General features: G+C 44.4%; 3 protein-coding genes across 4 annotated transcripts in view; all 3 read left to right on the top strand.

The window, feature by feature from the left end:
- LOC310826719 (uncharacterized protein) overlaps nt 1-1,552 on the top strand; it is a 45,551-nt gene extending 43,999 nt beyond the window's left edge. Inside the window, exon 15 of the mRNA XM_083701914.1 lies at nt 1,177-1,552. Coding sequence (XP_083558040.1) covers nt 1,177-1,297 — 121 coding nt within the window. The 3' untranslated portion in view covers nt 1,298-1,552. The remainder of the gene's footprint in view (nt 1-1,176) is intronic.
- Nucleotides 1,553-7,821: 6,269 nt separating this feature from the next.
- RASEF (RAS and EF-hand domain containing) lies at nt 7,822-45,318 on the top strand. 2 transcript variants are annotated; one of them, XM_083702016.1, is made up of 18 exons: nt 7,826-8,413; nt 19,948-19,968; nt 21,514-21,660; nt 23,159-23,249; nt 25,401-25,496; nt 26,467-26,544; nt 27,362-27,477; nt 27,582-27,650; nt 28,403-28,487; nt 29,827-29,918; nt 31,097-31,331; nt 32,745-32,882; nt 34,189-34,336; nt 36,449-36,530; nt 37,833-37,947; nt 39,222-39,341; nt 39,748-39,824; nt 41,969-45,318. In XM_083702016.1, the coding sequence occupies exons 1-18, from the start codon at nt 7,968-7,970 to the stop codon at nt 42,072-42,074; spliced, it is 2,262 nt and encodes a 753-aa protein (XP_083558142.1). In that variant the 5' UTR covers nt 7,826-7,967; the 3' UTR covers nt 42,075-45,318. The 2 variants fall into 2 exon arrangements, with proteins under 2 accessions (XP_083558143.1, XP_083558142.1); XM_083702017.1 differs by lacking the exon at nt 19,948-19,968 and having other exon boundaries at nt 7,822-8,413.
- Nucleotides 45,319-60,430: 15,112 nt separating this feature from the next.
- Nucleotides 60,431-68,533, top strand: part of LOC310826819 (splicing factor C9orf78-like) — a 36,682-nt gene continuing 28,579 nt past the window's right edge. Inside the window, 1 exon segment of the mRNA XM_083702166.1 lies at nt 60,431-60,448. The gene's annotated coding sequence lies outside the window, so the exon portion shown is untranslated.

Below are 68,533 nucleotides of genomic sequence, written 5' to 3'. Positions count from 1 at the left end.
TCTCTTTTCCCCCTCAGGGACGCGTCATGAGGAGACAAGTGGTGGCGGGTGGGCAGGCAGCCCCTCTCTTGCGAGACTTCCGCTGCACTGCCAGGGGAAGCCGGAGGCGGCAGCGGCGGCTGAGGAGGTGGCCTGAAGGAGGAGGAAGAGGAGGGAATGGGGAGGGACTCAGAAGGGCAGCACTTCAGTGGCCGCCATGGCACCGCAACTGCCTTATGCCGGGCTCGCGGGCGAGAGTCTCTCTCCCTCGCCCCCCCCTTGGGCGGGGAGGGGCCGATGGAACTCCTCACACCAGGACGACGGCAGCCCCAACGTGCTGCTTAGCATACCCTCCAACCAGTGCACCTCTCTGCATCCCTTTCATAACTCTATTTTTATAAATCATTTGTCCATCCATAGTTCAAATTTTTACTACAAGTTTTCTGTCAAGCCTACTAATGTATGTAACTCTTTACAATAGCTTTTCAACTAAATTATAAACTTTCCCCATTCTTTATTAAAGAGGTCCTCTTCCTGTTTTCTAATTCTGCCTGTAAGCTTTGCCATCTCGACGTCGTCCATCAGTTTTGTCTGCCACTCTTCTTTGGTTGGAGTTGTAGACCCTTAGGATCATCTAGTCCAACTCCCTGCAAAACACAGTCAGTCGCAGCAAAAGCAGCATGGCTCCATCAGTGCCGTATTTCTGTATAAGCTAAGCAAAATCCCTTATTTGGGCTGCTGGTCCCTTATTTTCAAATCTGTAAGTTGACGAGCTATGGATCAGGGATGATGGGAGTTATAGTACAAAGCATCTAGAGGGCATCAGGTTGGAGAAAGGATATGTACACTGACCGGCCGCAGTTTTTCATGGGTCTTTTCAGCTATACCTAGAGATGCTGAGGATTGAACCTGGACCTTTGGCATGAAAAGCCTGTGGTCTACTCGTTCTGTCACCACCCCAACTAAAATAACCCCATTAACAGATGATAAAACTCTATAAACTCCCAGAAAGTCAACAGCTACTTGGTAGAGGCTTCATGCACATTCATCCTGCTATCTGCAGAGCATCTTACAGGAACAGCCCTCTGGCGTTTTTTAAAAGGAAGCAACCTATTTTCAGGGACTTATTCTGTGGCTGCCAGATGACTAGTAAAATAAATTAATGAACTATCTACAAATGTTGTTTTTTTCCCCCAGACTGAAGATACTTCATTTATATGGTTGCCACTTTGTGCCTGATCTGGACTCCATTAAAAGAATCAATAAAAACGTTGAAGTGCTGCATGACCTGACAGCTACTAAATTGTCATCTGAATGAGGAACTTCACAAAAAACAATTTTGATTCAGCAAAGATATATTATATTAGTTTTTCCTGCTCAGAGTTTTATTAAGAAGACGTACAAAGGTATAGAATCTACCTCTACTTAGCTTTAATCCAGATACTATCTCTGCTGCTACCGTATCTTCCATATCTGTGAAATAAGAGAGGAGAAAAGTGTCTACTTTGCACAAGGCTGTTGCAAGAGATACAGTTTAACATAATTTGAAAAAGTACAATAAACATAAATTGTGCTTAAAGTGTTTGACTTAATTCATATTTTATTCTTTATTTAAAAGTATGTGTAGAAGAAATATGAGGAATGGAAAAGCTATCTAGACACATATGAGCCTGCCACATACTACAGAGGTCCTACTTTTTCCCAAACCAACATTTGGCTTCAACAAAGGAAAAGGCTTTCTCTGTTGATGCACTCAGATTTATATTTATTATATTATATTATATTATATTATATTATATTATATTATATTATATTATATTATATTATATTATATTATATTATATTATATTATATTATATTATATTATTATATTATATTATATTATATTATATTATTATATTATAATATTTACACACACACACACCCTCTGACTTACCCTGATTAATTTTTCAAAAAAATAATAATGATTTTCACGTTAGCTGCATTTCTTTCTGTGCAAAGAAAAGTGTGATAGAACTATTTTAAATTGTTGTTGTTGTTGTTGTTTAGTTGTTTAGTCGTGTCCGACTCTTCGTGACCCCCTGGACCAGAGCACGTCAGGAACTCCTGTCTTCCACTGCCTCCCGCAGTTTGGTCAGACTCATGTTGGTAGCTTCAAGAACACTGTCCAACCATCTCGTCCTCTGTCGACCCCTTCTCCTTGTGCCCTCCATCTTTCCCAACATCAGGGTCTTTTCCAGGGAGTCTTCTCTTCTCATGAGGTGGCCAAAGTCTTGGATCCTCAGCTTCAGGATCTGTCCTTCCAGTGAGCACTCAGGGCTGATTTCCTTCAGAATGGATAGGTTTGATCTTCTTGCAGTCCATGGGACTCTCAAGAGTCTCCTCCAGCACCATAATTCAAAAGCATCAATTCTTCGGCGATCAGCCTTCTTGATGATCCAGCTCTCACTTCCATACTTCACTACTGGGAAAACCATGGCTTTAACTATGGCTTTAACTATACGGACCTTTGTTGGCAATTTTAAATACATAAATAAATAAATAAATACATAATCCAGTTACATAGGTAAAACTCAGCTAAGGAGCTGAAGTGGATCTACTTTTTTGTATGTGCTTAAGATGTGTGCAGGAAAACATGGTGAATATAGCCAAAACACATATTTTTGAATTGTGAATCACAAGTAGTGGACCACATTTAAGTCCTGATGATTGCAATGAGTGAGGCAAGAGAGGATAAAATAAGAACTTTAATATATATGTTAAGAGTTATTTATTTATTTATTTATTTATTTACCGACTTTTCCTGGATTGGACTTACTGATCATAATTTCCAGCCTCACAAAACTGGTGCTAGAATCATCCTGCACTTGGAAATTCTAATGTTGAGCATTGGGGTGCCTAAATATAGTAAATATGGAGTAAAAATGGCAATGAGTCCACAGGAAGTGCGCTAATGGTTACCTGTCTTATTTGCCATCACAAAATTGGTGCCAAGATTGCCTACATGAAACACTCTGAGAGATTTCTGAAAGCTTCATTATACTTTTAGGCAGTGCTTTTTTTCTTTAAAAAAATGTTTAGGGGTAATCTCATTTTGATTCAAGGAAATCACCATTTTATAGTTCAAATTGGGAAAAATAAATACAGCAAATGGACAAAAGTACAAAGATTCACAAAATGTTTAGGGGTATGCATCCCTCCAGAAAAAAGCACTGCGTTTAGGTTCTAAAGCTAGTTGAGTTTTGAAACTGGAATTTTATTTTACAGTGGAATAGGGTTGAAAAACGTCTTACCTCAATGAATGGTTGGTTTGATATCTTTATGTTATAAGTAATTAAACTGCTCCTTTTCCCTTATGGGGGTGCCCAAGAGCCCATATAGAGTCCTTTTGTAGGTTCTCTATTGGTAGGAGAAAATAATAGAGACCAACCAGAGAATATTGAGAAGCAAAGCAGCTAGTAAGCCTGATCTTTATTAACTGTTGCAGCAGGATGGTACCCCACACGCAGGAGAGAAGAGGACCCTGCCCTTATATAGACATTTTAAATTGCCCACCCTGCAGTCCAAGACCACCACCCCAAAACATCATACATACATCACAGAAGGGGTGTAGCCCAAGACCACCCCCCAGATACAACATACCTACATCACAGAAAAGGCGGTCTACAACAGAAATTTGAGCGCATTGTTTTTACCCTGTCTGCCAGATTACCTGTTAATGGTCACTTGACTGGATTACCTGGAGGGTCTGGCCATTCTTTTGTAATGATAATACTTAATTCCTGAGCCAGGTCACAGGCTCACCCTATTCACACCTTAAATGTGCCCTTAAGGCAGGATTTGTGAGGCAGAGACAATGGGGAGGTTTCTGCATTTCCTTTGACCTTGTAGAGAAATATTTGAGGTGACTGAAAGAGTCAAAATGGCTTTAGGATTTTTCCTATGGGTTTCAGAAGGGACGCGGGTGGCGCGGTCCCTGCTCCTGCCAACCTAGCAGTTCGAAAGCTCGTCAAAGTTCAAGTAGATAAATAGGTACCACTCCAGCGGGAAGGTAAACGGCGTTTCCGTGTGCTGCTCTGGTTTGCCAGAAGTGGCTTAGTCATGCTGGCCACATGACCCGGAAGCTGTATGCCGGCTCCCTCGGCCAATAAAGCGAGATGAGCGCCGCAACCCCAGAGTCGGCCACAACTGGACCTAATGGTCAGGGGTCCTTTTATCTTATGGGTTTCAGACATGTGGTTTATATATGTGTTTGCTTGGTACATTTATGAACATTTATTATATATTTATAAGACCTAAAAATTATTATAATATCTACCTACCAGAATTACTCAGTCATTGAATTCAAAGAGGGCACTATGTAGACTAGAGACCAAATCTGACACATTTTTAACATTTAATTTAAATTGGGGTTGCGTTCAAACTGCTATCTCTTGTCCTCCCCCCCAATGTATAAGACATATCGGGACAAAGCTTTGTTTTCTCTTTTCGTGCTGAGAGCTGCGTCTCCCAACGCCCACTCTTACTGCTCATAAAAATAAATCATCTTTTGTTGGGTGGCTTTTCTGCCAGTTGCTTGAATAGGCTGGGTGGTGCCAAGCCTTCATAGGTGGAAATTGGCAGCCTGAATAAATACAACCAGTGCCATCCATTTTATAGGTTACATCCCTGTGACAGTGTTCAGTGACGTCATATTTGATCTTAAGAAGAGAGCCAAGGGCTTGAATGGTTGGGATAGGATGTATTCAACCCCTGTTTGTAACCCTTTTTCAGCCCATTCCTGAAACTTGGTTGGAGTGTGCCAAAAGATGTGTCACCAGGGGCGTCTTACCCATAGAGGGTAGTGGTGTGGGGCACCAGGGCGCCAAGTTCTGGAGGGTGCCAGGGAAGAGGCAGAGGCTGGACGTGGCACCTCCCGGTATCAGCTCACCGCCCTTGCCCACCTCCGCCATGAAGCAGTGCTATGCCCAGATCCTCTCTGCCATGGCCACCGCGGCACAAAGTGGCCAGCGGAGCCGGGAGGCACCACGTCCAGCCTCCGCCTCTTCCCTGCCGGAGGAGCCACACTCCAGCGGCTGCCTGCCTCCCCCAGCCCCGCCGGCGGTGCTGTCCTCCCTAAAAAACTGGGAGACGGCGCTGGATATGCTTAAGACTGCCCTGTGGGTCAGCACACCACCTCACAATCCTGCATTTTGCCAGTGCTGGACATGCAGTATGTTGGCCTGAGTGGTTGGGGGGCTTTTCATCTAGCTATTGAACGCATCTCCCCATATCTCTCAAGTTCCATTTTTGAATCCAAGACTCTTTCGTAGAGGGCATGCACAGCTGCCCTCACCAGCCCATCTAGTGTTAATGTAAGCCTGCATGTTTAAAACCATTATTTTGCCTGTTCCTTGAAGCAAAAAAAATCACAACTGTTCTATAGGTGAATAGAAACCAAAGTCACAGGGAGCAGCAGCAGTATGTGAAGATAATAGTCAATTATGAATCTATTTTGATTAAGGACTCATATTCCAGAAAATACATTGGCACACTTTCTGTTTCAACAGACAGCTAGTCTGTTTCTGTCCTTGTGATATATGTAGGCAATGCAATCTAAGTGATATCTGTTAACTGTAGTTTGAGCAAAGAAACCTGTTCAGCAAGTGAGCCCTTTCTTAGCGAATCCCAGCCTTGCAAAACCAGTGTTGCAACTCTATGCCACTTCCCTTCTCTGGTTCTCAGGTAATCTATTTTGAGAACACTGTTCTGCAAGCAGAAAGGTCAGTGTGTTTAATGTTTAGAAGCCACACACTTGTAAAGTCTAGACTTGTTACTCTTCAAAAGGACCCCTTATATTAAGGAAAAGAGATTGGTTTCCTTTCAGTTTTTCCCTTATATTCAGCAGTAATCCATACAAGATCAAAGTTTAGTGGCACAACACATGGAAAAGGTCTACTAGGTCCTTTGACCAAGTTTTTGACCAAAGCAACTAAAAGATTTCAAGACTACAGGAGCACAAGGAAATATATATGAGAACTTACAAAATGTGGTTAGTTAGACCAATGGTCAGCCACAGAATTAAAAGGCAGCTCCTTGAGCATTTTGCTTGTAGCCTTCCATGCATTTTTGGCCCACAGGATGCATGAACTCCATTTTAAAACACATGACTTCCCCCAAAGAATCCTGGGAACTGTAGTTTGTTAAGGGTGCTGGGAACTGTATCTCTGGAGGGGGTAAACTACAGTGCCCTGGATTCTTGGGGGGAGTCATGTGCTTTAAATGTATGGTGTACACAGAAACTCCCAGCAGCAGCACCCAGTCAGGAATTATGGGAGTTGTAGTCCAGTAGCAGCAGCAGGACCACAGGTCCTTTTTTTTTTATAAGAAGATAATTCTATTTCACACAAACCTATTTACATAGACTCTCCACATACATATCTATAAGGAAACTGTCTCTTAACAAATACAAAATGCTGAAATGCAAGTGAGATAAGGGAGGGAAAAGAATGTCTCCATGGAAAAGTTGCCTCATGGTGAAAATTCCATGCAATTTTAACACACTCCCAGTATGTTTAATGGGACTTAGTTCTGAGTAAGTGATTTTAAGTAGAAGAAGCCTGAGTAGGCTGCAGTCCTATGTATGCTTATTTGGGTATGAGCAAGCCTCACTTGCAATATAATCATAAATGTCTTTACTCAGAAGTAAGTTCAACTTGCTTAGGATTGCTGCAAACAAAAACATGTCTGCTGCCTTAGATGAGCAACTGAAACAACTTACAGTACATCCCTATGAGAGTTTATTTGGAAGCGAGTCTCATATGCAGTTGGACTTACTCCTGGGTAAGTGAGCGCAGAACGGCAGCCTCAGGGATGCAAGAGAAATAACGCCCATTGTGTATTTGCGCCATTGAAGGGGTTTTCCACGGGTGGCTTTATAGGAAGCAGTGAACAGGTAAGTGATTTTTGGCCAAGATAAAGAGATTCTCAAAGCAACCATCTCTACTTAGGCAGAAAAACCTCCCTGGGCAAGAAACGTTTCGGATAGAATCCTTATAAATTAAGATGGAGTGTTAGAAGACCATTGCTCAGCGATAAAGCTCAAGTTTAACTCCTGGTTAAGCATGGGTAGGCAACCTAAGGCCTGGGGGCTGGATCCGGCCCAATCGCCTTCTCAATCCGGCCCGCAGATGGTCCGGGAATCAGTGTGTTTTTATTTCAAATGCACCTCTGGGTTATTTGTGGGGCCTGCCTGGTGTTTTTACATGAGTAGAATGTGTGCTTTTATTTCAAATGCATCTCTGGGTTATTTGTGGGGCATAGGAACTCGTTCATTTTTTCCTCCAAAATATAGTCTGGCCCACCACAAGGTCTTAGGGACAGTGGGCTGCCCCCCGCTGAAAAAGTTTGCTGACCCCTGGCTAAGGGGAAGGAGGTAGCCGGTGCTTTAAGAGGCCAATCGTGGATGTGCTCTTAGGCGGGCTCCTTCTTATATTCCCTACGGACTACAACTCCCGTCATCTATAGCCACTGACTGGGGGCCGCAGGCTGCCTAGTCCGGATTAAGCGGTTTCAGAAAACCCTGAAATCCACGCCTTGGCGTCTAGTCCCCGCAGTGCGCTCAGCGCCCTTGGCTAGTCCTAAAATCGAGACGAAAAGGAAAAGAGAGAGCCGGAGGCGTGCGCTCCGACGGAATAGCCCCGGGCGCGCCGCTCCCTCTTCCTGGCCCTGCGCTGCTCTTGGGAGGCGTCGACGGCGCGGCCGCCTCTCCACGGCCAAACGCGGAGCTCCAGGTGGCCGCGGGTGGGACGGGGCGGGCGCGCCGAATGGCGCTGGGCTCTCGGAAGAAACTTTCTTGGCCGAGGGGGTGGAGCGCCGAAGGGGCGGCGCCGAAGGGAACCGGCCCCCGCGGCTCCTGGGCGCGGGCAGGGTGGCTGGGCTCGGTGGCGGGTGCTGCTCGTCCCGCTTGCGATCGCCCTTCCGAGCCGGATCCAGCCTCCGGGTGCCCGATGGGCTCCCCCGGGGGAGAGCAGGGACCCCTGGACGACGCGTCCTGGCTCCGCTCGCTCTTCGTGGCCTGCGACGTGAACGGCTCGGGCCGGATCGAGCGCGACGACTTCGGCGCGCTGTGCGCCGAGCTGCGGGTCCGGCCGGCCGAGGCCGAGGCCATCTTCCAGCGCCTCGACAGCGACCGCGACGGCGCCATCACCTTCGCCGAGTTCGCCCGCGGCTTCCGCGGCTTCCGCGGCGCCACGCAGCGCCGGAGGCGGCAGCAGCAGCGACGGCGGGACAGCGCGCAGGAGGCGTCCGAGGACGGGGCGGACGAGCCGGGACTGCCAGATGCCCGCGACGTCTTGAGCCAGGCGGCGGCGGCGGCGGCGGCGGCGATGGAGCCGAGCCAGGCTTGGCGGGAGTTCGAGCAGCGGCTCGGGGACGAGGCCGGCTTCATCCCCAGGTAACCCCCGTCGTCGTCCCCTGCCGGACTGCGGGGCGAGCGAGGAGAAAACCGCGGGGAGGAAGGCAGGCAGGCAGGCGCAACCCGCCTCGGCGCCCGACATGCCAGAACATCTGGGGTGTGCAGGGGGGTTACAGTGGCGTAGCGTGGGTTGTCAGCACCCGGGGCAAGTCAAGTAATTTGCACCCCCTAACCCTAACCCCCAGATGTTGCGCCCGGTGCGGCCGGCCTCCCTTGCACCCCCCACGCTACGCCACTGGGGTGTTATGAATGGTAAAAGGGCCTCTGAGCATGTGCCGAGTAGCGTTGCCGGCCTTTTCCTCTCTGGCAGCGACTCATTACAAAGCAGACAACGGTAGGAATTCCTATGCACCTTTCCGCCTGGAAAACTTGTCCGCCTTTCAAGAATGATGGAGTGATTGATGGGGAGCCTGTGGTCCTCCAGAAGCTGTTGGACTCCCAAAGCCTCTCAACCCCCGTCAGCAGGGCTAGTGCTCAGGGATACAGAGAGCTGTAGCCCAACAACATCTGAAGGGCTGTAGAATCCCCCATCCTAAAGTGTGCACAGGGACATCCTGCTTGGAACAAAGGAGCATCCCTAAAGGCAGTTTACCTTTTGTCACGGATCAGCTTGTGAGGTACCATATTTTCCCATGTATAACATGCCCCCGTGTATAAGACGCATCCTGTTTTTGGGGACTCAAACTTAAGAAAATGGGGGGAGATTGCCCCTGTGTATAAGACTACCCCCCCTTTTTAACATTATTTTTTAGTAAAACAACCCCTAGTCTTATACACAGAAAAGTACGGTATTTCTTAGTTCTTTATTTCTGTGTCCTCCCCCACCTCACTTCCTCTGAGGAGCTCAAGGTAACAGTCTGGGTCTCCCTCTCTCTCTCTCTCCCCCCATTTTATCCTTACAGCAACTCAGAGGGGAGAAAGAGTGTGACTGACCCAAGTTAGTTATTCTAGTGGACCTTTCACCCTGGGATTCCTTATTTGGCACTAGCCACTGAACAACACTGTCTGTAAGATAAAGGAATAAGGAGACAAAGCTTGTAAGTCAAAGCATTTAGTTTCTAGGCATCCTCTTGCAATTTCAGAAATTAACTGGTGGCAACGGCACACTCCAGATGCATTTTCTGTCCACATAAACATTTTTATTAAGCGAGAAGAAAACACACAGAGCCTTTTCTCTAATTGTTTGAGATAAAACATTAGGCAGTGGCAATCCAGTCAGGCTGCAATGGGACTTTGGGATGGGAGGGGGGGGGCAATAATGATAGAGGCCCTTAAGAGAATATTTTATGATGCAATCCATATCTTTGAAATATCCTGCGCTACAAGTCTGCAAGGTGCCACGTCGCTTCTGGGCTCCTTTTTGTCCATTACCGCAGGCAGACGGTGCTACTCTCTTTGTGGGTTCCAGGTCTTTTCTCTTACTGCTTTAGAAACCCCAAAGCAAGCAGCAATGGTTATCTGAAGGCATTCCAGTTCTGTAAAAGTTTGCAGAACACATTGCGAAGAAGAAGAAAGTGTACCTTGCCACTCCCTCCCTATTTTTGGAGTGGGCAGTTGCTGCGCAGCTTACAAGGAAAATATTGAACACAAACAAATGACCAAATAAATCGTTATCTTTTATTGCATCTGTTCCTGTTTAGTGTTGGGGTTCTATTTACAGCTGGAATAGCAAGGGGAGTTGTGTGGCTATTTAAGGCAGGGTAGGAAGTTTGCCCTTGCCCTGTCCAAATGGCAGCCCTCTGCACTGGGGTAGGAGCAGTTTTGGAACAGGCTCTTCTCACGCCACACTCCGCGTCCTTTTTTGAGACTGGATATGCCACTTCCTACGACTTCAAAGCAGAGGCTGAAAAGCAGTCAGAAAGAAAGGGTCGAATTTGGTATAAAGAAGTGTTCAAAACTCCTATTGTTCTAGGCACATTTTGTGACAGAGAGTTTCATTAGCGTGAGAAGTTTATGAACTCTGTGCGCAGAACTGCACTGTCCCTCAGACCTTGTGGGGGGGCAGATTATATATATATATATTTTTGGGGGGGAATGAACAAATTCCTATGCCCCACAAATAACCCAGAGATGAATTTTAAATAAAAGGACACATTTTACTCATGTAAAAACACCAGGCAGACCCCACAAATCACCCAGAGATGCATTTTAAATAAAAACACACATTCTACTCATGTAAAAACACGCAGATTCCTGGACCATCTGCGGGCCAAATTTAGAAGGTGATTGGGCCGGATCCGGCCCCCAGGCCTTAGTTTGCCTACCCGTGGCCTAAGATTTCAGATCAAAACTGCAGAGTGGAAGGAAAGGAGGACCTTTTTCTGCGTCTCCACTTCCAGCTACTCTCTGAAGTCTGAAGAAGAGACCCTCTTAAGAATATTACGGGGGTGGGCAGGGGAAGGACTGGGCCATGTGAAAAATGAACACAATATTTTAGCTGTAGTTCATTCATTTTCAGCTTTGTTTTCTTGCTGTATAAAAAAGTGTGCCTAGACATTCCATTGTTGCGCACATAAGCTCGGTTTAAGGTGCCATTTAGCTCCTAGCTTTCATATCTATCTCAAGTTTCTAACACTGGTATAAAGGCAAATTCATTCACTCTGCAGAGCAGTGAAATCAGATTTTTGTAACTGTTTTAATGTACAGGTTATCGGCCAGAAATAACTTCCGTATGTGAAATGATCAAAGCACCCAAAGGTTCCTCCCTATCTCATGGATGGTTTAAATTGGAGGCAGTCAGGCTTCTGAATACCAGTTTCTAGAAGCCACAGGAGGGAAGTGTGCTTTTGTTCTTGGGTCCTACATCCAGTTTCCCGCAGACTTTTGGTTGGCTACTGTGAGAACAGGATGCAACCCAAGCAGGCTCTTCTTAGGTTTGTGTTCTCTCCCTCTCCCCGTATGTATGACAATAACACAGGTTTCCATTCAGCTTGAATTGCAATTCAGTTTGGGGAAAGGGCATAGCTCCGTGGTAGAGCACCTGCTTTTCATGTAGAAGGTTGCAAGTTCAATCCCTGGCAGGGGCAGGTAAGGCTGGGAGAGACGCTGCCACTCTGTGTAAACAGTATTGAGATAAAAGGACCAGTGGTCTGACTCACTATGAGGCAGCTTTTTATGCTCCTGTGGAATCCTGTGTATCTTATGTAAAGGTAAAGGTAAAGGTACCCCTGCCCGTACGGGCCAGTCGTGTGCGACTCTAGGGTTGTGCGCCCATCTCACTTAAGAGGCCGGGGGCCAGCGCTGTCCGAAGACACTTCCGGGTCACCTGGCCAGCGTGACGAAGCTGCTCTGGCGAGCCAGCACAGCACACGGAAACGCCGTTTACCTTCCCGCTATAAAGCGGTACCTATTTATCTACTTGCACTTAAGGGTGCTTTCAAACTGCTAGGTGGGCAGGAGCTGGGACCGAACGACGGGAGCTCACCCCACCGCGGGGATTCGAACTGCTGACCATACGATCGGCAAGTCCTAGGCACTGAGGTTTTACCCACAGCGCCACCCGCGTCCCGTGTGTATCCTATGTACCTGGGACTATTAATGCAATCCTGTTCATGTCAACTGAGTCCTGCAGAGTTCAGCAGCGCTTACTTCCAGGTAACTATGTACAGGATTGCATCCTCAGGCCCATTAAGAGGTGGGCTCTCCTTTGAGTAACAAACACGCATAGGAAGTGGACTATCTGGGCCTGCAACAGATATTGTCAAGAACGAGGGTTTCGGCTTAGCATTCATAATCCTGTGAGGTGATAAATTATCTTGTGACAAGCATATCACATTCCGTGTTTGCCTTTATGGATGGGCCCTGTGTTTGCGCAGTAAGAAGGCTCTGTTTGTGATAGCTGATCTATGATAGCCATTTCGCCCAACCATGCTGTGACGTGAAAGGCGCAGTGACCAAATAGTAACGGTGACACCCTGGGATGCCAGAGGAGGGAGGGGTCACGCTTAAGAAATGCCACCCTGTGCATTTCTGCATTGCAAGCTTCTTTCATCCGCCATAATTGGTTACCATCATTTTGTTTATGATGTTAACAGTTGGGCTTGCTGTTCTGAGTAGATTATCTTCTGTGAGTGGAGTAAGGTCTCTTCTGTCAGATTTCAAAGGCCATTTTTGCTTCTGCTGTACTATTGAGCTTTGTATGACAGAGAACAGCAAAGATGGGCTTTCTTTCCAACTGTATATAATAATTTATACTGCACTTCCTTCCGTATCTCCCAAAAGCTTTCCCCCTTTTTGGCAGCAGGTAAAGCTGTTTGCCTGGACTTCTGTAGGATACTATAGCTAGTATGGAGCTTCTGTTAAGGAGTCAGTGAGTGGCTCTAAGTGGTTTTATGGACTGTGGTTTTAAGGATTTGTTTTACCTGCTCTTTTAATAATATTGGAATTATTTATGTATTGATCATTGTACTGTACCCTGGAATCTTAGGCTAAAGGAGAGACTTAGGAGTGTTCTTAACAGATAAATAAAACACAATCAATTAAAGAATTTTAATTAGCCACATAGGAAGGGATGTTTAGGTTTTGATTAAGGCTCCATCTAGGCCAGCGGTTCTCAACCTGTGGGTCCCCAGATGTTGTTGGACTACAACTCCCATCATCCCTGAGCTCTGGCCTTGCTAGCTAGAGGTGATGGGAGTTGTAGTTCAACAACATCTGGGGACCCACAAGTTGAGAAAGGCTGATCTAGGCCATGGGCAGGTAACCTGTCATATTGGGTTCCACTTCCCATCATGGCCGCTGGTTGGGGAGTCCAGCAGGATCAACAGGGCCAAAGGGTTAGTCAGTCCTGATGTGGCCCAACATCCTGCTTTGGGTAGTTGTTAGTCAGATGCCTCCTTTATTTAAGAGCCATAGCTCAGTGACAGAGCATATTATCTGCATGCAGAGGGTCCTGAGTTCAATCCCTGGCATCTCCAGGCATCAAAGGTCACATTTATGTGCTTTTCCAGACAGCAGCAAGAAAAAGCAGGCAGTACTTAGCTTAAATCTTAGCTTAAAAAATGGTAAGAGTTTCTAAATTATTTGTATAGAAACACAAAGATGGTTTGCTAAAGCCATGTTGTCTAAGCTTGGAAAATCCATCTTAGACAGCCTTACTAGTCGGATTCACACGGTGGAAGAGGTGAGAGGGTGTGACCTAGCTAAACCTGGCAGGACAGCTGACTCTATGGTTTTAACCCCTTCATGCATTAATTACATTTAAGCATGTTGGTTATATGAGGCTGCTGAGGGGGCAGTTGATTATGAAAAGGAACCGAGATGTCAGATTTTCAAGCAAAGGTAAAAATTATCATTTATTTTCTGGAGCATACGAAAAGGGGATCATTGCACTGCTGTTGTTCACTTTGACACTTGAGTCTGTAACTTGATCCATGTATTGATTTCCATGGTGTTCTGAGTGGGCTTAAGAAGGCCCTGGCTCTTTCATACAGAATCACATTAGAACACCGTTTCCCCTAGTTCAAGATGCTCCTTTGGCATGAAGTGTGAGAGTGCAAATTATCTACCAGGAGGCTGTTGAAAGGGATGCAAAGAAAGTTCTGCTTCCATCTAAAGAACAGTAACCTTTAGCGGTGAATGTGCAACAAGCAATGCTCAGTGCTAGAAATGCAGTGAAGGGGACTCAAGAGTACACTGTGAATGAATCTACATGATACAACAAGAATCTAATTAAGCTCAGTATGCATTTACCATATAAATATTTAAAATAAGCTGCTTACACTTGTCTGTCATTTCTTTTACATATATATATAATTTTTATTAATTTCAACATACCAATTATTATACGTTCCACAGAGCTTCACATCTTATACAATCTTTTTGGACTTCCATCAGCACCTATGATGATCCACCATTTTTATCATTTCTTCTGCATTTCTTAAATTCCTATTGCCTTTAATTATCTTAACTCACAATCCACCACTTTAACCATTTTTGCAATAATTCAAATAATTTACCTCACAAAACTTCTTGCAAACCTACAAACATAATCTGGTCATCAAAATTACTTTTCAAATAGTCTGTAAATTTACACCAGTCTTCGGTGAATCTCTGGTCCCTCAGGTTTCGAATTCTTCCGGTTAGTTTATCCAGTTCTGCATAGTCCATCAATTTCATCCTCCATTCTTCTTTTGTCGGTAATTCTTCTTACTTACATTTTTGTGCCAATAATATTCTTGCTGCTGTCATTGCCGGCACACTTGTCTGTCATTTCAGTAGCTTTGCGACCATTGGTTAGGAGACTGGAAGATTGGTTCAGATTTCATTCTTACTGACCAATCAGCTAGAACACTGTAGCTTGTCTTTTCCTTTATATTTCTGAATAAAAAGGCTAGAGGGTTCTAGGCACTCCTTCTAGTTAGATAAGCACTGAAGTATTGCCATAGCTCTTTGTAGCCTGTAATGATTCTAATATGAACTTGCAAGAGCTGCATAATTTATATTTCCGTTTTATTGCATCAGGAACTCCTGTATTGAAAATATTAACTGAATATAGATTGCAGTTGCCCATTTGAGATATTGGGCTTATGTAGAATAATTCAGATGATCAAGAACTTTATAGGCTGTTCATTTATCTATTCAGTATCTTACAAAATTGTTATAACATTATTTTTTAAAAAAGATTGGAAATCCCTAAAGTCTTCACTTAAATATATATATATGTATGTTTTTTTTAAAATATATAGCTTGTGTGGGTGTGTTATCTTTAAAACAACATAACCAGAAAGGTTTGCAGAATAGGTGCTTTTTAAACTTGGAAGGGAGTCCTTGATTTGTCCTGCTTTCTGAAAGGAAAAGTTATTCTTATTTTTGTAAGATGGTGGTTGCCAAACAAAGGCTGCTCAGGTATAGCAGACTGCTGAGTTGGTGGTGGAATGAGGCATGTGCAAAGAGAGTTTGTGTAAGCATCTGCCTCCCTTTCAGCAGCTAGTCCTTATCGCAATGCCATGGATACAATGTTTGTCATAGCACTTTGAATGCAGTCCAGCTGCTTAATAGGGTGTTAGAGTGAATTGCCATAGCTTTGTTCGGCGTGACAGTGCAGAGTGTGGTTTGATTCTAAAGGTAAAGGTAAAGGGACCCCTGACCATTAGGTCCAGTCGTGACCGGCTCTGGGGTTGCGGCGCTCATCTCGCTTTACTGGCCGAGGGAGCCGGTGTACAGCTTCTGGGTCATGTGATGTGGCCAGTATGACCAAGCCGCTTCTGGCGAACCAGAGCAGCGCACAGAAGTGCCGCTTACCTTCCCGCCAGAGTGGTACCTATTTATCTACTTGCACTTTGACGTGCTTTCGAACTGCTAGGTGGGCAGGACCGAGCAACGGGAGCTCACCCTGTGGCGGGGATTCGAACCTCCGACCTTCTGATTGGCAAGCCCTAGGCTCTGCGGTTTGCACCACAGCGCCACCCGTTTGTGATGGTCAAAATGGGATAGCTGAGGTGAATCGAGACACATGACAAAGTTAGGTAGTTGGTGGTGCAAAGCAGTCTAATCTGGATTCAGGTTCACTATCCCACGTGAGGGGAGAGGATTGCTTGTTGTCTCCAGCCAAACATCATGCTCACCTCCTACTTCCTTGGGTGTGGGTTGTGCACAGAGTAGTAATAATGGGGGCAGATGCACGGATGCTTAGTCATAGTTTTGAGTCCTTTTTCTGTATTAAAGTGCAGCAGGACTAGTCCAAGACGCTTGTAGCCTGAGGTGAAGAACAAGATGATAAGCTCCCATTCCATGTCCAGAAGCTGACTGAGCTCAGAAGTGGTCACATGGCACACAGCTCTGTCATTCACCATCTCAGTGCCACTCCTCACTCCACCATGATGGCTGGGGACTTTGCTTGGGGCAGCTTTTAAAATGACTTTGTCCTCCAACCACAAGTGGAACTCCAAATCTTAATGCGCTTCTTCAAGCTTGGGTGACTCAAGCTTCAGGTTTGACTGCTGAATGTAGATTTCTCATTATCATTTCATTACCTGGAAATGTATTTGAGTGTATGTGGATCAGAAATTCCTTAAAGTGATTCTGGTATTTGGATTTTGTTTCTGACTTGTCTCTGATGCAGAAGCAAAGGACAAAGTTAATGGGAATTTTGAACACAATATTTTGCTCCTTAACAATTCATTTTCAACAAATGGTCACCATATTTGGTGGCAGCATTGATGAACCAACTTGCACATATTTCTCCTGGAATATTGCAGTCTTTAGGTTACCATGTGCCATTTCAATTAGTTGAGCTACAGTAAGAGGTAATGATAATCAGGGGTAGAGGTTGCTCTGAAACAATAATCTCAAGCGATCTGAAACATGGGGTTATATCCTGTCTTGGTCATACTAGCAGTAGACCCATTGAAGTTAATGGACATGATTAACTTAAGTCCATTAATTTCCGTGGTTCTACTCTGGATACAAACTGCAGTAGGGAAGAATGTTTTCCACATGCCCCTTCCTCTAAATGCCTCATGCAATTTCATGGACTAGCTAGCAGAGCGGTAGTCTTCAGTATTTTTGAGCACCTGCCTTTAATCCAGGCATAGGCAAACTCAGCCCTCCAGATGTTTTGGGACTACAACTCCCATCATCCCTAGCTAACAGGACCAGTGGTCAGAGATGATGGGAGTTGTAGTTCCAAAAATCTGGAGGGCCAAGTTTGCCTATGCCTGCTTTAATCCAAACATGCATTTGGGAACCCAACTCTTTTCCTTTCTTTCATATATTTGTCTGGTGCTACTGTTGTGACTGACCTTAGATCAGGCCACAATCTGAAAGTGGGACCCAACCCAGTTGAAGACTGGGCTGCTTGTTAATCTATATTTCTCTATTGCTTTGTAAATCTCTATTTCTGGTACCCTGTGCCTCTGTGAAGGTGCTGCGGAGCTCCTGTTGAATGGCCCATACAATGCCGCCACCTCGCAGAAGCCTTTAACTGGTGGCGTTGCCATTCACTGAAGATTAACGATGTCTTTGCCTTCCCAGCTGACTGTAGTTAAAAAACTTCTCTGTTTCCAAAATGGCTCTGGGGCTGGTGGTAGCAGTTGCCAACGCGTGCTTTTAATTTCAAATCTCATTCAGCCTTTTTGTATATAAGCATTCAGACGAGTGCCCTCTGTCGCCTCTAATTTAAAAAGACCCCATCGCCTCCTTGTGACTCCAGGTGCTTTCGGAGAGAGTTGCGCTGTTGCGCTGGCCTGTGGTGTGTTTTCTCGCTCCTTGCACCTGACTGGCACAGCATAAATGTAGGCCGCCGGAGTCTGCTGAATCAAGCTCTTTTGACAGTTGTAATTGGGCCAGCGAGGAACAATGAAACCATATTGTGGTTTTTGAGATCAAATAAGCTGAGCAAACTCCCGCAATTGCCGCCATATGTTTGTGACAGCAGCGGCTCTTCCTAGCCGAGCTCAGCAGGCGCAGACTGAACAGTATGGCTGGAGGGGGGGGGGGTTGAGCCTTAAGCTTTCAACCTCCCTTCTTTCAGGCTCCTTGTTTGTTTAATCTTTGAAGCTGAAAAATCTCCAAGAACAGCAGCTGTGACGTGCTTGAGAACCAGAACAAAAGGTAGCACTGTCAGAATAGGGCCACGAAGCCGGCTTCTCAGCTCCCGAAGATAGGTTTACAAGGGCTCGATGGAAAGGGAGGGGGCAGGGCTGTGGGGAGATGTGTATTGTGAAGTTGAGGTGGTGGGGTATAGAATAAATAAATAAAGTAACAAGCTCTGATGCATGCATGCCATGGGCCATTATGCAGAAACAAAACCTGTTGCTCCCCCCTGAGAAAAATCTTTTAAAAGCATTTGACCCACAAAGCGGCTTAAACCTGCCTGGCAGCAGGTGGTAAACAAACAAACAAACAAAACTTTTATATGCCATCATCATTAAATTGGCCTGATGCTTTCCAGGTATTCTGGGCTACAGCGCAAAATTGCAATTCAGAACATCTTCCGGGACCTAGGTTGCCAAAGGCTGAACATTTCAGAGCTATGAAGTGGAAGCCTCTTTTTTGAATCTCAGCTTGGCACTCAATCCCCTAAATGACCCTTATCCCTCCTGAGATTCAGTCTTATGTACCTAATAACTTTGACAGAATCAAGGCTGTGGTGATTTTTATGCAAGTAGGTTGTTAAAAACAAAAGGAAAGTGTGGAATTTTTTAAAAGTGAACCTACCTTCCTGCTCTGCTTGTTGAAAATGATATGTCAGGATATTTGATGCCCCTTACAAGGCCAGTCTGGAAGACAATATCCCCAGAAAGATGCTGTGCCCAGGAGATTGCCTGTCCACCAGTGTGTGAGGGAAGCTGCACAGACACTTTCTCTGATTATTCAGAGCATTCAGAAAGGTATCAACAGGCCCAATAGCCGAGCCAAACGCCTTGGCCAGACTCTGCTGCATCCAGCCCAGGTGCCAGTTCTTTTCGCATATCTCCTCAGGCCACACTGCTATTCTCCTTCATAATATCAGCCATGCCATCCAGGGTCATTCCCCAACGCAGTGTGTCCTTGTCAGCATTGCTCTTCTGTGGTCAATGCAGGACAAGCAAGTCAGTCTCTGCACAAAGGAGCAAATGGGAAACGGATCTGACATAAAGAAAATGGCAACATTCAATCAACAAGTGGGCGAACATTTCAGCCTCCCAGGACACTTTGCTCACTGAGCTGGCAGTTGTCAGTCTAAAACAAAGGAACTTCAAAAGGAGACCACAGTGTGAAGTTGTTGGTCTAGAATTTATCGGGGAATTTGATTCTATTTATTTAGCCTTGAATAGAGACAATGGCATCCCCTCTCACTACAGGGGTGAGTTAACGTACTGCCATGGTGAATTGCCACTTTGCTTATCTTATATACATTTGAACGTTGCATACAATTGTCTCAGACTGGGCTTCTCGCTGTTGTTTTGCGCCACTGTTTATACCCCCCCCCCCCGTTCCCATTGTGCATACTTGCCAACTGAGGAGAACAGTTCATGCACCTGACAAGGTTGGCCCTAGTCCACAGAATTTTATGCCATGATAAATCTGTTAGTTTTTAAGATGACGTAAGACGGTTTTTGTTTTGTTTTTGCGGCAGCCAACTAAGACAGCTACATGTCTGGACAATTTTACGGAAGGTGCACTGAAAATTTGCTTACCTTTCTGTAAAAATAAAATTGGGCACCCGCCCTGTGGAACGCCCTCCCAGCAGATGTCAAAGAGAAAAACAGCTAACAGACTTTTAGAAGACATCTGAAGGCAGCCCTGTTTAGGGAAGCTTTTAATGTTTGATGGACTATTTTGTATTTTAATATTTTGTTGGAAGCTGCCAAGAGTGGCTGAGGAAACCCAGCCAGATGGGCGGGGTATAAGTATATTATTATTATTATTATTATTATTATTATTATTATTATTATTATTATGTTTTGCCATGAAAGTTGGCCTCCAAAACCACCTCAGTTTGGCCTGATTCAGCCACCACCAATTCCAATGAGTATTTTGGTTGCAGTTCCTAGATCATATATATTGACTATCTTTAATTATCCCAACAGGAACGCCAGTGGCATCCAATGGTAGGTTATCGGTTGAGTTAAGTTAATTTTTGTTACAGCATCCTAGAAAAGCTTTTATCGTGCTGCCTTTCTTACTAACAGTGCATGGGCGTGTGCTTGCTGGTTTCTGTCCACTTCTCTAAAGTTTATCCTGCATCTAAAACCTTGCACTATATATATTCTAAACACAAGTATTGGGGAGCAGAGCTGGCCCCTTTGGCCCTGGCAATCCCTAGGCGCCTATGCATTGGGGCACACATCTGAACTGGCAAAGCCCGTGCTGAAGCAGCTGCTGGGTGTGTGGTCTTCTACACAAGGAGGCCAACCATGTGATGAGGAGAGCCACTTGCATGGAAGCCTATGAGCAAGCAGCTGCTCACTCAAAGGCTTCATAAAAGCAGGTATCTGCTCCCACACATGGATGCCTAGGAGGTGGGGCCATCAACAGAGAATCGGAGAATTCTAGAGTTGGAAGGGCCCACGAGGATCATCTAGTCCAGCCCCCTGCAGTGCAGGAATTTTGTCCAATGTGGGGCTCAAACCCACGACAGAGATTAAGAGTCTCATGCTCTACCAACTAAGCCAGGGGTTGGCAACCTAAGGCCCATGGTCCACAAGCGGCCCATGGGGGTCGTTTAACTGGCCCACAAGCTGCCCCCGAACTGAGCCGCCCGCTTGGTGAGTCCCTGTGCACTGTGCTAAACCGGCACAGCGTGGCGCAGGGACTTGCTTCCACTGCGCCGGAAATCGCGCCTGTGCATGCGCAGACGCCGGCAATTGCGCGCGCACAATCCAGACCACGGATGGATCTCTGCTGGAATGAACCAGCCCAGGCGAGGTAAACCTTGCCGACCCCTGAACTAAGCTATCCCAGCACATGCCTGGGCACAAAACCAGTATCATAGTTGGCATTTACATGGAGCAAACCGTTTTCTACCAAGTTTACATAAGCCAGTGGTGAGGAACCTCAGGCCTCGGGAGCCAGATGTGGCCCTCCAGGCCTTTCTGTTCGGCCCTCCAAACTCTCCCCAGGCCACACCACTCACAGGCCCTGCTTTGCACCCCAAAGAGTGTTTGTCTGGCTGCAATTTGCCTTTGAACCCATTAGACCTCTTACTTATCTGGATGGAAGATAGAGATGCATCTGAGTAGAAACTAGCCTACGGTACAAAGGCAAAGAATTACATTTGTTGCTCCACCTACCTTTGCTTCTGACCTCACCTTCCCACTGGCATGTGACCCTCAGAAAGTTGTGCAGAAGTTGCCTCTGTCCCCACAGTAAAAGCATTAATTATTGTGCAATTACACTGTTTACAAAACATTTTGTAATATTGTTTTGAAGATATCCAAATCTCTTCTGAGTTGATGCCATTAACCAAAGAAATGCTAACAATTTTGTAAGGGTTAAATATAATTGATTCGTGGTACAAAAGCCTAACCCGCGAAAACTGAATAGGAGTGCTTTTTCCTTCGCCATTTCAACAGCCATCTCTGCATGAGATATAAACTGATTATTTGTGAGAAAATCTGCATATGCTTTAATTAGTAATTTTTTTCCTCTTCCAGGCAAGAACAGGTCAGTGTTCTGTATCAGAACATCAATATCGTGGAACCACGATTAATTCAACCTTATGAGCATGTTATTAAGAACTTTATTCGAGAGATCAAGCTTCAGAGTGCAGAGATGGAAAACTTAGCCATAGCTGTAAAAAGGTAAGAGTCAAATGTTTTGTACTTCACAGTGAAACAATTACCATTTTTGTCTGCAGTACATGGTGTTGTTTAAAGTCACATGATAATGTTAATGGCAGCATTCAACTGCCAAAATTTCACTGTGAGTTGGATGAGGCTGGTGGGTGTGAGAAGTCAAAATTAGCATTGGTTATCCTGGAGTCTCTGAGTAGCTGAATGAAATGCTTAAGATCCAAAGGCTAAAATCTTTCTTTTTCATGCTATGTTTTTTCCTTGCAATCATGGGGTTATGTCCTCAGAGCAGACCCACTGAAATTAATAGACACAACCAACTTGTTCATTCATTTCAGTGAGTATAATGTGGCTGGACACAACCAAAATTCCTTCGTTATGGAATCAGGATTGTAACTTTTTTAAAAAAATGTCCTCTCAGAAGTCTGCTTTACTTTAAAGTTATACCTTTGAACACACATATGTAAAAAGGAAATAGTTATCAATTATAGATTGTTCAAGCAGTATGACATCCAGGCCGATATGACTGGTGAAATGTGTTTGAACTTTTGGTTGCTGATGGTGTATATCCATGAGAAGCAACAGTTTTAGGTCCCAGCTGATCTACCTTTTTGTGGTAACACATCATAGGAAGTTGGCAGCAGAAAGGGAAGCAGAAAGTGAAGCTGCCTTCCTTCTGCTGCCGTTGGAAGATGTTCAGAATGGTGTGTGGAGAACCACTTCACATACAGTTCTGCACATCATTTGCAGTCACAGCCTTGGAAATTGGACGTCCTAAGCAGTTAAAATGCTTGGGATATCCGTGTAGCATGTACCATGCTAAGAGAATTGGGTTGCTTTTAATGTCAGTAATGAGAATCAGGTGATTTTAATTTGGAGTTGTCGATCTGCACTATACATTTAAAGCAGAGTCATACCACTTTAAACAGCCACGGCTTCCTGCCTGAGAACTGCAATTCGTAAGAGGTGCTGGGAGTTGTTAAGAAACCTTTTGTTCCTCCCAAAGTGCTGCGATTCCGAGAGTTTCCTGGGAAGAGGGACTGTCTGATGAACTACTCTGTAGATCAGGCACGTCCAAAGTCCGTTTCAGCCCTTGTGGCAGTTTATTTCCTGGGGTAAAATCCTAAAAAAAAACCCTCAACAACTTCAACCCTAAAAAAGCTCAACAACTTTGGTTATCCCTTTGGTCAGCCCTCACGGCCCTTCATCAAATCTGCCCCTCTTTGAAAAAAGTTTGGACTCCACTGCTGTAGATTGTAGCTCTGTTACTGGCATAGGGATCTCAAACTTCAAGCACTCTTTACGAACTACAGTCCCCAGAATTCATTGGGGGGAGCCGTTATTGTTTAAAGTGGAATGATGCTGCATTGCAGATGAGACCAAGGTCTTTGTTCACCTTTCCCCAGATGCCTGACTTGCAATTCAGGTTAGGGATGGAACAAACCATGTATTCTCAATTTTCTTTGAAGTTTCTCAAGATGGCCTTGTGTGAATGCTTACATTTTAGAGCACAAGATAAAGCAGCAATGCAGCTTGGTGAACTAGAAGAGGAGATGGACCAGAGAATACAGGCTGCAGAGCATAAAATCAAGAAGGAGGTGAATAGTTGATGTTTATAGCCCTAATATTTCTTTTAGAACTGGCTTCTCTGCTTAAGAAAATTAGTGAAGAGATTCTGGCTTCTGTGCCTGAGGCTTCATACATGAAACCTTTCTCTGCATTCTTTCTCCTCCCAATTTGCCATGGATGTGAAAGGTATGAAGGTCAGAGCTTTCTCCACCTCATTTTTTGGGTGGGGAGCATTAATACGGAAAGGGTGGCTGGGGTGGGGCTGTTTTCAGTGCCTGTGAGAAACTTTTTTTTAGGCCAGATAGAGGCTGATGTGCATTTTAATTGGAACTTTTCTTTTCTTAAATGCACATTTTTAACTACTGGTTGTATCTATACCAGGGGTTTTCTTTTAGCTCAGCTTTTGTGTGTGTGACGTTTTTGAGAAATTGCCTGATCCACATGAGGGGCAAGCAACTTGCCTGCTGTGTGGCAGCAGTCAGCATACAGATCCCTTGAATGTGGTGGCTCTAAAACTGGCCCTAATAGAAGAATTAGAACTAATTGTTTTCTGACTATTAGTAATATAGAAGTTTTAAGCTGCTGCATTTCTGTGTTTCATTCCTAAGTACCATATTTTTCGCTTTATAAGATGCACCAGACCATAAGATGCATCTAGTTTTTGGAGGAGGAAAACAAGAAAAAAAATATTCTGAATCCTAGAAGCCAGAACAGCAAGAGGGATCGCTGCACAGCGAAAGCAGCGATCCCTCTTGCTGTTCTGGCTTCTGGGATAGCTGCGCAGCCTGCATTCGCTCCATAAGACGCACACACATTTCTCCTTACTTTTCAGGAGGGAAAAAGTGCATCTTATAGAGCAAAAAATACGGTACCTCCAGACTGCACATTCAACAGAGCACAGGTTCTTTAAACTGCATGCAAGCGACTCTTCCTCCCACCCATTTCGATTGCTTAGTTACTCATTGAAGGAGGCTCTGAGTTGTCAAAGGTTGTGTCCACAATCGAGAGGGCTATCTCAGTTGCTCCTAAGGTGCGGGTGATGAACATTGGGCTCTTCAGTTACTGCTGGACTCCAGTTCCCACCTGGATGACCAGTAGTCAGGGATGAGGGGCGTTGAAGTCCAGCGATATATGGTGGGCCACAGGTTCCCTACCCCAAGCCTAAGGCAAGCTGGGCTAAGTTGTGACTCGCTTAGGCGATTGACCCCACCAGCCATGTATACCAAGGTGTTGATAAACCTCCTCCTTTTGCTGTCTTCCAGGAACTTCACATGGGGGGCTTGTTAAGCATCTAGTTGGGGGCCACTACCTGAGTAGCAGACTACATTTCTCTTGTGATGTGTGTAGTGTAGAATACATCGCAAGTTGTGCAGGCCTGCCCTAAGAGCTTGTGTGTGCGCAGCGATGGAATGGCAGGGCTGCACACCTGACCACATGTGACTTCTAAAATGTCCCGGAGGCTCTGAAGCATTTAGCTAGGCTGTTGAATTAGTAGGGGAGGCAGTGAGGCTGCTCTTTGTGAAGTCCAAACCGCAGCTGGTAATTCACAGCTGATTCCACAGATCTCTGAGCACTGGCCTTACCATGGACTTTGAACCCACCTTATAAATGTATCAGTATTTCCCTAAGCGCGCACACACACAATGGAATGTCTGAGTTGATAAGCATCTTGCCAAGTATCAGTCAATTTACCACCTAGATAGAAATAGCAAAGCTGGCCTGGTGATGACTTATTTCACTTATCATTCTTTACTCTGTCCTTCATTCAGTGCTGCTCGCAATTTTAAGAAGCATGACACCCCAAATGTAAATGCACTCCTTCAGTGATATTTACTTTGTGGGTTAGTACCGAACTATAAATTTTAATGGTAACCATGTACACAGTTATTACTGATGCAGGGCTGACTTATGACACAGTCACCTTGTATGTTGTGTCCTTGCTTGTCAGCGCCATGGGATTTCCCTGCACTTCTTTTCATATTTTGGGTTGCACAAACATGTATCCCTAAGCATATGTCCAACTCTCACACATGCATAGCCACGTGTAGAAACATTAAGGGTAGCCCAAAATATTTTTGTTGCACTGTAATGAGAAGAGATGCCTCCCGGACACATGATGGTGTAAAAGTACATTGCTTAAGTCTGCCATTTGTAATTTAACAAATATATTGTGCCTGTAGGAGAAGCGGAAAACAGAAGAGGCTCTGAATGACCTCAAGCGCCAATACGAAGCTGAAGTGGATGAGCTCCAGGTGACGATAAAAAAACTTAAAATGGTAAGTTGCACTGACTTTTGTGGTCTGCCGTTTGTGACAAAATTTATTGGGACTCGGTCCTCTGATACGTTTGCTGCTATCTTTGAAGTAATTAAGGGCATATCACACTTCAGAGGATGAGCCTGGAACTTCTTGCTGGAAGGTTGTTTGTAAGATTGAAGTCTATGAGTTGAAGGAGAAGAAGGGCTGCAAAGCCATGCTTTCTGAGAAGGGAAGGAACCAGTTGCTTTCAGAGTGCTTTCATAAACGATGATGTCAGGTCTCAGTAAGGGTTTCACTTCACTCAAGACTGCATCTGTGGCACTGTGTGTGTGTGTGTGTGTGTGTGTGTGTGTGTGTGTGGAGAACTGTTTGAGAATTACTGTTTTCTATTATCCAAATAACTACATAAAATTATTAATGTTCACAGTTACTAAAGCAAACTTTAAATAGCCATCCACCTACTGCTTGTGATGGGTGTGAATTCTCTTTAGCTGATCAGATGGGGAGACGTTCCTTTCATAAATGGAAAAGCAGTCAGTTCCTTGCCTTTGTAGGTTATTGGCACACCACTGTAGCTCAGAGGCAGAGTATCAGCTTCGCACGCAGACAATTCCAGGTTCATTCCCCAGTATCTCCAGGTAGCTCTGGGAATGTCCCCTGTCCTGAAAATTTGGGGAACAGCTGCCAGTCTGTGTAGACACTAATGAGGTAGGTAGGCCAGTGGTTTGACTCAGTAGAAGGCAGCTTCCCATGTTCCACAATTGGGCTAAAGTTGCTAAGAGCAGGCAAGCTGGCAAGGAACTGTTTTTGTGATAGTCGTTTTTGTCTTATTTTCAAGGCTGTACTGAAATGCTTTGTAGTTTGTCTGTTTTTGTTTTTTTAAAACCCTCACTGCATTGCTTGATCCCTTTCTACTGCTCTTCATGCATTCTAATGTGTCCATCAAAGTTATTTTGTTACATCAATCACACTGTCTTTACTGTTTCAGCTTGAAGAGCAATCTAAAAACATTCATCACAAAGAAGATTTGGTGGCATTAAAGAACAGGATACATGATCTGACCTTGGTATGAGCTGCATTATAATTTTCCTACTCGGGGTGATCATTGCGCCTGTCGCGTTTCGATATGATCGGTATCTTTACCACCCATCATATTTAAGTAGCTTGTTGGGCGATGGCATTTTCTTGAAAATTGTTGAGGTTGTAAAGCAGGATGACTGGCATTTCAGAGGGGGAAGAAATTATACTGTTTAAGCTGTGTATATCATGCTTGGGTGTCATTTTCACACATTAGCAATGGAGAATGTATAGGTATTACAGGACTCTGGCTTTTCAAAGTAAGAATAACTTTCTCATTTCTTTCTCACGGAAAATATTTTTGGCCAGTTCTGTTCTGTGGACCCAGTTTCTTAACAAATATTGCCTCAAGCTCTTTAAGTGAGGTTGGGTTAATATTAACTGATTTGGGGCCGGCTAGAATAACTTCCGTGTAGTCACCTCTTCATATTGGAAACCTAATTGGAAAGTACATGTTGTGTTTACTTTTCATTTCATGAAATTTCCATGCTGCCATCACCATTAGCAGACATGGGAACTTACAGCAGTGACAGAAGACATTTTCATGTCTTAGTGGCATTATATGGTATGTCTTCTCTACAGATGTTTGTGGAGGAGTCTCCATGTAGGACTGTAACATGTAGACTGGCCTTGAGGCATTTATGCACTTTAAATGGGCTATGAGTTTGCACATCAAGCATTTTCATATTATCATTTCGTAGTTAGTAGCAGTGAATATTTTATTTTTAGGTATTTTTGAACGTGAATTACATATGTAACAAGTGTCTTTTAATCAGTAATATTGTTTTTCCCTGTTTTATTTTCAGGAAAACCAGAAACTTAAGAAAGATCTTATGGAAGCACAGACAAATATTGCTTTCCTTCAGAGCGAGTTAGATACTTTGAAAAGCGATCTTGCAGATCAGAGCTTGAGTTCAGAAAGGTAAGAGTCTTCAGTAGTCATATTTGTAGAAAATTGGTTTTTTAGTTGCCTGTGTATACTCTGGTCAGTAAAGAAAACTAATTGTGCAAATTTTTGTTTTGCAGAGAACTAGAAATGATCAGAGAATACACGGAAGACAGAGATAGTCTGGAGAGGCAGATAGACATTCTACAGTAAGCTGCCAATAAATCACTTTTTATTTATGGACTTTTATACTTGAGCACCCATAATAAAATGAGAGAAAAGCAGATGTACTTGGCTGTAATGAAAAGTTTTGCTGGTTCCCTAACCTGCATTTCTGCCCTCCCATTTGATATATTAAATATTATGGCCAGACGGTTAAGCCTTTGGACTGCATTCCTTGAAGGCTGTTTGTTCACATATCAAGAAATCATTGATTTAGTTAGTTATTTAGTGGTTTTGTGGGTTTTTTTTTTTACATTTATGGGATCTCTCAGACCTGCAGTATCTTAATTATGCCTTTTTGCTTTCAACTCAAAATCAGCTTTGGCTTTGAATTTAGCGAATTGCTGACAGGTTAATGCCTTTATATCAGCTGCTGCATCACCTGCCAAAGGAACTTGCAAAGTTAAAAAGAACAAGCTAGACCCAGAAAAATAACAGAACAGTCAACCCCCCCCCCCATTGTAGGACCATTCAGGGAGCATTACGTGATATAGGAAAATCTCCTCCCCTACTTTGGGGTTACTGTAAGAGTCTAAATGGCATTAATGTGATTCCTTATGCTGTCTTTGATGCAATGATTTATACTGATCCATTGTGCCACTATCACAAAAGTCAAGGTCACCTTATTAAACGCCCTGCTATCTGTTGCTTTCAAAATGACAGATGATTGAAACTCTACAATCTAATTCTGATACCTTCTGAATGCGAATAATTTTGTTTGTCCTGGCTTGTTTTTTAGGTCAGCTAACAGGAAACTTCACGACAGCAACGATGGCTTAAGAAGTGCATTAGAGAATAGCTGGAGCATGTACAACAGATCGCTGGTAGGCAGTGACATTGCATAAGCAATATGTTTAAATAATTGTGCAGTAATATAAATATTTGCTCTTGGTTATACCAATATAAGCCGTAAGATAGTGATGGAAATAATGTAGTCATTCTGGTTTGATGCCAAAGTAACTGACAGTGTGATCTTGTGCACTTTTACTCAAAAGCAAGTCCCATCAAGTTAAATGAAGCTTAAAAAGGTAAAGGGACCCCTGACCATTAGGTCTAGTCGTGGCCTACTCTGGGGTTGCGGCGCTCATCTCGCTTTATTGGCCGAGGGAGCCGGCGTACAGCTTCTGGGTCATGTGGCCAGCATGACTAAGCTGCTTCTGGCAAACCAGAGCAGCACATGGAAACACCGTTTACCTTCTTGCTGAAGCATTACCTATTTATCTACTTGCACTTTGACGTGCTTTCGAACTGCTAGGATGGCAGGAGCAGGGACCGAACAATGGGAGCTCACCCCGTTGTGGGGATTCCAACCACCAACTTTCTAATCGGCAAGTCCTAGGCTCTGTGGTTTAACCCACAGAGCCACCCGCTTCCTTTAAATGAAGCTTACTCCCTGGTAAATTAGGAATTATGGTTGCCACCAGAGAGTATACGTTGTTCTCTTCTGCAAAGCTAATGTACTGGAACTTTTCTCCATATAGGTTAAATTATGTTTCAGTCACATAAGGAAAAACAGGTGGGCAAAAAACAAACAAAAGCCCCTCACATGGAAATCCTTCATTTACACTATTTTGCCCCTGGTTGGACCACAGAAAAGGGGCTGATGGCTGTTCAGCTAGCGTAGCTCTTGCTTTGCGTTTTATCTAGTGTCAAAGTGGACCAGACTTCTGCTTGCAAAGCAGGTCGTTACCTTCTTCTCTTCACCCCACAGCCCTCTGTGCAGCCTCAAAATCAATTTCGGGGTGGGGGAGATTGTTGCCCTACCTGCTCAATGTTCAATACTACCCTTTGGTTTTGAACATTCCAAAATAACAAAAAAATTAATGTCCAGAATCAGGACTACCATTTGTTAGCTAAAGAGTACAGTGGTACCTTGGTTTACGAACTTAATCCGTTCCAGAAGTCTGTTCTTAAACCAAAGCGTTCTTAAACCAAGGCGTGCTTTCCCACAGCAGCGGGGGACTCAATTTACAAATGGAACACACTCAACAGGAAGCGAAACATGTTCATATTCCAAGGCAAAGTTCACAAACCAAAACACCTACCTCCTGGTTTGCAGCGTTAATCCAAGTTGTTCATAAACTAAGCTGTTCTTAAACCAAGGTACCACTGTATGTTATAAGCCAGGTGTTCTGAAAAGCTTTCTTTACCTATGTTTTTCAGCGTCTGACAAACACTTCTCCAGGGAATACTCTCGCCAGAAGCAGTCCCAAATGCAGCGGCGGCCAATCTCCCCAAAATCCACGATATGACAGGTAGAACTGATCCAGGTGTTACTTTGTTTTTTCCAGATCTTAGCAATTTAAAGGAGACCTTTCAGGCAGTCATCCTTTAAACACATGCACTTTCTGAAAATACTTTTCGCTGAAATTGATGAAACTTGGTTCTAAGCTACTGTGTTTCGAGGCCTGCAATGCCAGCAAAGCATCACAGTTGGAAAAAAGTTAGAGCTAAGCGTCTTCCCTCTGTATCAATTCTGTGTTTGTGTGTGATGGGGGAAGCCACTGTTCATTGGAACTTGCCCTATTTAAATCTGGGAGGACTGGGAATGCTTAATGCCTTTCTGAGACATGTAAAGAGCACAGACTTACATCCCTAATCTTCTGTTTTAAGTGATTAAAGTTGCTGGTAGATCCAGACGCATTGATTGGCTGCCTTACCCCATGCTGCTCTCTAGTGGAGTTAATGATCAGCGAGCAACAAGGGACATGGTTCTGCCAGCTGACTATTAGGAACAACTCGTTTGGATTTCATCCAGAGTAAAGTTAGCACTTCTCATACACTAACTGTTCTCGGCATTTCTACCCAGATGAATAATTTTGCAAACTTGGGGTTGGCACTGCAAGAGTTTCTAGAATATCATGCGGCAGCTTCAAGGACAGTAAATGTTCATTGAACTTCAGAGCAAGGTCCTTGCAACATTCTTTTCTTGAACGTGCATTGTTCCCTGTTCAGTGAAGAACTGGAATCACTTTTTCATATCTGCAGAAAGCCAAAACATTAATCAGTCCTCCAGTGGTTTACCATTATTCTTTCTTTAATGTTTCCTTAGCAAAGTGTATCTCAGGGAATTTGGAAACGATCTTCCAACTCTACAATTCTGCGATTCAAAATTAGGAGACGATTAACCATGTGCATTAGATTTGAGCGAAGAGGTGATGAGGAAAGGAAAATGAGAGGGTGGTGGTAGCAGAGACTCCAAGGTAACAGAGTGAGAACTCGAAACAGTGGCCCAGCTTGAGTGATCGCGTGTGTGTGTGTGTGTGTGTCTGAGTAGGATTAGTGGGGGAAATGGAAGCAGGACTTGCAGTTGGGCTGTTCTGGAAAGGCAGAAAAATGGCATGCAGTGTGTGTCTTGTGCACACCAGTATTATTTGGCTGTAGATAAGGAACTTTGTCAACCAATGTTATGGAATGTTGTTTCTCCATTCAGGTCATACCATTCGGCCTATATGGATGAAGACTACGATTCCCTGGCCCTTTGTGACCCTATGCAGAGGACAAACTGCGAGGTTGACAGCCTGCCCGAAAGCTGCTTTGACAGTGGCCTGTCTACCTTGAGAGATTCGAATGATTATGATTCAGAAGTGGAATCAAAACACCAAAGGATTTCTCAGAGGCCACAGGGTCTGCGTGAAAGCTTTACGGGTGACGCGTCTGACACAGATGTAAGCTCCAGACTTAGCTGCATTTTAAAAAGAGATAAAATTACTACTTGCTACCTGTTGAGTGAACCCAACAGTTTCATATAAGTAAGAAATAAAGCCCTGGGTCTGAGTTATTACTGTGTATGCACAGACCAGAAGGGGGAGGAATCAATAGGTGGCTGTGAGGTTTGTTTTGTGGAATGCTTGCTCACACACGTCTGATTTGTGAGCACACAGAATGGTTTTTGTAGAGACCTGATTAAAATAAAATAAAATTCATGAATGAAATGTATGCTAATCCACAAAGGACAGCATGTTTGATATGGCAGTGATCTACTCAAGGCCCACATATCAGAGAGAATGATAACCATCTATGGTATTTCACAAAGACATCCAAAAATCAAGATTGTGGAAGCCACTTCTTAGGTATTATGCAAGCCTTCTTCATATGTTTGAAGGATACACCATGTGGAAGGGGGCTGTATTGTGCCCCATCCCATAGATCAGGTAGCTCCTTGGCCCTGTGTCTCTCGCCCTCCCCTCATCTCCATTCATTGAGTATGGTTGTTTGGCCAGTACTTTTCAGTACTGGCCCCGACTTGGTGGAATGCTCTGTCACAAGAGACTAGGGCCCTGCGGGACTTGACATCTTTCCGCAGGGCCTGCAAGACAGAGATGTTCCGCCTGGCCTTTGGTTTGGACTCAGTCTGATCCTTATGTGTCCCTCCCCTTATGGTTTTGATTTATGGGCTTCTATTAAAATGAGGCTGCATTTTAAATTGTATTTTAACACGTATTTTAATAAACTGGTTTTTGTTTGTTTGTTTGTTTCCCCCCCCCCTATTTTGTTTTATTGTAATTTTATTGGTGTTAGCTGCCCTGAGCCCGGCTCTGGCCAGGGAGGGTGGGGTATAAATAAAAATATATTATTATTATTAATATATTGAGCAGAAAAGGCCATGCATAAGTTTGCAAGCCCTGGACATCAGAGGGCAGGCAGAAAATAGCCTTCCCTGCTCTGCTAATATTTTACCTCTGTGTCACTGTTTCTCAGTCTTTTTTTAACCCTTGCTCCCTTTTAGCCAACAAAAATCCCATGACCCCTTAGAACCTGGCTCCCCTAATTGTTTCATTTGGATTTTCAAAATGATTGAAATAGTGTGACTTTTAATTATTGCTACTTACACTGTACATATTTGGGGGGAAACCCTCTCTCACACCCCCCCCACCTGAAATCTTGCTATTCTTCCCCTGGTGTGGCTTGCCCCACTGGTTTCAAAATGCTGCAATGTTTATATCCTGTCTCTGTTGAAAATGCAATGTGAAGTTATTTCCAAAAAAGAGACACTGCTGTATGCTTTGATCCACCTCTGCCCTTCCTAAGGCTAATTTGAGGTCATTGTGGAAGTTGGTAACCCTTGCTGGTCTCTGCAGGTCCCAGATATCCGGGATGAAGAGGTATATAGTCCTGATGATGTCGGCACCGTCTTGGACTGGAAGCCCACCCACCCAGTCAGTCGAAGCAGCTCTGGAGCTTCAATAAGGAAATGTCTCCCTGTCATGTCTCCACAGGTATGTCTCCACAGGTTTCACCTGAAAGCCGTATTGACTGGGATCCAACAGATACTTTCGACTTGGGGTGGAGAAATTTTTAGCCTGAGGACCCCCCTTTCAGCTTTAGACATATCTAAGGGCTTGAACATGGGGTGTGGGTGGCGCTGTGGGTTAAACTACAGAGCCTAGGGCTTGCCAATCAGAAGGTCAGCGGTTCGAATCCCCGCAACGGGGTGAGCTCCCGTTGTTCAGTCCCTGTTCCTGCCTACCTAGCAGTTCGAAAGCACGCAGTGCAAGTAGATAAATAGGTACTGCTCCGGTGGGAAGGTAAACGGCGTTTCTGTGCGCTGCTCTGGTTCGCTGGAAGCGGCTTAGTCATGCTAGCCACATGACCTGGAAGCTGTACACCGGCTCCCTCAGCCGATAAAGCGAGATGAGCACCACAACCATAGGCGCCGACTCCATGGGGCCTGAGGGGGCCCGAGCCCCCTCAAAAATTCGTTTGGGGGGGCTCCGCCCCCCCAATAATTTAAGAAAATTATTAGTTATATTATGCTTTGTAAAATCACAAAATTATGTTGGTATTTTTTATTTTCCTTGTTTGACGATAGTTACCTTTTAAAATACATTCAGTAATGAGTTAAAACAAAGCCACTCCCGATCTAGAGAGGGGGTGGGGTTGTGGGCTCTCGACCCATCAACAATCTCGCGGGGCTGGCGTCAGCCCCGCGAGAAGCGGGGATTCCCCCTAGCTCATTAATATTCACTGCCCACGGCGGCAGCCAATCGGCTGCCGCAAAGGGCAGGCCCTCACAGGTTCACTTAAGGTCGGGGCAGCCCGGGGCTCGCCCCTTTCGTTCCCCCAGCAGCAGCGGTTTGGAGGTCTTGGGCTCCCCCAATATTTTTTATAAGTCGGTATGGGCCCCCGCCCCCCCAATATTTTTTATAAGTCGGCGCCCCTGACCGCAACCCCAGAGTCGGCCACGACTGGACCTAATGGTCAGGGGTCCCTTTACCTTTAAGGGCTTGAACAGTGTAATATTTGACTAGTATTCTTTTAAATGGCAGGTTTCCTTCCTGTCACGCTGCTACCTCACGAAATTTAAAAACTCATTCTCGGTTTCTAAAGACATTTGCCAGGTGACATGAAGGGCAGCTGTTTAAGAAAGACAAGTCCGACACTCCATTGGATGGTTTGGAATAAACATGTGCTTCTGTCTATTGAGGATACAAGGCGCCGTAGGAATGAGATTGTTGACTGTAGACGAGAGGCGGTTTGTACACTTCATGAATGTCAATCTTACGTGTGTTTGTTTGCCCTTAGTCGGACTCTCTAGACTGCAGCTCCAGATACCCAAGCTCAGAGAAAGCTTACAAGATAGTTCTTGCTGGGGATGCAGCTGTTGGAAAATCGAGTTTCCTTATGAGGCTTTGCAAAAACGAATTTCGAGGGAACACCAGCGCAACTCTAGGTATGTTCGTCGGACTTTCCCCTTCTGGGGTGTCAGCACCCTGGTCACAACAGACTGGAGTGATATTGTATCACTTTTGAAGGAGGCTTGAGCCAAAACCCTAGGTTTAAAATATAAGCAGCAGTGGGTGTGTTCTGCCACCAATGGACACAGTAGATATGTGTGTAATATGTAGCAGGCAGCTCCCTATCTTAGAATGGCAACCTCCATTCTAATCACTGGCAGGGGGTTCGACTCTGTAAATAATTTCTCTTCCTGACATGCTGCCTTTATAGTGAAAATTGGGCTCCCTGTCCCTTCAGTTAGTTAAGAAAAAACAAGGTACAACGTAGCTGCCTGCTACATATGTTAGGGAATCAGGCTCTGCTGCACCAGTTAAGGAAGAACAATGTACTCCAGGCATAGGCAAACTCGGCCCTCCAGATGTTTTGGGACTACAGTTCCCATCATCCCTGACCACCGGTCCTGTTAGCTAGGGATGATGGGAGTTGTAGTCCCAAAACATCTGGAGGGCCGAGTTTGCCTATTTCTGATGTACACAGCTGCCTGATATATATATCTGAAGAAGTGTGCTTGCACACGAAAGTTTATACCAGAACAAACTTACTTGGTCTATAAGGTGCTACTGGACAATTTTTTATTTTTATTTCGCCTTCTATACAGTGCCATTATTGTGAAAGGAAGAGGCACAGTTTGGACCCTTTGTCCTATAGCAGAGATAGAGGAGGAAAATGGCTGCCATCCAGGAGGCAACAACCACTTGAAGAAACCGTGGTTGGAATGGGGATGGGGAATGAAGCCTCCCAGTAACTTGCCATTAGACAAATATTGTGAGACTTCTGCATGAATAAAGGCTTCCCCACTCTCAGCCCTGTGGGCTAATTGTATTGTGAAGGGGAACCTCGGGTTATAGACGCTTCAGGTTACAGACACTTGGTTAGAGACTCCACTAACCCAGAAATAGTACCTCGGGTTAAGAACTTTACTTCAGGATGAGGACAGAAATCACGAGGCAGCAGGAGGCCCCATTAGCTAAAGTGGTACCTCAGGTTAAGAACAGTTTCAGGTTAAGAACGCATCTCCAGAATGAATTAAGTTCTTAACCAGAGGTACCACTGTACTCCAGTCCTTCTTTAACTGCTGCAAGTGATGTGCATTTCTACTCTGTTATCTGTATTCTGTGCACGTGGATTTTGTAAAGATGATAAAATGTGCAATGATCAAATGCACTTACGGTCTATTAATGGAGAATCTCATTTGAGTCACTGCTGGAAGACAGCATTGCTGTCAATCAGTAAGTGTCTGGGTGGGGCACTTAACATTGACTTTGCTAAAACCACCTTACTATTATTCACTTGTAATTGCATCAGTGATGCAGTTTTTAATCTATGCCAGGCATGTCCAACAGGTCGATTGCAACCTACTGGTCAATCGTGGGGTGCCCCTGGTCAATCTTTGGAGATAAATAAATAAATAAATAAATAAATGGGTATATCTCTGCAGCCTTTTTATACTGTGAGTAAATTGCAGTCTCTTGGGAGTTGGATGTGCCTGATCTATGCAATCTGAAAATGCCAGTGGCTTTTTGTTTGTGGGGCTGGCGACGGGGAGGAGAGGCTTCTCCCCCCCCGCCAGCCTTCTAGCCAAGTCGGGGGACAGCGGGAAGGGCGCGCTGCGGGGAGGAGCTGGCGACGGGGAGGAGCAGGCTTCTCTCCCCGCCAGCCTTCTAACCAAGTTGGGGGACAGCGGGATGGCGGCGTTCCGCCTCCCCGCTGTCCCCCGAGCTTGTGGGGCTGGCGGTGGGGCTCTCCTGAAGCCTGGAGAGCGAGAGGGGTCGGTGCGCACGGACCCCTCTTGCTCTCCAGGCTTCAGCGAAAGCCTGCATTCGCACCATAGGACGCACACACATTTCCCCTTCATTTTTGGAGGGGGAAAAGTGCGTCCTATGGTGCGAAAAATATGGTATGTTTCTTTCTCTTAAAAGTTATGTTAAATATAAGTACCATCAATATATGGAAATGGTGTCATGCCTGTGCCAAGTATTGAAATGTCATGCCTTCATTTTCTTCTACTCTGTTAAAGGATATAATGGATTCTGTATTTTTTTTTAAGGTGTTGACTTTCAAATGAAGAGGCTCATTGTTGATGGGGAACCTACAGTGCTGCAGCTGTGGGACACGGCAGGACAAGAGAGGTTAGTATGACCTGGGGTTGTGCCTTGGGGTTAGATCTCATACCAAATTTTAAAGCGAGAAGCAACAATTAAGCTCAAATCTGTGAAAACGCAAGCCTCAGTCTTGACCTGTACTTGCATAAAAGTGGATTGAGTTTGCTGCTGTGCAGTGAATCTGGTTGAAGATAACTATGTGATATGAAAAATGCATTAGTAGGTAAGCTGTAATGAATTGGGGTTGTTATTAATTTAGCAGTATGGTCAGGGAGATTGCAACTTTTCTATAAACATTTTCCCACTTGTGCATTACTATGAGGATCTGGGGGTGGGAAACCAATAAGATCAATATAATTCATTATATTTTTTGCAAATTTCCTTTTTCCTTTTTTTGCCATTCCTACCATATTTCTCGAAAGTTATGTACAGAAAGGCTTCCTAGTGCATCATTGTACATTTATATTGAAATCCTTCAGCCTTGGATGCTGAATGCCTTGAGGCAACATGCCGTGGTTTTCATCAATTTTCCTTTTCCATTATATTAAAACTATTTCCTACAACGCAGGATATTCATTCAATGCAATGCATTTATACATAAAACATGAGTGGTGGCATGTTTCAGGGAGGGAAAGAGACCCCCAAATTAATCACACATATGACTCTGTGGAGGTGCATTAATAACTAAGTCATCTTTAGACAGGATGGCATCTCTGCACCAACTCAGGAAGCTTTCAGTATAGCCTTAACAATATAACAATATAAATGGGCACATATATTTCCCATTCAGTTTTTTTTATCTGTACAATTTAAGGATAATTCTGGCATGTTAGCCTTTAAAGTCCAGTCTGGTCCTGGGCTCCCCATCAACAGTGTTTGAATAGTGCCATTACTTTCAATGCCTAATGACTGCAGCTTATACAATCTACATTTTTTTAAAAATGAGGTGCCTCGTTCCTTAAGTTTAAAAGTTAGCACAAAAGTTTGTACATCTTGCACTAGGTCAGTAATGGTGATGCTAATAGTATCCAAACCGAATTCTTGCTACCCATCAGCATTCAGGGGTCCAGACACTGGGATGATTTGCTTTCTGTTTCCTTGGAGGCAAATTATTATCTTAGAAGACTTGGCCACAGATTGGACTAGCAGGTGCCTCCCACTTGCCAATATTTCTCCTGCCTGCACAACAAATGGATTCAGGTCTCTGGGTCTGGTCTACTGAGTTCATTGAACTTGTGTGCAGATCAGACTGGAAAAAATAACAACAAAAGAGTTATTATTAGTGTGGTAAAACCTAGTGTGGCTTTAAATGCAACTTTCTCTTAAAAGGTTCCGAAGTATTGCTAAATCGTACTTCAGAAGAGCAGATGGGGTACTTCTGCTATACGACGTGACCTGTGAGAAGAGTTTCCTGAATGTACGAGAATGGGTGGATATGATTGCGGTAAGGATTTTGCCCATGTGAAACCTGTGGAGCATGCTTCCAACTCGGTGTACATAATGATTCCCACTTAAATCCAGTGAGCTTCTTCTGGAGTGCTGTATTTATTTGTGAGACTTGACACCTGACCAAATTCAAAGGAGGTCACTGGAACAGTCAATAAGCTGATTGGCAATTTCAGGGAGCCCCTTTGAAGTCTGGAAGAAGTAGCTATGATTCAAACCACTTTCTCCAGATGCAACATTTTCTCCTTTGCAGATGTCTGCAGAGGGGGGGGGGGAAGCTCCTTTGTAGAGCAAGTGGTTGGGATTCAAACTGCTTCTCCCAAATGGAGAAAGCAAACGTGATCAATTGCACTTCTCAGCTGGCAACTCCCTAGTGGGGATCCCTGCCAGTGCCCATCAGTTCCTTCACAGCTGTGGCCACACCTGCTCCCACCTCAAATCACACCTGACATCAGGAGTGGGACAGTTGGGCATGGTTCCTCACAACTGGTTTAGGTTGTAAGAGGGATTTGGTACACAGATAACTGCAAGCATTGCTCTGAGCCATTGTGAGTCACAGGAAATGTCTTTTGCTTCTCTGGATAAACAGCCAATTCATGTATTGACTTGACCAATGTAGGGCAAGCCCTTCATTCATTAATAAAGGCTAAATAAAACACTGACCCGGAGGGATGTTCTTTTCTGCTTTTTAAAATGGAAACTCCCTTTGTTTTTAAATGTTATAATCAGATAATTCCATTTCAGTGTGGTTACCTTATTCAGTATAGCTTGATAAATGTGCCTGTACAGTGGTGCCTCGCTAGACGAAAAGAATCCGTTCCGCGATTCTCTTCGTCTAGCGGTTTTTTCGTCTTGCGAAGCAAGCCCATTGACAGCTTAGCGGATTAGCGCTACAGCGGTCTAGCGGCTTTCAGCGATCAGCTGTTAAGCGGCTTATTAGCGGAACAGCTGATAAGCGGCTTAGCGGCTTAGGAAAAGGGTGAAAAAAGCGAAAAAACCCCGCGGGGGGACGCAAGATTTTTCCGTCTTGCGAAGCAACCCCATAGGGAAATTCGTTTTGCAAAGCGCCTCCAAAACGGAAAACCCTTTCGTCTAGCGGGTTTTCCGTCTTGCGAGGCGTTCGTCTTGCGGGGCACCACTGTATAATCTAACTGACGTCCGTAGAAATTTGACCTTGTACTTTTTGACAGCAGAAGTTTAAATGTTTAATTGGAGCTTAGTGCCTCAAGTTCCAGCAACCTCTAAAACCGAAAACAAACTGTGTTCTTGCAGGATGCAACTCATGAAAACATTCCAATCATGATGGTAGGAAACAAAGCCGATCTTCGCCAGGTGCTTGCTGAGCAAGGACAGAAGTGTGTGCCAATAAACTATGGAGAGAAGCTGGCCATGGTAAGAACTACAGAACCCATTGCTCACAATCGAGAAAGACTTGGCAGTGGGAAGTGGAGGACTGGATGAATGTATTAAAATGATAGCGTCAGATCTTAGATTTATGAGAGTCAAGTCATAAAGAACTGAGATTGTAATTCACTTAAAAACATTGGTATTGGATGACACTAATAAGTGCTTAGTTTGAAACTTGCTGAAAAATTATGGTTTGTCGCTGGCTGATGTTTTGGCAGCCTTTATTCAGATAGGTACCTCAAAGCATGCAGAAACAACTGTGGCTAGTGAACTGCACCTCCTGTAGGTTAGCTTCTTCCCCAGTGTTCTCATGCCTTTTAATGAATTTATTGGAAGGAAAGCTTCCATGCATATGTGCATAAGCCTCTTCTGTTTTTGTTTTTCTACCCAGACCTATAGTGCATTGTTCTGTGAAACAAGTGCTAAAGATGGATCTAATATTGTGGAGGCCGTACTTCATCTCGCTCGGTAGGTTGAAAGATATGAATTACTTTTTCTTAACCCCATTTGCACTGTTTCTCTTTTTGGGCGAGGGGAGTCAGATCTGCTAAATGGCATTTCACGTCTTAAAAACATAAAAATCTGCACAGATGTTCTTTCTGTGTAAAATGAACATGAACCTTGCATTCCATGCGATGGCGTCTCCCGGAGAGCTGCTTCCCAGGAGGACGTCAAGTGCGAAATACCTGTGTGCTCTTGTTTCATGTGCTGAGCGATACACTGTTTTCTCATGCATTCCTGTGCGGAATTGCTTTCTGTGCAGGAACTTTGTAACTTAGGAAGCAGCCTCAAAAGGCTTTTGAAACCTTAAGCAAAGGAACATACTGTACCCTAAGCCTCTTAATAATTGTCTTCCAAATGATAACAAATGCTGTTTGTTTCAGTAACCAAACATAAATTATTTGTCCCTATGCTGCTTGAAATATATGGCCTTTCATATGAAAAAATTGGGGGATTTCTGAATCATTTTTCTACATTTTATGACAAACTGTTCTGTTTTCAAAAGCCCTTCTTGAATAAATAAAAATAAGTATGGGATTCCTGGAAAGAGGCAAAGCTGATTGTTCATTCGGAGCACAGAGAAAAAGCCCTTATCTCCCAATGGCAACAGGTGCAGCAGAGGTGTAACAATCCACTTATCTGGAAGTATCAATTCAAAGTTAATTGTTGCCTTGTGGTATGATTCATTTCCAGGAATTTTCAGGCGCTACCCTTTAAATAGCGCAGTGCATTAGGGATTTCCAGGGAGCAAGAACAGCGCAATTATAGAACCCAAACACTTGATGGAAAACAGGCCTCTTAGTTCTAATTTTCAGACTACTAAATGAATTATTCGAGACCTGAAATGTTCTCCTCTTTATGACAAAATGGAGATTTTAACCATTTTGTTCATCCTAGAGTGGGAAACCTGTTTTCTGGGGGTTATACTTGAGAGAAGTTGCGGACCATGAACAAACATACTCCAAAACTCTAGAGGTGCTTTAGTGGTGATCTTTCCTGACTGCTTCCAAACTGAAGAAAATAATTTGCTTGCTCCAATAATGTTTCCAGGGGAAGCCGAGGAGGACTCCTCCAGATATTGTTGGACCAACTCCCATCGGCTCGTCAGCATGGCCAATGTCAGCCATGATTAGAATTGGAATACAGTGGTACCTCGGGTTACATACGCTTCAGGTTACAGATGCTTCAGGTTACAGACTCCGCTAACCCAGAAATAGTACCTCGGGTTAAGAACTTTGCTTCAGGATGAGAACAGAAATTGGGCTCCAGCGGCGCAGTGGCAGCAGGAGGCCCTTTAGCTAAAGTGGTGCTTCGGGTTAAGAATAGTTTCAGGTTAAGAACAGACCTACGGAACGAATTAAGTACTTAACCCGAGGTACCACTGTAGCAGCAAGATCTGTGAGGCACAACATTGGTTACCTCTGCCACAGCCTCTTGAGCATGTAGATTATAACACTGCATTTTAATTTCTCTACTTTTACATGGTGAAGGACCATAGATCTGTGGCAAGGGCCATTGTACATGTAATGTCCCCGATTCAATCTTTTGAGTTCTCTTGTTGAAAGTATCTCAGGTAGCAGGTATTGAGAGAGGCTCATCTCTCTCTGAGACCGTGAGAGCTGAACAGGGAATGAATGGGGAACATGAATGGGGCATTTGTGGTTCCTCCAGATGTTGCAGGACATGGCCAATGATCAGGGGTAAAGGGTTTCCCTATCCCTGGAGCAAACATTGCCAGACTAGATGGATAAATAGTCTGACCTGGTGTAAGCCTGCTTCCTATATTACCAAGAGCAAGTAGACCCAATATAGCAAGCCATTCACAGGACTGCAGAAAGTAAAGGTAACCCAACTACATGTTAGAGCAGTACCTTGTATTAGGCCAACCAGAATGTCACAAAATAGTGTCCAAGTGTTGGAGTTTTCCAGAACTTTTTATGAGGCTAGATAGTAAACAACAAGGGGAGAGAGGCGAAGAGAAAATCCTGGCTGATAGTGAATCCATGGCATGTGAAAGGCAGCTAGCAAACTCAAACTTGGCTTGGTTGAGTATGCAGATTTTGGGTTGTAGTCAGATCTACTAGTAATCATACCAAACTATTATTTTTCAGAGAAGTGCGAAAAAGGAGTGACAAAGAGGAGGACAAGTCTGTGACAAACCTGACTGGGACATCATTAAAAAAGCCGTCTCTCACCAAAAACTGCTGTGGTGTTTAGAGACAATCCAGCCCTCTTTTTGCCTCAAAGAAACAGATTTCTGTGGCTGGGGAAGAAAAGGAGTAATGAAGGATTTAGGCATAGAGTGTTCTGTAGAGAAGAACCTGAGAACCATTACTCTTGAGTTGCCACATTCATTCAGCAGCTTCAGGTGCTTTGGAACCCTGTTGAGCAAAGCCAGGACAGGGAGTCTGGGACCTTCAGTCCAGAAACAGAGCCAGACACTCCTGCGACATTGGTTCCTGTGTGCAAGAACCAGCTGCAAACCGCCTGTGCCTTTTAAAGACAACCTGCCCAAGAAATGTTGAAGCAAGGCATCCTCCTTACTCGAAATATACATGTAAATATGTAAGCTCATTCTCTGACCTCCTGGGAGACATTTGCTGCTGTTCCTGCAATTTCATCCCCGACCTGAAACTTGCCCCATGTCTATTTTGAGTGGAGTTCTGCAGTTCTTAACTCCCCCCTGCATTCTGTGCTGCATCGGGTTCTCAAGGAAACATGGCGGCAGTCAACCTCTAGGCAAATGAGCCTGCATTGGAAAGGAAAACGTGGCTGTGTCAAAAGCTAAACTAATCATGCATCCCTGACGTCATTTAGGAATTTTGGGGAAGAATTAACCATTCAAGCTTGCTTCTCCTTTTAGAAGCCATACGTGTCAGTTGACCAGGATAAATGAAATGTGTCTTAGCTGTCACTGTGGTGATAAACCCATCTCTGGGCTGTACAGCTTTGGAGTGCTCCCAGTTGCAGGGGATGTGTGTGTAAAATGTAAATTAAGCAGGTTTTGAAGAAGGCTAAGCTAAAACCTCTTTCCCCCTCAGGCATCTTGTTTTCTGGGTGGAGAAAATCCAACTAAGTTCTACTCAGAGTGGAGCCACTGAAATTCATGGGTGGAAGTTGGTCATGCCTGTCAGTTTCAATGACTACTGTGAGGACTAACAATGGATATAGTCCAATTTTTGTTATTGAAGAGAGTTAATTTGTGTGCATCCCACATCTCAAGAGGTATAGCCCAAGCACAGGCTCATGACCCTGGTGAGAACTGTCTGTCATGTGCCCTTTGTTGAAAGACCTGCTCCCCACATGCCACTATTCTCATAATGCAGTGGAGTTAAATATGGGTGTTTTCTTCCCACCTTCAAAATCATGAGCTCTAATGCTAACTGATTTAGATCAGCAGCTTTCACAGGCTGCACCCTAAGTAGTCTGTACTTAGCTTAGGCAAACAGCTGATCCAAGCCTCTGCATCTCTTCTGGAAATGGTTAACTTTGCAGTGGGCCTGAGTTCAAACAATCTAAAGGGAAAGGAAGGGAAAGGCCCCCAACAGATAAAACAATGTAGAACAAAAGCTCTTACATACAAAATTAGAAGGTTGATTCTGACCTCTGTTACTGATAACTATTACCTGGAGAGAGGGGTTTTTTCTGACCTGTGGAATGGGAAGTTGGTGGAGATTTGTACATGCAAATGTTTGTTGACTGAGCTAAGAAACTTGGGCTCTTTTATATACATGTTAAATATTTTACTGCATTTATAGGTTCATATCTTTTTCCTTATAACTAATTTATAAAAACTAGTCTATTTTTATAGATGTATAGATTTTATTTTGCTTTCCCATGCTTTATCATAGTGAGGAAAGTGTTCGCATTTGAAGCATTTGTTAGCTGTTCATGTCTGTGAAACTTGCAGCAACCTAGAAAACTAGTCTAAATTCTGCAAGTCTCAACAGAACTGCCTGGGTTGTGAGGGGTGGGTGGGTGCACTGGTTTACTTGTAGCTCAGGAGTAGCTAACCTGTGGTCCTTGGGATGCTGTTGGACTTCTGTTCCCTTCAGCCACAGCCAGTAGCCAAAGATAGCAACCTTTGGAGGGGCTACAGGTGCTCCATCTTGGTTTAAGCAATGTATCCAAGGAAAAACTGCAAACAGAGAGTTGGGGACACTAAAATACCACCAAAACTCTTATATTTCAAAGCAGACGTATCAGTGGAAATGTTTAAAATCGGGGTGAAATGGAAATACAAATGTTTGTAATTCAGCCAACTCGGATGCAAATCTGTGCTGAGTAGGGCACCGTAAGTGATTTGCATATTCTCCTTTTATACATACATTTATACTCAAATCCTAACAATCTAGCCCAGAATTTCCAGTTTTCGCAGGTTGATTTATTTTAAAGATTTCTAGGTGTTATTTTAACGCACCAGTGGCAGTAATCTTGAAGCATTCATGGTTATGGGTTACAAGTCTGATATGCAAACAAAAATTGAAGTGTTAAAATAAGTATAAACTACTCAGCATCAGGTCTTTGAAATGCCTTTGCAGTAGCAGGGGCCGCCAAACCCAAGTACTGGTTTTGTTACCTCGACAACAGCCAGCAGTTTAAACCAGCATGATTGCACTTTTGGAACTTTGGTTTCTATTTCTGAAGTTGCCAACTTCCTAGCAAATCATCCTTTATAGATTGGAGCGGTGCAAATACGAATCCTGCCATGTGCCAAGAAGTCCCTGTCTATTTCAATGGAAAGAGCGGTTCCATTCATGCCATGAAATGTAGTACAGGACTGGGGAACTTGTGTTCCTCCAGATGTTGCTGGTCTACCACTCTTTCCATCCCTGACTGTTGCCCTTGCTGGCCGGGGCCAATGGGAGTTGGAGTACAATAACACCGGAGGACCGCGAGTTCCCCCATCCCTGCTGGAGTGCAAGGAGGTCTTTTCCTTTCTCCTCCACTCACAGCAACTCATTGCACAATGTGGGACACTGGACTGGGACATGTCAGTCCTGAATATGTTTGTGCCCATATGTTTGGTTAGCAGAGCTCAGCCACTTTGTACAGCTAATTTTCTTGTTGATTTGTTGAATACTTGTAGCGTATGTAGTCTTAACTGCAAAAGTAGCCTTTATTTATTTAGTGACCATGTTACCATATACTGTATATTTATTTTCGATGGAAAATCTTTATATGATTTTGTTTCTCATAAATTATGTACATAAGATTTATTTTTATGCATTTAGCACTTAAATACCATTGTCTGTCACTTACTGTCTTTAGCTTCTGAAATGTTAACACATACCATGCTGTTTTTAAAGCCAATGATCTTTGTGTTTTGGCCCCCTTAGATAATTGATCTGCTAGCAAAGTGCTTTGGTAGCTGGCCTTTAAACACATGCCAATAGTTTTTATGAGCCAAAATATGCCGCACCAAAATGTCTTAGAATTAAAATGCTCTATAAAACATGAATGAGCACTCTCTTTATTGAAAATGTCATTTTTGAAGTCTTTCTAATATGGTTCTGTTAGGTAGTTGCAAACATTGCGATCCTATGTTTTTGCCCACGCAGAAGTTAAGTCCTCTTAAGCGTTTAATGGGACTTGCTCCAGTCTAGGATTGCCATCTTAGTAAGCATGCCTAATTAAACCATGTGAAACTCTGTTCTATAAGTCAGAGGTGAGCAGAATCTCAACTAGGATTTCCTGGTGGGCCTCTAGGTGATTTGAAGTATATCGGCATTGGTTTCTGGTTCCTAATTGTTTAACCATGATGACAACAGATGACCTCCTCACCACAGAAGAAGAAGAAGCTGGAGCATATTAATCAGGAGTGGATTTATTTATTTATTTATTTTCTATCTATCTATCTATCTATCTATCTATCTATCTATCTATCATCTATCTATCTATCTATCTATCTATCTATCTATCTATCTATATCTATCTATCTCTCTATCTATCTATCATCTATCTATCTATATCTATCATCTATCTATCTCTATCTATATCTATCATCTATCTATCTATCTATCTATCTATCTATCTATCTATCTATCTATCTATCATCTATCATCTATCTATCTATCTATCTATCTATCTATCTATCTATCTATCATCTATCTATCTATCTATCTATCTATCTATCTATATCTATCTATGTATCTATCTATGTATCTATCTATCTATCTATATCTATCTATCTATCTATCTATCTATCTATCTATCTATCTATCTATCATCTATCTATCTATCTATATCTATCTATCTATCTATCTATCATCTATATCTATCTATCTATCTATCTATCTATCTATCTATCTATCTATCTATCTATCTATCATCTATCTATCTATCTATCTATCTATCATCTCTATCTATCTATCTATCTATCTATCTATCTATCTATCTATCTATCTATCATCTATCTATCTATTTATCTATCTATCTATCTATCTATCTATCTATCTATCTCTATCTATATCATCATCTTTCTATCATCTATCTATCTATCTATCTATCTATCTATCTATCTATCTATCTATCATCCATCTATCTATCTATCTATCATCTATCTATCATCTATCCATCTGGTATAGGACTGTGAGTTCAGTCTACTTCTGGTGCTCAGAACAAATTCCTGAGCTAAAAATTATTTCATTCTAAGTGTATGTCTTTGCACTTATTTATTCATTCATTCATTTAAATAATGAATTAGGATTCATTTCACTTTTACAGGACCATATATTTCCCCCCCTCCCCCGACAAAGTTGTATCTCCGTGTATGGATATTCAGTGACTTCTGAGAGGGGTGCGCAAGAGAATTAGGAGGGTGTTTGTTTCTTTAAGTATAAGATGGCGGAGGGTCTCCCTCTATTACACATCTGAAGAAGCTTTGCCGGCACCTGGCAGGTGTCTTGGTTCCTCTCAGCAGTCCCGCTTGAGTGCAACAGCTCCCCACCCCTCTGTGCCATAACATGAATATGCGACAGCCCTCCTTCCCCAACACTCAGCTGTTTCCTCGCTGCTCAGCTGTGTGGATGGCTTGGAGGTGGAGGAGTCCCTGTGAATCAGTTCATCCTCCACAAACCATATTTCCACATGTCCTGCTCATCCGTTCACAATGTGTGCACAGATGGATGGATGGAGAGGTGTGTGAGAGAAAGAGGGCAATTATCTTTCCTCTATCTCATCCCATGGATAATGTGCATACACACGCATACAAACACACCCTGGGTGGGTTGGGGTATGCACCCAAATGTGTGAGTGAGGATTGGCATCTTGATCTACAGTAAATGCAGATTTAACTTGCCTGAGGTCCTGTCCCTCTCTCCTCTTGCATATGTTCTAGATGGTAGATAGCAATCACTACAAAATACCAATTGGCAATCTTAACTGGAGTGAACAAAGAAACTAGAGGCAGGGCTGTTCCCATTTTTTCTCTCCTTGCAATTTTTCAATCCCTACTAAAATCATCAATACAGACATAATTCTGAATCTAAATGACTTCATGTTTCAGAGCAGAAAAAAGTTTTTAAAATGGCAGCTTTTCATTTTTAAACTGCATTTTGTCCTCTCCAGTACTATGCAGTGCACTTTTTTTTGCGGGGTGGGGTGAGAAATAAATGGACAGGTTTTTTTCCTTCCTCATGAAGGCTCTTTCCTTACCCAGATACACACACTGCACAAAGAGGTGCCACTCCTTTCAAAATACAGATGCATCAATGATAAATTCAGATGTGAAATAAGTTGCAGCCGAAGAACTTGCATATTCATAAAAAGTTCAGGTACTGCAGTAGCTGTTTTTACCCTGATGCCCAACCGGCAATCCTTTGCTCTTTTTCATCTTTCAATGCCCAATCCAATATGGACCCTTCGTTCATGGGCAGGGCCTGCTCAAGACATTCTGGCAACTGAGCAAACCACAAAATGGCGCCCCCACCCAGCCAGGAAAGAAGGGATAAGTGGGTGAAGACCTACACCGGGAACAAGGGGGCAAATCAACGGTTTGTGGAAAAGCCTCTCCCCTTCCCGGAGAGGAGGTGTTGTGAGTGGGAATCGCTTCCCATGTCTGCGGGGGTGGGGTGGGGGGTGGCCGCCTGCCCTGCATCATTAGAGTCCTGGGCCCGCATCACGCACTCCAGCCAGCCAATCCGGCGGGCTGGTGGCTGTGGTTTAGCCATTTCAAATGGCCTCAGGCCCTACAAGCTACTCCTTGTTCCTGGCTTCCTCAGATCACCCACCCGCCCTTTAGGCTTTGCTTCAGCACCTGACCTTGCTATGGACCTCGGTTAGTTGCCTTGGTTGCCCAGGGGCCTGGTATGAATTTGTTCCACTTGGCAGATTGGCTCCAGCCACTTGGATTTTTGCCTAAAGGTAAAGGGATCCCTGACCATTAGGTCCAATCGTGACCGACTCTGGGGTTGCGGCGCTCATCTCGTTTTATTAGCCAAGGGAGCTGGCGTACAGCTTCTGGGTCATGTGGCCAGCATGACTAAGCTGCTTCTGGTGAACCAGAGCAGCATACGGAAACGCCGTTTACCTTCCCGCTGAAGTGGTACCTATTTATCTACTTGCACTTTGACGTGCTTTTGAACTGCTAGGTTGGCAGGAGCAGGGACTGAGCAACGGGAGCTCACCCTGTTGCGGGGACTTGAACCACCGACCTTCTGATTGGCAAGTCCTAGGCTCTGTGGTTTAACCCACAGCACCACCCGCGTCCCGGTTTTTCGCCTACCTCATAGCAAATCACCACAACTTTGTAAGGTTTGGTGGTTAGGCATTGGAAATGGCATTGTGTGTCGGAGGAGAGGATGTGACCATCACCTACCCCTCCCTTTGAAGGGTATTCCTTTAAAGGAATCCAGCGGTTGTGGTTCCTGTCCGATGCCCAGGTGGTGGCTAGGGCCATAGCACGACCCTCCGGTGACTCTAGGGGAAAGCTTCCAGTTGATTTGCACCAACAAGCTCCCCCTACAGGTTGTTAACCCTCGTGTGACTCCCTGCAGAGCGGGCAGGAGTCAAGTAATGTCTGTTCGGATCCAGTGCCTAAGCCAATACCACTCACATTCTGTAACCAATACAGTGGTACCTCACAAGACGAATGTCTCGCAAGACGAAAAACGCGCAAGACGAAAGAGTTTTCCGTTTTTTGAGTCGTTCCGCAAGACGAATTTCCCTATGGGCTTGCTTCCCTATTGAGTTCTTGCGAGTTTTTTTTCCTTTTTCTTAAAGCCGCTAAGCCGTTAATAGCCGCTAAGCCGCTAAGCCGCTAATAGCTGTGCTTCGCAAGACGAAAAAACCGCAAGATGAAGAGACTCGCGGAACAGATTAATTTCGTCTTGCGAGGCACCACTGTAAAGCTGTGGCCCTTTTTAGCCCATTAACCTAAAATACTTGTGTCCGTGTGTCTTATTTCATCACAAAGCACGGAGCGGGGCCTCGGCTCACAATCAAAGGCTGCCGTCAGAATCACAGTGGGTGGGTGCAAAGTCCAGGAGACTCCAGAGGGCTGCCCCAACCATTTCCTCTCTAGGGATGGGAGGAAAACAGCAGTGCCTCCTATTTACCGAGAAGCCCCTGGAGAAGAAGAATTGGGGGTGGGGACTGCAGAGAAGGTGGAAGGTCCAGCCTCCATGGAGTGCCGTTGTCAGTCCAGCTGCTGCAGCTGTGAATCCTGCCTCATCTTGCCTCCTGGGTGGGCCGGCCCAAGCCACTGATATTTGCAGATTCTCCCACTTCCCTGTTTGTCTTTGCAGCCCTCCATGCTTTCTTAAATAATTTCTTTTCGACTCAGATGCTTTGCGAATCTCTAGCTGTCTTCAGCCACGCAATTTCTTCTGTGCAGGGCGGTGTGTTGCTCGCCCCACCCTGCGACAAACTCTTTTCTCCTTTTACAATCAAATATGAGACCACATGGAGTAATTCAGCCTTTCAGAGCAATCAATTCAGAATGATTTTCTGTCATTGCGATGCAGGCAGCACATCAAACCTTTCAAATCTCACCTTGCAGGGCTTGTAATGAAAATAGCCATGCAGAGAGAGAGAGAGAGAGAGAGAGAGATATGCTTTTGGCTCCTACAAGGAGCTCCTAGCATCATTCTGTGTAATACAGACCAACTTGCAGCGTTGCTCACTTACTCTGGTTTCACATTAAAGCCATGGTTTTAGTCAGATTTGCAGATTTTGCTTCCTTTAAAACTCATAGAACTAAAACTCCCTTCAAATTTTAGATATAGAGAAGTTGTCCTGTGGTCCAAAAGAACTGAATTCTGCAAATGACAACCAAGGAATTTCAATGGAATAAAAGCGTGTGCATTTTTAAATATAGTATATAAAAATGCTACCACATGAGGGCAGCATTGCCCAACTGAACCCCTTCTTTTTCAACAAAGATAATACTGTACCTCAGGACAGATAGGCATAAAGGAAAATAATCATTAAAAATATATGTTTTTTATTTAAAAAAACTAGGTTATTGCAGAGGAATGTTTCAAGCTAAAAGTCTTGCCAGGCACTCCCTCTCCTTCTGGAGGATATTTTTGTTTAACTATTTGACATTAAAAATAAAAATTATATTTTGCTCTAGGCCAGGGGTCTGCAACCTTTAAGACAAAAAGAGCCACTTGGACCCGTTTCCGAAGAAAAAACAACAACTGGGAGCCGCAAAACCATTGCGACATTTAAAACAAATATAACACTGCATACATTGTTTCTTAGCCCAATGTTATCCTCGTCATTATAAAAATAACTTTTTTGACACTTTTTAATTATTTTTTGTTTGACCCCTCAGAATTACTCCTCCTCATAGAAATAAACGTTATATTAACAAGTTACCTTTTTTTGAGTGTGTGTTCTTCACTCCCCTTCAAAACAGTAGCTGCAAATTGCAAAGCAATAGCAGCAAATCAGCCAGCGGCAGCCTGTTGGGGCGGCAGCCTGTTGCCCGAAGCACAGGGAGCCCTCCGGAGGGCTCCCCGTGCTTCAGGCGAGTGTCTGCAAGCCTTGCGCGCCCGGCAGAAGCTCCCGTCGGGCGCGCAAGGCTTGGGGCGGCAGCCTGTTGCCCGAAGCACAGGGAGCCCTCCGGAGGGCTCCCCGTGCTTCGGGCGAGTGTCTGCAAGCCTTGCGCACCTGGCAGGAGCTCCCGTCGGGCGCGCGAGGCTTGGGGCGGCAACCTGCCGCCCGAAGCACAGGGAGCCCTCCGGAGGGCTCCCCGTGCTTCGGGCGAGTGTCTGCAAGCCTTGCGCGCCCGGCAGGAGCTCCCGTCGGGCGCGCAAGGCTTGGGGCGGCAGCCTGTTGCCCGAAGCACAGGGAGCCCTCCGGAGGGCTCCCCGTGCTTCGGGCGAGTGTCTGCAAGCCTTGCGCGCCCGGCAGGAGCTCCCGTCGGGCGCGCGAGGCTTGGGGCGGCAGCCTGCCGCCCGAAGCACGCGGAGCCCTCCGGAGGGCTCCCCGTGCTTCGGGCGAGTGTCTGCAAGCCTTGCGCACCTGGCAGGAGCTCCCGTCGGGCGCGCGAGGCTTGGGGCGGCCCGAAGCACAGGGAGCCCTCCGGAGGGCTCCCCGTGCTTCGGGCGAGTGTCTGCAAGCCTTGCGCGCCCGGCAGGAGCTCCCGTCGGGCGCGCGAGGCTTGGGGCGGCAGCCTGCTGCCCGAAGCACAGGGAGCCCTCCGGAGGGCTCCCCGTGCTTCGGGCGAGTGTCTGCAAGCCTTGCGCGCCCGGCAGGAGCTCCCGTCGGGCGCGCGAGGCTTGGGGCGGCAGCCTGCCGCCCGAAGCACAGGGAGCCCTCCGGAGGGCTCCCCGTGCTTCGGGCGAGTGTCTGCAAGCCTTGCGCGCCCGGCAGGAGCTCCCGTCGGGCGCGCGAGGCTTGGGGCGGCAGCCTGCCGCCCGAAGCACAGGGAGCCCTCCGGAGGGCTCCCCGTGCTTCGGGCGAGTGTCTGCAAGCCTTGCGCGCCCGGCAGGAGCTCCCGTCGGGCGCGCGAGGCTTGGGGCGGCAGCCTGCCGCCCGAAGCACAGGGAGCCCTCCGGAGGGCTCCCGTGCTTCGGGCGAGTGTCTGCAAGCCTTGCGCGCCTGGCAGGAGCTCCCGTCTGGCGCGCGAGGCTTGGGGCGGCAGCCTGTTGCCCGAAGCACAGGGAGCCCTCCGGAGGGCTCCCCGTGCTTCGGGCGAGTGTCTGCAAGCCTTGCGCGCCCGGCAGGAGCTCCCGTCGGGCGCGCGAGGCTTGGGGCGGCAGCCTGCCGCCCGAAGCACGCGGAGCCCTCCGGAGGGCTCCCCGTGCTTCGGGCGAGTGTCTGCAAGCCTTGCGCACCTGGCAGGAGCTCCCGTCGGGCGCGCGAGGCTTGGGGCGGCAGCCTGCCGCCCGAAGCACAGGGAGCCCTCCGGAGGGCTCCCCGTGCTTCGGGCGAGTGTCTGCAAGCCTTGCGCGCCCGGCAGGAGCTCCCGTCGGGCGCGCGAGGCTTGGGGCGGCAGCCTGCCGCCCGAAGCACAGGGAGCCCTCCGGAGGGCTCCCCGTGCTTCGGGCGAGTGTCTGCAAGCCTTGCGCGCCAGGCAGGAGCTCCCGTCCGGCGTGCGAGGCTTGGGGCGGCAGCCTGCCGCCCGAAGCACAGGGAGCCCTCCGGAGGGCTCCCCGTGCTTCGGGCGAGTGTCTGCAAGCCTTGCGCGCCCGGCAGGAGCTCCCGTCGGGCACGCGAGGCTTGGGGCGGGAACAAAGGAAAATGCGCCTCCTCCCCTCGCCTCCACCCCGGAGCCGCGGCAAAGGCGTTAAAGAGCCGCATGCGGCTCCGGAGCCGCAGGTTGCCGACCCCTGCTCTAGGCAAAGCCTGGCACATAATATATTAACCTTAGAGTAGTTATTGTAAACCTGTTTGATCAGGTTGCTTGGGTGATTAGAGAAATCGAATGTGCATTTTCATGTTTTGCTTTAAAAACACTGTGGACAGACTGCTGTTGTAAATACTGGTTGTTGTTCAGCCATTTGAATATTGGGGTGAGAAGACGAATCGCTAATGAAGTTGGGGGCACTTCCAGACTTTCAGTATTTTGGGGTGGCATTCAATCACGTCCCCAAAAAAACAGGTTGCAAAGTTTATTGGCAGGCCTTGAGCAACAAATCCACTTTTTGCTTTAGGTAAAGTGACAGGAAGGTGCACTGGAAAATGCGGGATAATGCCCTTGTTTTGACACGTCGTCTAACCTCCCTGCAGACAAATCAGAATGAATGCTCATTAAACAACAAACCTTGCCTAGCCTCTCAAGGACGAATGTGCAATGAATCTGGAGGTACCCTGGAGGAAAAATGCTACTGTGATCCAACTTGTGGTTGACTGTGCCTCCACATTGCAAGCACATTGCCCAGTAATGGTAGCTTGTCGGTAATATGTGGTAATGGCTTCTTAGTTAAATCATTCCTGTTAATAATAATAATAAAACCCTTATTGTGGCAGTGTTGATAGGTTGCTTTAATTAAATCTGGTCACTTGTAGCGCAACTGACCAATCTCTGTTGCTCGGCTGCTTTTCATTTTAATTGCATGTAGAGCACTGAGAACTGAAATGATCAACCTTTAGGGTATTTTCATGAATTACTGGAAAGTCATCTGCACAAATTCTCTGCATCTGTTTTGATGATTGCACTGCCAAAGCATTTTGCTGCTCAAAGCAGAGCCCAACTCTTTGCCACCAGGGGTCACTATTCCCACTTATCTTCTGTTAAAAGCAGGGCTTTTTTTCAGCAGAAACTCAGGTGGGTGCCATTGCCATTATTAAGAGAACAAGGGAGGAGTTCATCGTGCGTTTCGGCACCTTTTTCTAGAAAAATAGCACTGATTATAAGTATCATTTTTGCACTGTGTATAGCAGTATGTGAGGGTTGTGTGTGTGTGTTTGTATATCTTTTATAATGATCAGACAATAGTTGTATGATGAGCTGATCTGTTGGCCAACCTTGTTATAGCAGTTGTGCTTTGTTTTGTGATGTCTTTAAGTAAAAGATGACTAAGGTTTTCATTCATAGGCACCTCTCAAACATTAATTGCACATGTACATTATTTGCATTAATTGCAAATATTAAGCTTTGTTGACTGATAAAAAGTACAGACCAGTTATTATTATTTTTGATATATATGACCCAAAATGGACTGCAACTTGAAAATAAGATCAATTACAATAGGTTGAAAAGCAACAGCTGAATCAACAAATGGAACAGCCAAACAGCAAGCAGCAATTATTGAAAATGGATCAGCAGCCTTGCCAATAATTCATTTAAGAGTGGTTGGGAAGGCCTCTACTAAAATACCTCATGGAAGTAGCTGATGGATCCCTGTCAGTGACACACTTAATACTGGTGCTGACACCAAGAAGACCCTGCATCAAACACTGAGCTACACTCAGCAGGGCCTAAAGCATCAGGAAGACCCCTGTGGGATTAGGCACTTTCTGCCAAGCCCTCAATAGAATTTAACATCTCCTGCATTGTGGTTGAGAGGCTATAGACCGTTCTATTGTTTGCGAAAATGCCTGAATGTGCTAGCAAGCGAAAACGTCAGCTGAAATTAATGATTCATTTTTCAGCTTCATTTGCACGCCCTCGGGTTTTGTGCTTGCTTTTCGGCACATAGTCTGGGCTTGGTTTATTACCGTATGCCATGAACGATTGGTCTGGACCAAAGAAAAATCCCTGTGCATCTTTTGTTTCTAATTGTCGCTCTTATTCTTGATTATTATTTTTTTAATTTTTAAAGAAGGAAAATTGCTTTTTCCTTTTTAGCAGTGGGGGCAGTCGGAGGCCTCTGGGTAGTGAATGGCTTTTTCCTGTTTCTCTATTTTTAAAAAATGAGTTGCATGGGAGACCTCAAAAAGCCATGTTCTGTGATTGTTTTTGCATTGCTTCAGTAACTCTGGAGCATTTATCCATGTAATAGCATGGTCTTCTGCCTCACTGCCTGCACAGGCCTCATGCTTCAGTAACTTTGCTTGATAGGATTCAGATGGAACACTGCTTAGTATATTTTATGTATCTGGATGAATATTACAGCAAACAAGACATAATCGGCTTGACTTGGAGGCTAATTAGGCTTTCACTTTAACGTATAAAATTATATGAGTCTGAACCATCTTGTTTACGTGGAAACGTCGTCATGTGTTTGAAACGTGAATTATTGGCAAACAAATATGGAGAAAAATTCAATAATGATGCCTTTTTGCTTTGAAAGCATTCACAAAAAGAGTGTTCATTTCAATGGCAAGATTTGGCCTCTGGATTGCTAATTCTATGCATAACTTTGCTGGCACCTTGAAAAGATTCCACAGGGCTGGATCAAACAGGCAAAGGGTAACTGTTCACATTTGGATGGCAGAAGTTGTCAGAGGGCAAAAAGTAAGGCTCTGGCATAGGGTTGCGGGAACCTGTGGCCCTTGAGATGTTGCTGGCCTCCAACGTCCATCATTCCTGACCACTGGCCATAGTAGCTGGAGCTGATGGGAGCTGGGAGTCCTTGTAATATTGCGATGGCCTCAGGTTTCCCACCCCGGCTCAACACAAGCTGATTTCCTAATCAGCTAGACATGGTGACTGAGGACTGGAGCTTCCACAGTAAGTAGAGTGGTGCCCCAGATTCAGCTGAGCCTTGAGCCAAATGGGACCTTATTTATTTATTTATTTAAAATATTATTTCAAAACCAAAAAAATTTATAAACATCAAATTCAAAATCCATATACATTTTCTGACATAAGCCTATTACATAGATTGCCTAAATTAAAATATATCTAATTGCTCTAGGCTTCCCTTTGCTATATGTAAATACAACGCAATTAACAAATTACATTATAAATGATATTATAGGTTCCCATATACCCCCAACCCCCCTTCACCCATTTGTGATCTCAATATTTTACTTCTTCCATTTTGTTGTGTTGTTATAATTTAATTATTATTCAATTGATTCTATTATTATTTTCTTGCTTACCCCTGCACATTTTACACATTCTCTATTAATATTTCAATTCCTGAACCGTGTTTTTTCATGTATTCCTTCGCTCCATCCCACTCTCTAATTATTCTCTGATTTGAGTGGCCGCTAATAATTCCTGTCAATTTTGCCATTTCTACAAACTCAGAGTTTGTTTTGCCATTCTTGGGACTTGGGAATCAGAGTAAGGGATGGACAGCCACGAACCATCCAAAGTTGGGCTGGATGGCCAGGAGCAATCTATGGCTGTCAGGGTGGTAGAAGAGCCAAACATCATCATCATCATCATCATCATCCCCGGCCACTCTGGGCGGCCCCCAACAGAACACTAAAATACAATAGTCTATTAAACATTAAAAGCTTCCCTAAACAGGGCTGCCTTCAGATGTCTTCTAAAAGTCTGGTAGTTGTTGTTCTCTTTGACATCTGGTGGGAGGGTGTTCCACAGGGCGGGTGCCACTACTGAGAAGGCCCTCTGTCTGGTTCCCTGTAACTTGGCTTCTCGCAGTGAGGGAACCACCAGAAAGCCCTCGGTGCTGGACCTCAGTGTCCGAGTAGAACGATGGGGGTGGAGATGCTCCTTCAGGTATACTGGACTGAGGCCGTTTAGGGCTTTAAAGGTCAACACCAAAACTTTGAATTGTGCTTGGAAACGTACTGGGAGCCAGTGTAGGTCCTTCAAGACGGGTGTTATGTTGCTGCATTCTGGATTAGCTGTAGTTTCCGGGTCACCTTCAAAGGTAGCCCCACATAGAGCGCATTACAGTAATCCAAGTGAGAGATAACTAGAGCATGTACCACTCTGGTGAGACAAACATCTAGCAGGAGAGCCTGTCAAAAGGCCAAGATCTCCCCTGACTGCTGGCTGCATCTTCTTGAGAGGAGCTGGCTACTGGCTCTCTCTTCCTGCTTCAGGGCTATCCTTGAAGCATCACCAATCAGGATCAATGGCCGTCTCAGTGGAGGCATTGATGCAGGGCTGGTGCAGAGCTCTCCTTTGCAAGCAAGGGTGCAGTAGGTGCTCCCTGGGTTGCCCTAGGTTGGGTCAGCCTGACTGGAGACTGCCAGCTCAGGGTGGATTGGGAGGGGTGGCTCCTCTTCTTGTTGTTTAGTTATTTTGTTGTGTCCGACTCTTCGTGACCCCATAGACCAGAGCACGCCAGGCACTCCTATCCTCCACTGCCTCCCGCAGTTTGGTCAGACTCACACTGGTAGCCTTGAGAACACTGTCCAACCACCTCGTCCTCTGTCATCCCCTTCTCCTCCATTTCCCCCAAAATCAGGGTCTTTTCCAGGGAGTCTTATCTTCTCATGAGGTGGCCAAAGTATTGGAGCCTCAGCTTCAGGATCTGTCCTTCCAGTGAGCACTCAGGGCTGATTTCCTTCAGAATGGAGAGGTTGGATCTTCTTGCAGTCCAAGGGACTCTCAAGAGTCTTCTCCAGAACCATAATTCAAAAGCATCAATTCTTCGGCGATCAGCCTTCTTTATGGTCCAGCTCTCACTTCCATACATCACTACTGGGACACAGCCCTAATACAGTAGTCAGTTGGCCTGCTTCTATTTATTTGTCAGGCGCTGGGGCAAACAGCTGAGATGGTAATCACTCCCTTGCTCTGTTTGCAAGTGCTCTAGCAGGGCTATCTTGCCAGTCACTGTTGGAGACATAGACCTGGGCTGGCTGGGTCAGAACGGCAATTCTGAGGGCAAGTGCAGACTGAAGCATTGCAGTGTTTTTGTTGCCCTTTCTGGAGGCCAGTTAGGGAAACAGCGACTGAAATAATGACAGACCGCAGAATCTGAGAAATGTACTCGATACGGCAATTAGACACCCTCCTTTCGCAGAAGTCGAGAAAGGGGAAGAGATCTTGAATCGCGAATGAGTTTGAAAATATTGTTGACACTGCAGGGAAATCATAAAACTGATTATTAATGACACTTAGCATTTATACGGCACTTTTCATGTTCAAAGCACTTCAGAGTAATTAACTAATTACTGCAATCTCCTCCTCCAAACTTAGCACTGTGTTCCTGCCATTAGCCCCACTGGCCTTCGTTTAATTTTAATCCTCTTGATTTCCTCTCTGTTTCTCCCCCCACCCCCTTTTGCGTCCAATGCTTTTATTTATGGACTTTGTGTTCTTCGTCTGCCTCCCCAACAAGAATCTCCATTCTAAAAATACATCTATTAGAAGACTGCAAGTCATAAACCTAGTTTAGAATATAACATTTAATTTACTGCATTTGCCTGTGCATCAGATTCTAGCAAATTAACCGTAAATTTCTATGTAGCGATTTACAGTTGGTGCTGGCGTTAACACTGCCGATTTATTGAGAGTTTACTGTGTATAAATATTCATGGTAAATAAACAAATGCATTATACAGATAATGCTGGCTTTAGCGCTGTTAAAAACAACTCCAAAATTTGTAATTGGGGGAGTATGCAGTCAAGTATTAATAAACCGTTATCATAAAGTTTACTGCTTGCATCATAAATGGAGTTTTTTTTAAAAAAATTGAGATGACTGAATAAGAATAGAATTAACCCAATTCAGGATGGGAAGGCCAGATATTGGGGCTAGACATGAGTAGGTCTGATGGCTGGACAATCAGCAACTATCTGCCTGCAACAGGGGGAACTAGATAGAGTTATTAATTTTATTTATTTAAATATTTAGAAACTGCATATTCATCAAAAATAAAACAAGGTGATATATCATCTCAACAAAAAGACTTGGTAAATACAGGTGTGTTTTTTTTTAAAAAAATCACATTCCAAAGTCTGCCTGAAAAGTCCACTTTTAAAAGACATCTAAAAGAAAGCAGGGATGACTCCTGCCAGACTTCAATTGGCAAGGAGTTCCACAGGGCAGGACCTGTTGCACTAATGGCTTGGCCCCTGGTGGGGGCAGACTGAGCCTTAGGGGCCAATGAAAAGATCACAGTGATTGAGGTGTAGCATAAGGAATCAGGTACGTTAGGCCCAAGTCGTCTGGGGCTTTTTGAATTCACACAAGAACCTTGCACCTGTCCCAGGAGCATAAATATAAGAAAAGATATTCTGAAGTTTATTAAGGGTTGCTGGAAATTGTAACTCTGTGAGGTGTAAACTACAGTGCTCAAAATTATTTGAGGGAAAGAAAGAGCTTCAAATGTGCTTTAACGGCCCAGTTGTGTACACAGCCTTAATCACTAGGGATGGCTTAAAAACATTTGCACAACATCTCTCTCTTTAGCATTGTGGACATAAAATGGAGGTTTTCTTGTTCTGCATCCTCACGCTAGTGGCCAATTGGTCAGTTCAAGTCAGGAATGGTGCTCTGTCATTGAGTGACAGCCTTTCCCTGTCGGCAAGACGTGGTACTCGGCCAGCATCCATTGGACCTAAAGGGCTCACTGAACACTGCAAAGGCAGCCAAAAGCCTACATAAAAATCCATAAAAAGGTACAATCCTTAGGAATAACAGCACAACTCATAACAAATCACTAAAGAGAAATTACTAATTGTAGCAGCAACTCATATATTTGTTTAATGAAAAGCCTCCCAGAATATTGTAATGAGATGAGGCCAAATGCAGCTTAGGAGGGAGTGGGTTCAATATGTGAGGAGCTACCACAGAAAGGAGGTTTTTCTTACCGTTCTTAAAGGAGGGGCTGGTCAATATAGAATAAGGCATTCTTACAAATCCTATGGTTCTTGGTCTCTAAGAGTCTTGGAGATCTTTGGGTTCCTGCAGATACAGTGGTACCTCGGGTTACATATGCTTCAGGTTACAGAAGCTTCAGGTTACAGACTCCGCTAACCCAGAAATAGTACCTCGGGTTAAGAACTTTGCTTCAGGGTGAGAACAGAAATCGCGTGGTGGCGGCCGGAGGCCCCATTAGCTAAAGTGGTACCTCAGGTTAAGAACAGTTTCAGGTTAAGAACGGACCTCCAGAACGAATTAAGTTCTTAACCCAAGGTACCACCGTACTAGAATGCACCCTGGCAAAGTTTCACTCAGACAGGAAAACAAAGAAACCCAGTGCCTTGAATTGTCCGTTTTGCCTCTTGGCAGGATTGTTTGGAAACTTTCAAAAGATGTGATTTATGCTTCTAGTTTATTATTAGAAGAAACAGTGTGGAAATGGAAGTGTTGGTGGCTGCATACCAAGGCGACCTAACTCAGCATAACACTTCAGAAACAAATTATGTAGGATCATTGCAAATAATTAAGCAGTGTCATTCTTGATTATCTTGGTAATGAAGAGGCAAGCCAAGTGCTACTTATTACACCTCCAGGGCCTGGCAATGCTGCCTTGTGTTTAAGCCCTAATTGATTTTTGATTGTCCTACCTGAAGAAAATATCTCATTTTCTTAGAACGGATCCTTCTAGCTATTTGTAATTATGATCCTGATCCCAGGGAGACTCGTTCTTTCTCAGATAACAGCAGAGGAATTATTGGAGTGAATAATACATGTTGCGCATCTTAAACCTTGGCAGAGGAGAAGGATGTTGTGAGAATTTCAGATGTGTGATGATCAGAAGTTCACTGGAAGTCATCTCCTTGGTGTAAAGTTGTTAGAATGCCTAAGAGGGCCATAGCACAGGTAATAGGTTATTTTGAATTCCAAGAACCTAAATATATGTTACATTGGAGACCTGTGAGTGAATCTCGTGGTGTGTTTAGCCCTTTCGCTTCAGCTGTATTTCCTCCTATCTGAGGATGAGGTTTAGGTCAGGGAAGTGGCACAGGGGGAAAGGGGTTAAACGCCCCTTTCTCTAGGGCCTCATTTTTGAAGCCCCCTGAAATGTTTTGGAATGCCACTGGTTTTTCTAATGGTTCCAACTTACAAGAGTCTGATGTGGTTCCAGCCCAGGTTTTACTTCAGATTTTCCCTTTCTGCACAAGATTACACTAGGCAGAGGGCCTTCTCGGTAGTGGCGCCCGCCCTGTGGAATGCCCTCCCATCAGATGTCAAAGAGAAAAAACAACTACCAGACTTTTAGAGGACATCTGAAGGCAGCCCTGTTTAGGGAAGCTTTTAATATCTGAAGGACTATTGTATTTTAATATTTTGTTGGAAATCACCCAGAGTGGCTGGGGAAACCAAGCCAGATGGGTGGGGTAATAATAATAATAATAATAATAATAATAATAATAATAATTGTTATAATTATTTGTATTGGTACTACAAGTTTTAAAAATAAAAGCACACTACTCTGGATTGTTTGTCTGCATTTCCTTGGGCGCATGAAGACTCTTCATCCCACCGCGATGTATACTTCCATCTTTCAAGTAAAAATTAAGGAAGAATGGCAGATCAAGTTGATGGACTATATGGAATTGGCAGAAATGACTGGCAGAATCCCAGACCAGGGAGAAGAGTTGGTGGAAGAAGATTGGAAAAAATGTAAAGATTATTTACAGAAATATTGTAAAATTAATGAGCTTTAGAAAAATGGTGGAATGAAGTTATATGGCTTTGGCAGAAATGTTATAAGGAACAAGGTACAGATAGACTGTTAATGTATTAAAGGGGGGGAAAAAGGTCAGAATATGTTAATATTAATTACAGGACAGAAAACGGAGGAAGATGGAAAGGAGTTGCTGAAACAGTTAATTGAAGTGGAATACAAAAAGGGAGGCGTGAGGAAGTCAATGAAACAAGTGAATGAAAGATAAGCTTGAAAATATTGGAAGTGTTTTTAAATGTTCTTGTTTTGTTTTGTTAATTTAATGTTTTATGTAGTGTTTTTGTTTCTGTTTCTGTTTTTGTATTGTATTATATTATATTGATTTGTTTAATTCTTTTTCTTTCTTTTTGTAATCTTTAAACTCTTAATAAATATTATTTAAAAAAAAAACAAGTAAAAATTAAATCACTGGGAGATCCAGTCATGGATCTCCTGTGTAATGTGTAGCTTGGGCTGGAGATAAAATGAGATAGAAGAAATGTTTATTCTGTGGCCTTATCTATGGTATAAAACCATACGTAACCATTATGTAACAGCATAAGACCACTCTCTTGGAAGTTAATATTGAGAACAGTCATTTGTTGAGAGTGCTGAGTATTTATTTCCAATAATAATAATAATAATAATAATAATAATAATAATAATAATAATAATAATAATAATTTATTTTTACCCTGCCCATCTGGCTGAGTTTCCCCAGCCGCTCTGGGCGGCTTCCAACAAAGATTAAAAACACATCAAAATACATTAAAAACTTCCCTAAGCAGGGCTGCCTTCAGATGTCTTCTAAATGTCAGGTAGATGTTTATCTCTTTGATATCTGATGGGAGGGTGTTCCACAGGGCGGATGCCACTACCGAGAAGGCCCTCTGCCTGGTTCCCTTAGACATTATTGGCCCTGTGTTCTTTCAGAAGATGCAATGCTTATCAAGCCAGTTTAAGCCTTTGATATAGATGGGGCCTATAGAATTTGAAGTGGAATGCAAGTGCTGTTTTCTGCTACAAGCACACTTAGGGTATTGGGTGAACTGATTTGCATGTGTGAGGAGAGGTCCTATGTACATGTGCATGTGTGGGATGCTGTGGTTTTGTTTCCCCAGATGCACAACTTTAGTTCCAGAGCAAGAAGCAGTACTCTGGAGAAGCAAATGGTTCCAAGTCCCCAGATGACCTGCTTTGTCCTCCTGACATCTTTGTATCCATTGAACATAGTTAAAACATTTGCAAATGACAGTCTTAAGAGCATGACTAGATGTTGTTATACCCTTTGGAAACCAAAAAGTGCCTGCCCTCTTGAATCTCTCTTGGCTAGTAAAAAGAATTCTGGTTTCACAGCTCCAGTGTCAGTGATGTAAAGCCATAATCAGCCGAACCGTGGTACGTTTTGAGCAATATATATTGCACTGCAGGGTTCATGGGTAATAATCTCTAAATGCTCTCTAGCAAAAGATAGTTTCCTGAATAAATGAGGCACAACTGGGCATTGTTCCAATGAAAACGTTGGCTAGATGCTGCTGCTCTGGCTAAAGACATTGTGAATGGAATAGCTTCAGGCCACTGCTGCAGAAAAGAACGGCATTCCCCATCCAAATGGAAAAGAGAATTGTAAAAGTGTGAAGTTGCTCATAAATTTGGAGATTGGGGGGGGGGGGGTGGAACCCAAGAGCTGTATTTTGTGGCATGAAGTTGCTAATCAAGCAGGAATGCTGGAAGCAGTTGTGTACATCTCAGAACTGTTCCTAAATTTGGGCTGGTAGTCATTTTCAGGTATTAAATATAAAATGTAACAGACACAAAAAAGAGCTTTTCAGTTCCTGTTTGGCAGTGGAACAGAAGAAGCATTTGTAGAAGACATTAGAAACGGCATAGCCCAGTGCAATAGGCCACAGAGCTGTGGGTCTGAAAAAGTATGCATGTTATATAGGTTAGGTTTGGGATGAGTGGCACCTCATAAATTGTCTCTCATGCATCATATTTCACCGTATGAATGAAACTGCCTGATCCAAACTCAGTTAATTTGTCCACAAAACCTGGTGTTGTTCACCCTGACTGGCAGTGGGTCTCCAAGGAGACAAGCAGATGGCTTTCCCAGCCCTCCCAGCTTCTTCTCCTTCCTCCACTTTCAACTGCGGCTGCCAAAACATGCCAGATCCTGATAGAACGGGGTGTGTTTGTGTGTGGCATGATAGCAGCTTCCTTGACTCTCATAATGTGAAAATTCAGAGTGCTGACAAAGCCCACACAATCCCTTAAAAAGTCTATATGTACATGTCCTTAGGAAGAAATAGAGATGGAGAAGACATGCCAATTTAAGGTGATTTTTTTTTGCAAATGTAGCTCCACGCTGCTGACACTGCCATTAATTCAGAAGAGATAGAAAGGGCTAAGTGATGAAAAACTCTTGGCTGGAAACATGAAGAAATTATGTTGAGGAACTCATGTAATAGCAGAAGGTAGTCATAGGTTTATGGTCTGTATTGATTAGCTAATAGCAAGGAAAGGCAAAGTTCATGATGTTGCAGAAAAGAGTTGGCTACCTGAACCAGAAAGAATTGTGTTCCACTGCCAATTTGCAAGTTCTTGAGAAGGATCAGTTTCTAGAACAGGCATAGGCAAACTCGGTGCTCCAGATGTTTTGGGACTACAACTCCCATCGTCCCTAGATAACAGGACCAGTGGTCAGGGATGATGGGAGTTGTAGTCCCAAAACATCTGGAGGGCCAAGTTTGCCTATGCCTGTTCTAGAACAACTGAGCCTGTAAGAGGAAGGAAGGATTTATGTGTTGGCACCAATTTATGAGATGTATTGATGGCCATGAATTTGGATGACTTTAAAATGGGTTCCGATACATTAATGTATCTGAATACATTAATAAACCTACCAAAGGCCATGATGGACACATACTACCTCAAGTGTCAGCACCTCTGAATGCCAGTTCTGAGGAGGACATTGCCTTCATGCCCTGCATATGGTGGTCTTCCCTTAGGCATCCATTGGTCACTGTGAGAATAGGATGCTGGACTTGAAGGGACTTTGGATACTTTTTATGCTCTTATGTGGCTCTGCAGCAAACAGAAAGTATGTCTCAACTTCAGACCTTTCCATATGACAAAAAACTTAGCAGGAACTCAGGGCCAAACTAGACACGTGTGAATACAATTGGTGCACGTGCCCTTTTCTTTTTCTTCCTTTTTGTTGTTATGTACGTAGCAACCTGGAAACCCTGGGGTGTGGGGAGTAGTTTAATTTTCCCCACGCTGCCATGATCCTAACACTTTCTGTATCAGGAGCTGTGATCTCTATTTCAGGCACCATGGCGGCTATTTCTGTAACAAAAGCAGGCAATTTCATTTGGATCCAGTGCAATTAGTTCCAGTGCCAACACCCAGTTCCAAAGCGATGGAAGAAAGGTTGTCCTTACTCCAGAGGGGACTGTCATGTTTCAGGGAATGGAAAAAGTGTGGGCTATTGTGGGGGGATTCTTACAGGGGAATGCATAGCCTTTCATGACACATATTTACGAATGTGTGAGTGCACGAGGTCTCTGGTGGTGCTGGTACAGGTGAATCAATTCCAGGGAGAAAGCAGAGGTAAAGGGCTGCCCAGGGACCACTTCTTCCAAAAGAACCTGACAGTAGCTCTGCAGGTGTAGGGGAAACTGATATCTCTACAAGAAGGGTGCATGCACACAAAAGCTCATACCAATAACAAACTTAGTTGGTCTCTAAGGTGCTACCGTTTCTGTGTGCTGCGCTGGTGCTGGCCAGAGCAGCTTTGTCACGCCGGCCACGTGACCCAGAAGTGTCTCCGGACAGCGCTGGCTCCCGGCCTCTTAAGTGAGATGAGTGCACAACCCTAGAGTCGGACACGGCTGGCCCGTATGGGCAGGGGTACCTTTACCTTTTTTAAGGTGCTACTGGAAGGATTTTTTTTTAATTTTGTTTCGTCTGCAACAAAAGTGATACTGCACATTTATTACACAAAAGAGAGGTTGTCATATTACTACAAAATGGTGATATAAAGATAGCGTTGGTGAATATATAAATAAACCCCAAGCATAGCCATTCTGGGATGCTATTTGACTCTGCAGTAAAGCAAGCTGGGAGTGGCTGCCAGCCTCTACAATGCTTCAAACACACATTCACTCTGCCCTGCCATGTGGACACTGATTATTATTATAATTAATTAATTAATTTATAGCCCGCCCATCTGGCTGGGTTTTCCCCGCCATTCTAGATGGCTCCCAACAGAATATTAAACAGAGTAATACTCCAAACATTAAAACCTCCCCTAAACAGGGCTGCCTGTTAGATGTCTTCTAAAGGTCAGCTACTGTAGTTGTTTATTTCCTTGACACCTGGTGGGAAGGCATTCCACAGGGCAGGCGCCTCCACCGAGAAGGCCCTCTGCCTGGTTCCCTGTAATCTCACTTCTTGCAGTGAGGAAACTGCCAGAAGGCCCTTGGAGCTGGACCTCAGTGAATGATGGGGGTGGAGATGCTCCTTCAGGTATACTGGGCCGAGGCCATTTAGGGCTTTAAAGGTCAGCATCAACACTTTGAACTGATGTCTTCGTGTATCTGACTTACGTGTAAATTAAACCCACATTTAAGTATGATTTTTGTCCCCAAAGTGACCTGTGGATGCATTACCAGGAATAAAAAGCGTAGGACAAAATGGAGACTCCTGAAGGATTACTCAAAATTCATCTGGATTTATTTGCACAACATTTCAGGTGTGTGTGTGTGTGTGTGTTATGCAGTGTCCACTGTTTATTGAATATTTGTTTGTGGGGAGAGAATACAATGTTGCATCAAGCAACTGTCATTCTATACTTCCCAGTGCAGCTCCCCATAACTTTCTTTACCACCAAAAACTTGTTTTTTTAAAAAGCATGTTTATTGTGCATGAGTGCTAAATTCACCTTCATCACACAACCTGACTTTGCCACTATGGAATTGAAACCCACCCACAAATTAGCAATAGCCTTGATGCATCTTTGTCTTGCAATACAGTATAGGTAACTTCAGCTCAAGTCATTAAAGAAAGCTTTTTAAAAAAATAAAACAACAACTGGGATCCTATTTCCCTTTCAGCCAAGCCACCAGCATCCTGAAACACCAAATACAAAGTGCTGCCAATTTATCAAAGCCCTACCTGTCCTGAGAGGACTGCAATTTTATATTACTTTTGGCCAGGGGGTTCATTTTACAATTCTGCCTGTGCATATACATTTCTTTAGGTTTAAGAAACCCAATTCAAATGCTGCCTTGCCGGAGAATCTTTAATCTTGCTTAATATGTCAGCTATGCTAGCAGAAAACGAGACCACCCATGTTTGTATACTACAAGAGAAAACCAATTCTCTCTTCATTATTCAAACCAAGAAACAAATCACTACAGTGACACCCAGATCTTTCCTATTTTATCTTGACAGGATTTTGTTTCTGCTGTGTTGCTTTTCTTCCTCCCACCCCTGGCTATTGCCTCCTGTTTCTCTTTATGGTAATTGAAGTTGGACCCAAAAGCCCTGAGAGGCTTGTATCCTCTCTTCACATGAGTGACGCTTCAGTGATAAACTTGAACTTAAACTTACTGAGGTGTAACTGAGGGTTCATTTGATAGCTAGTGGTTTTCAGCAGCACTGCGGGGCTTTGGGGGCTCGACGTGCGTGAGATTGTTAATGTCCTGTGAGGGAAAACAATAACACATTTCATTAATGCGTTCATGTGTGAAGCATCCATTAGTGCACTCTAGGTATTAATGACGTTATGCTTTAAAATGACATGTGGGGCATGACAGGAATTGCAAGGTCTGATGAGAACAGATGACAAGATAGGCAAATATTTGAATGGCTTCATTTGCCTGCCGGTCAAAGGATGGGCGGAGGAGACGTGAGCAAGGGAAAACCTGGAAATGATTCCGTTCCATCTGTGTGCGGATTGGACTGAGTGGCAAGTCGGAGGGAAAAGAGTTAGCACTGATTCAGGAAAGGATTTACACAAATAGCTATAAAGCTTTTAATGTGTGTGTGTGGATATCTATCCGTTTGTATGCTTGTATTTATGTATTTATTCCAGAAAGACAAAGGGATGGGTGATATCCAAGTACGGTAAGTCCTGCACTGCAAGGGATTAATTAACTTGAAAGAAATACTATCTCTTTATTACAAGGGTTAGGCTGCAGTTCTATGCACATTTTGAGAACAATGGGACTTACTCCTGAGCAGGCATCAATGACTGGTTCACTCCTGGTTGTTTTTAGTATGATGTAGAGTGTGGAAAACAGATGGAAACAAATGCCAATTGTCAACATATTTCCTTGTATACATGAATTAAAAAGTACCAAAAGTGTGGCAAAGCAGAATAGCCTTGTTCTAACACACACACACACACACACACACACACACACACACACACACACACCTAGTTCAGGGGCCTGATCTGTTTCACCCGCAAGCATTTTTCTGTTTCTCCAAAGGTTCCCCAGTGGTGGGGGAAAAGGAAAGACACAACACTGGGAGGAGTGGAGTCTAGTGCTGTAATGAGCATGCAAACTGCTCCTTCCCTAGTCATGAGACTGATCATTTAATGAGCAGATAGGGCAATAACCCTCTTCCTCAGGTGATCTGCACCAATCAGCTGGGGAGGCAGTGCAACCGCATATGTATGCGCACCCTGCGCCTGTACAAGAGCGTGAGAGAGAAAGCAGGGGGTGACCACACCCACTTTTTGCCATACACACACCTGGCATGTTGGCTAAGGGCATTGGCAACCCTCAGGCCAAAAAAAGGTTAGCCACCCATGTTTTAGGCGGATTCTTGACCTTTGCAGTGCTGAGTGAGGTAGTAATTAGCCCATGACAGTCTAGCAGTGAAGCCAGAGAAATGCTCTTCAGCACCCGGGACAGCTCTTCAGAAGGATTGACCATTTGGAAACTGGATAAACTGTTGTGGGCACCATAGCTGTCAACTTTCCCCTTTTCTTGCGAGAAATCCTATTCAGAATAAGGGAATTTCCCTTAAAAAAAGGGAAACGTTGACAGCTATGGTGGGCATCATGCACACTGCAATTATGCACACATGCAACTGCACTCACTTGTCCTCCCCCCACCCCAGTCCTCAATTATAGTGGTCATTCTATTTTTTAAAGCCTGATTTCATCTTCCAGGGATTGAGACCCTGTAGGCAACAGGGAGGGCTCTTCCCAGTGCCTGTGTGCCCATAGGTGCTGCGCTGGCAACACATAGGCATTGTATCAGAGGGTGGCCAGA

The sequence above is a fragment of the Podarcis gaigeae genome (genome assembly GCF_964106915.1).
Source record: "Podarcis gaigeae genome assembly, chromosome: 11".
NCBI classification, from domain to species: Eukaryota; Metazoa; Chordata; class Lepidosauria; order Squamata; family Lacertidae; genus Podarcis; species Podarcis gaigeae.
Note: the sequence above shows the minus strand (reverse complement) of the source record. Positions and strands in the feature narration are given on the sequence as shown.

What these genes read in the sequence shown, in the direction of transcription:
- RASEF (XM_083702016.1), top strand. Translation starts at nt 7,968, where the DNA reads ATGGGCTCCCCCGGGGGAGAGCAGGGACCCCTGGACGACGCGTCCTGG. An exon ending in CAGAGCTTGAGTTCAGAAAG is followed by an intron (nt 27,478 to 27,581) that starts GTAAGAGTCTTC and finishes TTTGTTTTGCAG; the next exon opens with AGAACTAGAAATGATCAGAG. An exon ending in AGGCAGATAGACATTCTACA is followed by an intron (nt 27,651 to 28,402) that starts GTAAGCTGCCAA and finishes CTTGTTTTTTAG; the next exon opens with GTCAGCTAACAGGAAACTTC.